Source organism: Salvelinus fontinalis, chromosome 24 (genome assembly GCF_029448725.1).
Source record: "Salvelinus fontinalis isolate EN_2023a chromosome 24, ASM2944872v1, whole genome shotgun sequence".
NCBI classification, from domain to species: domain Eukaryota; kingdom Metazoa; phylum Chordata; class Actinopteri; order Salmoniformes; family Salmonidae; genus Salvelinus; species Salvelinus fontinalis.
In genome coordinates, this window is record NC_074688.1 from 2,091,676 (window position 1) to 2,163,764 (window position 72,089).

The 72,089-nt window shown below is 42.9% G+C and overlaps 3 protein-coding genes across 4 annotated transcripts; 2 read left to right on the forward strand and 1 right to left on the reverse strand.

Annotated features, from left to right (window-relative positions):
• Positions 1-2,598: 2,598 nt before the first annotated feature.
• On the forward strand, positions 2,599-34,656 carry mmp23bb (matrix metallopeptidase 23bb). Its single transcript, XM_055879358.1, has 8 exons — positions 2,599-4,435; positions 6,868-7,004; positions 18,237-18,376; positions 18,509-18,676; positions 28,159-28,323; positions 28,659-28,769; positions 29,407-29,533; positions 30,171-34,656. Exons 1-8 carry the CDS (start codon positions 4,286-4,288, stop codon positions 30,361-30,363), a joined length of 1,191 nt encoding a protein of 396 aa, XP_055735333.1. The 5' UTR covers positions 2,599-4,285; the 3' UTR covers positions 30,364-34,656.
• Positions 34,657-58,097: 23,441 nt separating this feature from the next.
• LOC129821743 (stress-associated endoplasmic reticulum protein 1-like) lies at positions 58,098-62,693 on the reverse strand. Its single transcript, XM_055879363.1, has 3 exons — positions 62,484-62,693; positions 62,235-62,310; positions 58,098-58,735 (listed from the first exon to the last, which is right to left on the reverse strand). Exons 1-3 carry the CDS (start codon positions 62,565-62,567, stop codon positions 58,695-58,697), a joined length of 201 nt encoding a protein of 66 aa, XP_055735338.1. The 5' UTR covers positions 62,568-62,693; the 3' UTR covers positions 58,098-58,694.
• A 371-nt stretch (positions 62,694-63,064) lies between these two features.
• Positions 63,065-70,125, forward strand: LOC129821742 (eukaryotic translation initiation factor 2A-like). 2 transcript variants are annotated; one of them, XM_055879361.1, is made up of 14 exons: positions 63,065-63,171; positions 63,525-63,594; positions 63,693-63,764; positions 64,006-64,124; positions 64,563-64,662; positions 65,462-65,544; positions 65,775-65,848; positions 65,939-66,083; positions 66,213-66,329; positions 66,637-67,211; positions 68,557-68,670; positions 68,870-68,986; positions 69,499-69,564; positions 69,705-70,125. In XM_055879361.1, the coding sequence occupies exons 1-14, from the start codon at positions 63,144-63,146 to the stop codon at positions 69,768-69,770; spliced, it is 1,746 nt and encodes a 581-aa protein (XP_055735336.1). In that variant the 5' UTR covers positions 63,065-63,143; the 3' UTR covers positions 69,771-70,125. The 2 variants fall into 2 exon arrangements, with proteins under 2 accessions (XP_055735336.1, XP_055735337.1); XM_055879362.1 differs by lacking the exons at positions 63,065-63,171; positions 63,525-63,594; positions 63,693-63,764; positions 64,006-64,124 and adding an exon at positions 64,773-64,916 and having other exon boundaries at positions 64,576-64,662.
• The last annotated feature ends 1,964 nt before the right edge of the window (positions 70,126-72,089 follow it).

Consider the following 72,089-nt stretch of genomic DNA (forward strand, 5'->3'; position numbering starts at 1 on the left):
TAGCCTTATTCTAAAATGTATTAAATAGTTTCCTCCCCTAATCAATCTAGACACAATACCCCATAATGACAAAGAATAACTGTTTTTTAGAAATGTTTGCAAATATATTGAAATAAAAAAACTGAAATATCACATTTCCATAAGTATTCAGGCTCTTTACTCAGTACTTTGTTGAAGGACCTTTGGCAGCAATTACAGCCTTAAGTCTTCTTGGGTATGACGCTACAAGCTTGGCACACCTGTATTTGGGGAATTTCTCCCATTTGTCTCTGCAGATCCTCTCAAGCTCTGTCAGGTTGGATGGGGAGATTCTCTGCACGGCTATTTTCAGGTCTCTCCAAAGATGCTTGATCTGGCTCTGGCTGGGCAACTCAAGGACATTCAGAGACTTGTCCCAAAGCCACTCCTGTGTTGTTTTGGCTGTGTGCTTAGGGTCGTTGTCCTGTTGGAAGATAAACCTTCGCCCCAGTCTGAGATCCTGAGCACTCTGGAGCAGGTTTTCATCAAGGATCGCTCTGTACTTTGCTCCGTACATCTTTCCCTCAATCTGGACTAGTATCCCAGTCCCTGCCGCTGAAAAAATCCCACGACATGATGCTGCCACCACCATGCTTTACCGTAGGGATGGTGCCAGGTTTCAAAGAGTTCAATCTTGGTTTCATCAGAACAGATAATCTTGTTTCTCATGGTCTGAGAGTCCTTTAGTTGCCTTTTGGCAAACTCCAAGCGGGCTGTCATGTGCATTTTACTGAGGAGTGGCTTCCATCTGGCCACTCTATCATAAAGGCCTGATTGGTGGAGTGCCTCAGAGATGGTTGTCCTTCTGGAAGGTTCTCCCATCTCCACAGAGGAACTCTGGAGCTCTGTCAGAGTGGCCATCAGGTTCTTGGTCACCTCCCTGACCAAGGCCCTTCTCCCCCAATTACTCAGTTTGGCCAGCTCCAGGAAGAGTCTTGGGGGTTCCGAACTTCTTCCATTTAAGAATGATGGAGACCACTGTGTTCTTGGGGACCTTAAACGCTGCAGAAATATTTTAGTACCCTTCCCCAGACATGTGCCTCGACACAATCCTGTCTCAGAGCTCTAAGGACAATTCCTACGACCTCATGACTTGGTTTTTGCTCTGACATGCACTGTCAACTGTGGGACCTTATATAGACAGGTGTGCCTTTCCAAATCATGTCGAATCAATTGAATTTTCCACATGTGGACTCCAATCAAGTTGTATAAACATCTCAAGGATGATCTATGGAAACAGGATGAACCTGAGTTCAATTTCGAGTCTCATTGCAAAGGGTCCGAATACTTATGTAAAGGTATGTCTGTTTTTTATAAATTTGCTAAAATTTCAAAAAATCTGTTTTTGCTTTGTCATTATGGGGTATTGTATGTAGATTGATGAGAATTTTAATTTATTTAATCCATTTTAGAATAAGGCTGTAACATAACAAAATGTGGAAAAAATGAAGGGGTCTGAATACTTTCTGAATGCACTGTATAATTAGCCATCAAATGTGAATGAATTGTAATGCTTATATCTCATTTATAAATGGGGGGGTGCGACTCATTAGTACCCACTACTTATGAACAGATAATTAATGCGCATTCATGAAAGTCAATGTGTTGGCAATTCGATTTTTCTGTCAAATTTAAAAGAAACAATTTCAATGTTTAAGCGTGATTGAGCGTTGTGAAGGCTAACTCTAATAGTGGGTTACTGACTTTGAAGGAAAATACTTTGAAGTAAGACTAAGTAAAACAATGTGGGGATAAGCTTTGAATGGGTTTTAAAGTGTTCGTAGGGAGGGGGTTAACTGGAAAAATGTGTGGAAGGTGGCTGTTTTGAAAAGTTAGCTTGTGCAGTGTTGGTGTGGATGGACAGATGAATAAAGAGATGTGTAATTAAATTCTCATCTTTCAGGGCCCCATAAAAGATCTCCTTTCCAGCTTTTCTTTTCGACTCCCCCCGTTTCCTCCTTCCTTCCCTATTTTCTCTCCGCTCCTTCACATGGTGGGTGACATCGTCGGGTCAGCCCGCCCAGAGTTTCCCTAGTCACCTGGAGTGCAGCCAGACTCTGGGCACAGGGCCAAGTCCAGTGAGGGGCGGAAGTTATGAGACCGCCATTCAGGTGCCCTTTACTAAAAAATCTGTCTCTAGAAAGGATTTTTTTCCTATATATTTTTTTTTGTGAACCAAAGTGGACGTCTTAGGCTACTCTCCTTATGTTTAGGTTTCTTTGAACATCTTGGTGACACGGACAGACACACAGAACATGTGATGTCATACAATATATAAACATAAGTAAAAAAAAATAATAATAATAATTATGCGCTTATTCTGTAGATGTGTGTTAAAGAGTAATAGTTTTACAACATTTTAAAAAGTGTGATGGTCACTGACGGTTCTTACAGTATCCATCATCTCCGGGCAATTTTGCGATAAGCTACTCGTTAACTTTCTCAGCCACAAAGTGATTCATTCATCCTAATTTATCAGTGGAAGGATGGGACAACAAAAGCATTGTCGTTGGGCCTGATCGATAAATATCATGCAACATAACCCCCAAATTCTTGCTATATGTTCTTAAGAGTCACAGTGGTCCTCTTCTATTGAAAACCACAGGCTGTCTCGGGGTCTTCCTAAGGTCAGCCCGAGTGATGGGGATAGGGGGAAACTGTGGACCACTTGGCCAGCCAGACCATGGGCAATGCCAAAAAGTTCAATTGACAAACATTTTACCTCATTCTGCACAATGCATTTTTTTTATGAGAGCACACTTCACATGCAGAATTGTATAACTTTTAGAGTTGCCAGCGTGGCCACTTTCTGAAGGTGAATGAAGGGATGGTGGCTAGAACAAACCCTTGACGCAGTGAGGCAAAGCCTAAAGCCTCTTCCTGAGCCACAGCATTGCAGATGGTGACACATTGCTGTAGTCTAAACAGGATGGGGCATACTGTGGGCTAGTCATGGTAGACTACTAAACGCCTTCCTCTTCAATGGATGATCCATAATTTGCAGAGGAGCTAACACACCTAGAGGAGGCTCAGAGAGAGTTGAGATAGGCTAGATGTAAGGCCTAGATTTCAATCATTATTTGAGTTAGTTAACTTTTTTGACATCTCCTCTGTTAGTCTTTTGAGTTGCCACTTGCTAATTGCCAGGAAGTGGACTAATGGAGCCTGTTTGAACAAAGAGAAATGAGCGCATCTGGAAGGATGTTATTTGCGACAATATTGTCATGGTGCCCACCTTCCTTGCGCGGACAGTTGGGACTGCGCGCCACATGAGTCAACAGGTGAAGAAACAGTCCGTGCAATTTGGAATCCTTGGGTTAGGGTTAGAGTTTATGGACGTCCCAAGGATCCCCAATAGCACTCACCGTGAAGAAACCCCTGGCTGCTGTGTTTTTTTGGGTTGGGTTGCAGACTTGCTGGTGTCGATGTCAAGTTTTGGTGGCTAAATAACACGTACTAATAAATGTGAAGAAAAAAGTTTCCTTAAAAAAAAGTGGCTTTAGCCTATAAACTATGATTTATTTTCATAATTTGTCTTCTACGCCATGGCGGATTGAGGCCTCAACCGATGAGAGATACTTTTACACTCCACAAGCGGTTATTTAAGTAAGAGTTTACAGCCCAACAATAGTTTGAAGACTTCAAGGCTGTCTTTGAGGACAGTTGAACATTTTACCCTCTCTATTCGCCTGGTTGAGAACTGTGTGTAGTTCGAGAGCACTTGAGAGAATGGGAGAGCAGAGGCTGTGAGACAAATTGTTGTTTTAGAACTGGGCGGCGCTCTCTCTCTATCCCGCCACTCGACTGACGTGCCCGAACTTGTACGACCGACACCTGATCCCTTCGGTCGCTGCAGACTAGGCACGGAAGTATCAAAGTTACCCAATAAACATACAAATGCGATGCAATTAATGAAGGACTCGGTGGAAAAGTAAGAGCTTACAATTATATCACAGGGGAATAGCGCGGAATGCTGAGAATGATACGAGTTTGATGGGACGGGAGAATTTGGAGCTACATACCCAAATGGCCAATTCTCTGCAGAGCTGTTCAAATGTGGTTTTCACGTTGTGATTACGCACCGCGTTCTGGTTCAGAGGAAGGATAGCCTACTCATGCTTTCTGCATGAAAACACCTGAATAAGGTAGCCTATCCAAGATGATCAATATCTTTTATACCAATCATTGCATTTAGCAGAACCATGTGCTCTCAACATTGAGTGTAGGTTACCATTGACCGTCAACTGTAAAGAGACTACAGGTTCCAATGGAGCACAGGAAGCAGACGTTGAGTTCGCCCAAGGGCTTCGTCCCAGTGTTTGAGATGCGCGGAACTCGTCCGATACTTTTTCTACTAGTGCTGATGTTTGTAGGGTTGGATGGGGTCGGCGGACTCCCTACGTGTAGAAGGACAACGGTAAGTGGGCGGCTGCACATGGAAATGATTGAAAGTAATATTTAGACTGTTTGCCTGTGCGAGCAACTCAACAAACCCAGTATTTTCATTAATTGATTGTGTTTTGTTGGGGGGAAAGAATGGGGGGAAAGAAGAAAAGAAAGGAAGGAGTGGTTTAGGTGGTGAGGGGAGGGGGGCGCTGGAGGAGAACGCTTCAGCTCACATGTGGGTGACAGATATTTTAGCACAGAGCGATGGATAGATGGAGAGGGACTGTCAAGCGACTAGAGCGGATGAGGAGGGTTCTACATTTGTGTAGGGTTAAGTTGTGATTTCTGTTCCTTTTTGCACTTGTGCCACGTGTGTTTTTTTTACATTTTCTTCCTAGAGGAGGCCAGACATACTCCCTTTTGCCAGGAAGCCTGAAAAATGCAATGGCTTAACTTGACTTTAATGTATTCCTTTTAACTCCTAGTGGAAGAAATAGTGGAAGAAAGGTGGAGAAATAGAATGAACAACTCAAATAACTATTTTGTTTTCGGGGTGGGAGTTGAAATCCTCTCCCAGTAGCTGATTCAAAAAAAATTCATCATTGAAGTGGTTTTTGCATGTGAATCTTGGTGGGGAAAACCCCACTTGTTTTTAAAATTTTTTTACATGCATGCCAGCAAAGCCACTACACAACACACACAACACTAAACAATACATTAATTGCACTATAACGGTGACAAACGGTGCCCACAAACTGCTAGGGCCTACATAAAGCTGTCCCAACAGCAGAGCTTTATTTTCAGCACAGTGGATTGAATACGTACTACTGCTACACCTGGCTATCAGCGGAGCCTTGTCTGGCATCGAAACAGTTAATTCAGCCTCATTTACTGCATAAAAAAAACACATCTGATATTGCTGACTTGCCTAAACAAATGTGGTTTCTACTGACAATTGAGATGTACAAACTATGGCATAAGGGGATGACGGGCAGATAATAGGCAATCTGTAATTTCGATTAAGACATTAATGAGCGAGCTAGGACGGACGTAGTCAATATAACTATTTGTTCAGCGACAGAATTCAGAACATGGGCCGTTCTTACAGTATTCTCTCTGTACACCAAGTCAGAACCGTAGGATAAATAAAGGGGGCATATAAGCAGACAATGAAAGCTCTTACAATATTCAATGATTACATTTCTCTAAAACAGTCTACAGGCTGCACCACCAAGTCAGAACAGTAGGCTGAGGGGGAAAGGGAAATTATTAGGGTGAGGCACATGGGCTACTACAAGTCTCTGAATGTCCTTGAGTGGCCCAGCCAGAGCCCTGACTTGAACCCGATCTAACATCTCTGGAGAGACCTGAAAATAGCTGTACAGCGACACTCCCCATCCAACCTGACAGAGCTTGAGAGGATCCACAGAGAATAATGGGAGAAACTCCCCAAATATACGTGTGCCAAGCTTGTAGCTTCATACCCAAGAAGACTCAAGGCTGTAATCGCTGCCAAAGGTGCTTCAACAAAGTACTGAGAAAAGGGCCATAGGGCCATATGTATCATGTAAATGTCAAATGTACGTTTTTTTTAATACATTTGCTAAAATATCCTAAAACCTGTTTTTGCTTGGTCATTATGGGGTATTGTGTATAGATTGATGAGGGGGAAAAAACGAATTAATCCATTTTAGAATAAGGCTTTAACGTAACAAAATTTGAAAAAAGTCAAGGGGTCTGAATTCTTTCCGAATGCACTGTATTTCAACCTTTTCTGGCCCATGGTGTTGAACGCTTATCCTTTTAAACTTGGAAAAGAGACCTTTAAACCCAGACTTGGACCACACACTCTCTCCACTGAATAGCAGGCTAGTGATTGCTTTGCAACACTTGCAGTTAGCCTCTGATTCCTCCCAAACCACTGATTGTTGAATTTGCGATTTCGAACTTGTTGTGTAATGTTCATGTCAAATGGCCAATGAGCACCGATACGTTTTATCTATAATGTCTCTTCATATGACAAGGATTGAAAAGGATTTGCCAGTAGATGATGACCGCTTGTCTAGTAAAGATTTTGAAAGTGTGATGTTGACATGATCAGTCCAATCAAAGCTACGGCAGATATAAAGTGATTTGATGTCATTTTATCTGTGGCCAATGACCTTGAGCCTTCTTGGATGGGCACTTCTAATGTAACTCTATGGCAGCACCCAAGGGGCTTGAATTTTCGAGCTTGCCCTGAATGACAGGTTGCCACTGGTCCTGTCTTGTTTCACAGGCTACTGATCATTTGTTCTTTGCCTCAGGCGCTGTACCATTCTCTCTACTGCAACATACCGACTGTGCAAAGCTTCTCTCTCACTCTCTCTCCTACACACACACACTGTTTTCACCTCTCCATGGTCATGTCACGCTCCTCTTGTCACCTCTAATGATCTCTCTCTCCCCCTCCATCTCTCTCAGGAAGCTGGTGGGGGGTCTGTGGAGTCCCTGCGTTCTGTGAAGCATCATCCTGCGACAGGAGCGGCATTGAGCCGCTCCAAACGCTACGCCATCAACCCACTGGGACACAAGTGGAAGCATTTCAACCTCACCTACAAGTGAGACCCTGAATGTCGAGTCAGACCCTTGTCCCTACCCCCTAGGCACTTTTGAAGATCTGAGAGGATTAGATATGCAGTGCCTTCAGAAAGTATTCACTCTCAATGTTCCTTCAAAAGGGACACTGAGCAAATTTCAGGTGTGCTGACCGCAAACTTGAACGTGGTAAAAAAAATTCTGTGCAACGTCCAGCGTGCGCTTACTGTGAACAATAAGGCTGTACCCGCTTTAAGCTACAGTTTCAGAGAGTGGTCAAGTAGGCTACTGTGGCTATTTGATCATAATGTAGACCTACCAGAGTTTCCTATCATCAAAAACAATGGAGAAAATGCATCCCATAACATTTTAACATGGAAATAGCTGTTCTATCATTCAGCCTACAGTAGCAGCCAACGTGTGGTTTTCAATGTAGGCCTACATTCCATGAGACTTGAGAGACATTAACCTGTTTATCCACTTGCCCTTCAGACAAGGAGGTGACTGAAAATATTATTGTGTTGTTTGATTCAAAATTAAATGTTTTATTATTCCCATACCGTTATTATAGAGATTCAGACAAATTATGCTACCCTTAACTTATTCAAGCCTGTCTCGAAATACAACACTGCCCCTTTTAATACAAAAAAATCCTTACCAGACTCGCTTTTCAAAGATGTCTAGAAATGTTCACGTTTTGTGCTCTTGTAGAAAGCAATCACTCCCCCATTGCTGACTACAAATGATCTATACCTGGGCTACTAACTCACTAACTAGCAAAGGATATGAAAACATGTGCAAACGTGACTACACGCAGCTCTCGCTATGATCTCAAAACAAGCGCATCTACTCATGACCGCTCATGATGGTAACACAGTCCAGTTCAAAGTGAATGGCACAGATCAATATGCCGCTCTGGTCTATGTAGAGTACGGGCTGATTTGTACTCCGATGCGTTCTGCCTACAATAAAATCTCTTCAAATCAAATCTAATGTTATTGGTCACATACACATTGTTAGCAGATGTTATTGCGAGTGTAGCGAAATGCTTGTGCTTCTAGTTCCGACAGTGCAGCAATATCTAACATGTAATCTAATTATTCCACAACAACTACCTAATACACACAAATCTAAGTAAAGGAATGGAATAAGAATATATACATATAAATATATATGGATGAGCAATGACAGAGCGGCATAGGCAAGATGCAATAGATGGTATAAAATAGAGGTCGACCGATTATGATTTTTCACCGCCGATACCGATTATTGGAGGACCAAAAAAATTAGATGCCGATTTCTTTTATTTATTTGTAATAATGACAATTACAACAATACTGAATGAACACTTATTTTAACTTAATATAATACATCAATAAAATCAATTTAGCCTCAAATAAATAATGAAACATGTTCAATTTGGTTTAAATAATGCAAAAACAAAGTGTTGGAGAAGAAAGTAAAAGTGCAATATGTGCCATGTAAGAAAGCTAACATTTAAGTTCCTTGCTCAGAACATGAAAACATATGAAAGCTGGTGGTTCCTTTTAACATGAGTCTTCAATATTCCCAGGGAAGAAGTTTTAGGTTGTAGTTATTATAGGAATTATATAGACTATTTCTCTCTATACGATTTGTATTTCATATACCTTTGACTATTGGATGTTCTTATAGGCACTTTAGTGTTGCCAGTGTAACAGTATAGCTTCCATCCCTCTCCTCGCCGCTACCTGGGCTCGAACCAGGAACACATCGACAACAGCCACCCTCAAAGCAGCGTTACCCATGCAGAGCAAGGGGTACAACTACTCCAAGTCTCAGAGCGAGTGACGTTTGAAACGCTATTAGCGCGCACCCCGCTAACTAGCTAGCCATTTCACATCGGTTACACCAGCCTAATCTCGGGAGTTGATAGGCTTGAAGTCATAAACAGCGCAATGCTTGAAGCATTGCAAAGAGCTGCTGGCAAAACGCACGAAAGTGCTGTTTGAATGAATGCTTACGAGCCTGCTGGTGCCTACCATAGCTCAGTCAGACTGCTCTATCAAATCATAGACTTAATTATAACATAATAACACACAGAAATACGAGCCTTGGGTCATTAATATGGTCGAATCCGGAAACTATCATCTCGAAAACAAAACGTTTATTCTTTCAGTGAAATACGGATGGCAAATTAGTTCGCAATGAGCCAGGCGGCCCAAATTGTTGCATATACCCTGACTCTCCGTGCAATGAACGCAAGAGAAGTGACACAATTTCACCTGGTTAATATTGCCTGCTAAGCTGGATTTCTTTTAGCTAAATATGCAGGTTTAAAAATATATACTTCTGTGTATTGATTTTAAGAAAGGCATTGATGTTTATGGTTAGGTACACGTTGGAGCAACGACAGTCCTTTTTCGCAAATGCGCACCGCATCGATTATATGCAACACAGGACACGCTAGATAAACTAGTAATATCATCAACCATGTGTAGTTATAACTAGTGATTATGATTGATTGATTGATTATTTTTTTATAAGATAAGTTTAATGCTAGCTAGCAACTTACCTTGGCTTCTTACTGTAACGTCTGGTCTAACGTCTGGCGTTAGACTAGTTAACCGTAAGGTTGCAAGATTGAATCCCTGAGCTGACAAGGTAAAAATCTGTCGTTCTGCCCCTGAACAAGGCAGTTAACCCACCGTTCCTAGGCCGTCATTGAAAATAAGAATGTGTTCTTAACTGACTTGCCTAGTTAAATAAAGGTGTAAAAAAATTGTTATGAAAATTTGAAATCGGCCCTAATTAATTGGCCATTCCGATTATTCGGTCGACCTCTAGTATAAAAAACAGTATATACATATGAGATGAGTAATGCAAGATACAGTTGAAGTCGGAAGTTTACATACACCTTAGCCAAATACATTTAAACTCAGTTTTTCACAATTCCTGACATTTAATCCAAGTACAAATTCTCTGTCTTAGGTCAGTTATGATCACCACTTTATTTTAAGAATGTGAAATGTCAGAATAATAGTAGAGAGAATGATTTATTTCAGCTTTTATTTCTTTGATCACATTCCCAGTGGATCAGAAGTTTACAGACACTCAATTAGTATTTGGTTAAATTGCCTATAAATTGTTTAACTTGGGTCAAACGTTTCGCGTAGCCTTCCACATGCTTCCCACAATAAGTTGGGTAAATTTTGGCCCATTCCTCCTGACAGAGCTGGTGTAACTGAGTCAGGTTCGTAGGCCTCCTTTCTCGCACACACTTTTTCAGTTCTGCCCACACATTTTCTATAGGATGGTGGTCAGGGCTTTGTGATGGCCACTCCAATACATTGACTTTGTTGTCCTTAAGCCATTTTGCCACAATTTTGGAAGTATGCTTGGGGTCATTGTCCATTTGGAAGACCCATTTGCGACCAAGCTTTAACTTCCTGACTGATGTCTTGAGATGTTGCTTCAATATATCCATATAATTTTCTACCTCATGATGCCATCTATTTTGTGAAGTGCACCAGTCCCCCCTGCAGCAAAGCACCCCTACAACATGATGCTGCCACCCCCGTGCTTCACGGTTGGAATGGTGTTCTTCGGCTTGCAAGCCTCCCCCTCTAGGAGACAGAACACGTCTCCTTCCTGAGCGGTATGATGGCTCCGTGGTCCCATGGTGTTTATACTTGCGTACTATTGCTTGTACAGATGAACGTGGTACATTCAGGCATTTGGAAAATGCTCCTAAGGATGAACCAAACTTGTGGAGGTCTACAACTTGTTTTCTGAGGTCTTGGCTGATTTCTTATGATTTTCCCTTGATTTCAAGCAAAAAGGCACTGAGTTTGAAGGTAGGCCTTGAAATACATCCACAGGTACACCTCCAATTGACTCAAATTATGTCAATTAGCCTATCAGAAGCTTCTAAAGCCATTACATAATTTTCTGGAATTTTTCAAGCTGTTTAAAGGCACAGTCAACTTAGTGTATGTAAACTTCTGACCCACTGGAATTGTGATACAGTGAATTATAAGTAAAATAATCTGTCTGTAAACAATTGTTGGAAAAATTACTTGTGTCATGCACAAAGTAGATGTCCTAACCGACTTGCCAAAACTGTAATTTGTTAACAATAAATTTGTGGAGTGTTTGAAAAACAGGTTTAATGACTCCAACCTAAGTGTATGTAAACTTCCGACTTCAACTGTATGTAAACATTATTAAAGCAGACCGCACCACCCTCTGGAGAGCCTTGCGGTTGTGGGTGGTGCAGTTGCCATATCAGACGGTGCTGCAGCCCGATAGGATGCTCTCAATTGTGCATCTGTAAAAGTTTGTGAGGGTTTTAGGTGACAAGACAAATTTCTTCAGCGTCCTGAGATTGAAGAGGTTCTGTTGCGCCTTCTTCATCACACTGTCTGTGTGGGTGGACCATTTCAGTTTGTCCGTGATGTGTATGCCGAGGAACTTAAAACATTCCACCTTCTCCACTGCTGTCCCGTTGATTTGGATAGAGGAATGCTCCCTCTGCTGTTTCCTGAAGTCCACGATCATCTCCTTTGTTTTGTTGACGTTGAGTGAGAGGTTGTTTTGCTGACACTAGTACCCTCACCTCCTCCCTGTAGGCTGTCTCGTCATTGTTGGTGGTCAAGCCTACTACTTTTGTGTCGTCTGCAAACTTGATGATTGAGTTGGAGGCGTGCATGGCCACGCAGTTATGAGTGAACAGGGAGTACAGGAGGGGACTGAGCACACACCCTTGTGGGGCCCCAGTGTCGAGGATCAGTGAAGTGGAGATGTTGTTTCCTACCTTCCCAACCTGGAGGTGGCCCGTGAATTAGTCTAGAACCCAATAGCACAGGGCGGGGTTGAGACCCAGGGCCTCTAGCGTAATGATTAGCTTGGAGGGTACTATGGTGTTGAATGCTGAGCTATAGTCAATGAACAGCATTCTTACATAGATATTCCTCTTGTCCAGATCGGATAGGGCAGTGTGCAGTGTTATGGCGATTGCATTGTCTGTGGACCTATTGGGGCGGTTAGCAAATTGAAGTGGGTCTAGGGTGACAGGTAAGGTGGAGGTGATTTGATCCTTGACTAGCCTCTCAAAGCACTTCATAATGACTGAAGTGAGTTCTACGGGGCTATAGTCATTTAGTTCAGTTACCTTTGCCTTCTTGGGTACAGGAACAATGGTGGCCATCTTAAAGCATGTGGGGACAGCAGACTGGGATAGGGAAAGATTGAATATGTCCGTAAACACACCAGCCAGCAGGTCTGCACATACTCTGAGGATGCTGCTAGTGATGCCGTCTTGTGAGGGTTAACACGTTTAAATGTCTTACTCAAGTCAGCCACGGAGAAGGAGAGCCCACATTCCTTGGTGGCGGGCCATGTCGGTGGCACTGTATTATCCTCAAAGTGGGCAAAGAAGGTGTTTAGTTTGTCTGGAAGCAAGACGTCAGGTCCGTGACATTGCTGGTTTTCTTTTTGTAGTCCGATATTGTCTGTAGACCTTGCCACAATCGTCTCGAGCCGTTGAATTGCTACTCCACTTTGTCTCTATACTGACATTTCGCTTGTTTGATTGCCTTGCGGAGGGAATAACTACACTGTTTATATTCGGCCAACAATACTTACCTTGTGAGGCTGAAATGTCAGAACTCGTACAAGGAACTCCAAGTCCAAAACAACAGAACACCTGTCATGACATGGTAAAGCATAGCATCGACCACGGCAGCCCAATACTCAAACCCACAGTAAACTGTGGTAACCTTGATAATGCACACTTTACACGCTGCCAGCACCCACTTCTGGACCCAGCCATAAGAATGCTATGAGCTAGACCGGGAGCAGTTACATCCACGCAATAAAACCTCTCACTGCAGCACCAACTGTCATAGCTCTGAACAATATCCAAGCAGCCGCCACACCCCTAGTGGAGTGAGCACGCACACCGCTAGGCAACCTTTGTCCTTGTCGAAAGTCATTGACCTCTATCATATCGTGGATTCAGAGCTATCCATCTAATAGAACTCGAAAGGTTTTCGTTAATGGAAGCTTCTCTAATGTCAAGCATGTAAAGTGTGGTGTACCACATGGCAGCTCTCTAGACCCTTTACTCTTTTCTATTCTTACCAATGACCTGCCACTGGCATTAAACAAAACATGTGTTTACATGTATGCTGATGATTCAACAATATACGCATCAGCAACCACAGCTAATGAAGTCACTGAAACCCTTACAAAGAGTTGCAGTATGTTTTGGAATGGGTGGCCAATAATAAACTGGTGCTGAACATCTCTAAAACTAAGAGCATTGTATTTGGTACAAATCATTCCCTATGTTCTAGACCTCAACTGAATCTGGTAATGAATGGTGTGGCTGTTGAACAAGTTCAAGAGACTAAATTACTTGGCATTACTTGAGATTGTAAACTGTCATGGTCAAAACATATATCCTCTGCGTAGAGGTGGATCAAAGAATCACCAGCAGCAAGAGCGACATCATTGATGTATACAGAGAAGAGAGTCGGCCTGAGAATCGAACCCTGTGGCACCCCCATAGAGACTGCCAGAGGTCCGGACAACAGGCCTTCCAATTTGACACACTGAACTCTATCAGAGAAGTAGTTTGTGAACCCGGCGAGGCAATCATTTTAGAAACAAAGGCTGTTGAGACTGCCAATAAGAATGTGGTGGTTGACAGAGTCGAAAGCCTTAGCCAGGTCGATGAATACAGCTGCACAGTAATGTCTCTTATCGATGGCGGTTATGATATCGTTTAGGACCTTGAGCGTGGCTGAGGTGCACCCATGACCAGCTCTGAAACCAGATTGCATAGCGGAGAAGGTATGGTGGGATTCGAAATGGTCGGTAATCTGTTTGTTAACTTGGCTTTCGAAGACCTTAGAAAGGCAGGGTAGAATAGATATAGGTCCGTAGCAGTTTGGGTCTAGAGTGTCTCCCACTTTGAAGAGGGGGATGACCGCGGCAGCTTTACAATCTATGGGAATCTCAGACGACACGAAAGAGAGGTTGAACAGGCTAGTAATAGGGGTTGCAACAATTTCGGCGGATAATTTTCGAAAGAGAGGGTCCAGATTGTCTAGCCCGGCTGATTTGTAGGGGTCCAGATTTTGCAGCTCTTTCAGAACATCAGCTATCTGTATTTGAGTGAAGGAAAAGTGGGGGAGGCTTGGGCTAGTTGCTGTGGGGGGTGGAGGGCTGTTGATCGGGGTAGGGGTAGCCAGGTGGAGCATGGCCAGCCGTAGAAAAATGCTTATTGAAATTCTCAATTATAGTGGATTTATCGGTGGTGACAGTGTTTCCTAGCCTTAGTGCAGTGGGCAGCTGGGAGGAGGTGCTCTTATTCTCCATGGACTTTACAGTGTCCCAGAACTTTTTTGAGTTTGTGCTACAGGATGCAAATTTCTGCTTGAAAAAGCTAGCCGTAGCTTTCCTAACTGCCTGTGTATGTTTGTTCCTAACTTCCCTGAAAAGTTGCATATCACAGGGGCTGTTTGATGCTAATGCAGAACGCCACAGGATGTTTTTGTGCTGTTCAAGGGCAGTCAGGTCTGGAGAGAGCCAAGGGCTATATCTGTTCCTGGTTCTACATTTTTTGAATGTGGCATGCTTATTTAAGATGGTGAGGTTATTATTATTATTATGTCATGTTTCATGTTTTGTGTGGACCCCAAGAAGAATAGCTGTCGCATTAGTACGTAACATCAATTTGGAGTCGCCTGGCACGGACTCCATACGGGAAGGGTATACTGATATAAACCTTTAATGTGGAAAAAGAAAGGCCCTGCTCAAAAAGCTCCCGCAAGGACATCAAAATGTACACCAAAGACCTCTGAAAAGGAGAAACTCCTTTAACCTGACACCAAATTGTGAATGACAGACTGACGAACAACCCTTTTGTAAAGGGCGCACGCGCCGACTGTATAGTCGTAATCACGTTCGAGGGTAAACTCCTAGCCGTCAAATTCAACCCTTCAGGGGCCAAACCCACAGACCCCATATCTGTGGTCATCGGTGCCAGACTCTCCTGTGCGCCTGGGACAATAGACCCAATGACACAGAACCCACCACGGGTCCCCGCGGAGTGCACAGATCCCTCATTGAGAAGAACAGATGACAACACGCAGTTTTATTACTTTTTTAAAATCAGAACAACAGTTTTCAGCTGTGCTCACATAATTGCAAAATTATTTTCTACTGATTAATTAGCCTTTTAAAATGATAAACATGGATTAGCTAACACAACGTGCCATTGGAACACAGGAGTGATGGTTGCTGATATTGGGCCTCTGTACGCCTATGTAGATATTCCATTAAAAATCAGCCGTTTCCAACTACAATAGTCATTTATAACATTAACAATGTCTACACTGTATTTCTGATGAATTTGATGTTATTTTAAGAGACAAAAACTTTTGCCTTTCTTTCAAAAACAAGGACATTTCTAAGTGACCCCAAACTTTTGAATGGTAGTGTATGCTGTCGGACCTTACCAACACATGGCCCTCCAACATCGGAAGGAAACGCCCCAGCGCCAGCAAAACAGTCCGTAGCATACACTACCATTCAATATGCAGCTCCCTTTACGCTGATGACCAAATCCCTCTTTCAGAGTACCACACACACAGCGCTCCCCAACCCAGTAAAGATTCCTCTGCCGTGATCACCACGAAACAGACGCATCAACAGCGTTGAAAAAGACGTATCAACAAAAGTCCCAGAGGCACCACAGTTATCATAAAGGAACCGTGCCAGACAGAGCCGGAATGCGACCCTCCTTTGTTGGTACAAAAACGCACGATTTAGATCTGAGTCCAGAAAGGATTTTCGTGGGATAAGAACCAGTAGAGCTGCGTCCTGTTTTTGTTTCTCTTCGAAACAGGCCTGTAAGGACCATAGTTGAGCCAAACAACCTTGTTGGCGAAACTGGCTCATCCAAATACATCCTCCTGTCCCTGTCAAGAACAACACCATGAGCCTTTTACACTTTGTCCAGCTGATCCGCCGAGAACAGGCACTGTTTATTATTCGAAAGCTAAGTAACTTGGCAGCTTTCCATCCATCGGCGGTGTGCAAACGAGCCCCGCCTCCTTCATACCCTCTACATTCATGAACTCACCATAACCTGGCAGCACCAGCCTGGCTGAATGAGGGGAATCCCAGGTCGTCTTTAGCTCATCTGCAAAATGTTTAAACGGGGCTAAGCAGGCGCTTCACTGCTGCAGGGACAGGAGGTAAATACCTTCCCCCAAACCTGGAGGATGTCCACTGAGGGGGATAAGATGGCCAATCCACCCCCAGGTGATCTGCCGCCTTACGACACAGCTCCATCAAAGGCGCATTACCACCAATAGTTCACTCTCCCCGCCAAATCCAAAGCCGTGGCTTTAGGTTGCCCCAGACTGATGTCATCCGATTAGTTAACCTTTTTAAACTTACTCTTACCACTGACCATCTTACTCAAGCAAGGAAGCACTGGCTAAACAAGCAGAGCAGAAAGTAGTGGGGTATTAGCAAACACAAATCCTACCCAAGCAAGGAAGCATTAGCTACACAAGTAGAGCAGAAAATAGTTTGCTTTTAGCAAACACAAAAACCGATACCAATACCCCAAACTCTCAACATCTAGGGGGACGAGTACTCCCCACTAACAGACACCTAAGTCAGAGCCAAATCTCGTAGTCTGTGTGCTTGAAAAGGCGAGCTGAAGAGAGAAGAATTGAGGAAATGGATGTGAGCCCCAGTATTATAGCCAGGAAGGCAAGACTTCCAAGGGCAGACTCTGTCACATGAATTGACACTGGAGAGACGAAGCAGGTACGGGAAGTCAAGCATTTACAAAGGTACGGACATGGAACGAGACAGGAACAGCTTCAGCACAAGGGTAACAAAGACAAAAACAATTAATGCATCAGCAGGGATTAGAGCAGGGGAACAGACAAATATAGGGGAGGTAATAAACATGTGATGAGTGAGTCCAGGTGAGTCCAATATCACTGATGCGCGTGATGAGGGAAGTCAGGTGTGCGTAATTGATGATGGCAGGAGTGCGTGGGAGCAGGCGTGACAGTACCCCCCCTCTAGGGGCGCCACCCGGCGTCTAACCTGGGCGTAACGGCCCGAGACATGGGCGGGGGCAAACCGGTTGGGGCGTGGAAGCCCGACGAACCGGCAGGAGCATGGGAGCCTGGCGAGCCGGCTGAGGCATGGGAGTCTGACGATCGGGCTGGGGCAAGGACGCTTGTCGATCCCGCTGCAACGAGGGAGCCCGATGATCCAGTGGAGCGTGACATGGAATGGAAACCTGCCGAGCCAACCGAGGCAAGGAAACCTCTCGAGCCAGCCAGGGCGTGGAAGCCCGATGTGCTGGCTTAGGCACCCCCGGTTGCATCGGCGGCAGAGTCCACCCCGACGTCACCAACAAAACAAAAAAACTCCTGGGCCGGCTCGGCGAACAAGACCTGACGATCTGGCTGAAGCCTAACGTGGGATGGGCGTCTTCCGAGCCAACCGTGGCAAGGAAACCTCTCGAGCCAGCTAGATCGTGGAAGCCCGACGAGCTGGCTAGGCACCCCCGGTTTCATCGACGGTGACCCAGAGCTGACGTCACCACCAACCGGAACACCAGTACTCCTCGATGCTTCGTATGTTAGCTGATGCATTCTGTCACATGAATTGACACTGGAGAGACGAAGCAGGTACGGGGAGTCAAGCATTTACTAAGGAACGGACATTGAACGAGACAGGAACAGCTTCAGCACAAGGGTAACAAAGACAAAAACAATTAATGCATCAGCAGGGATTAGCGCAGGGGAACAGACAAATATAGGGGAGGTAAAAAACAGGTGATGAGTGAGTCCAGGTGAGTCCAATATCGCTGATGCGCGTGACGAGGGAAGGCAGATGTGCGTAATTGATGATGGCAGGAGTGCGTGATGCAGGGCAGCCTGGCGCCCTCAAGCACCAGGGGGGGGAAGAGTGGGAGCAGGCGTGACAGACTCGGCATCCGTTGTCCTGTTGGGCGTTTTTCAGGTGAATATGGTTGATCGTTGACTTCCCATAGCATGTTATACTGAATGACCGACTGAAAGGGAACAGCAATATGTTTTTGGGAATCCAAGTTCGTCGCATTGTCTATCACTTTACAATCTATACTTGTGCCTGTCTTTCTGTTCACATCTGTCTGTCCGTTCATGTCTGTCTGTCTCTGTCTGTCTTGCGTGTCCGTTCACGTCTGTCAGGATCGTGAAGTTTCCCAACACGCTGAACAAAGACAGCACCCGCAAGGCCATCAGCATTGCGTTCTCCAAGTGGAGCGACGTGTCCCCTCTCTACTTCGCTGAAATCACAAACCCCAACAAGAGTGCTGACATTATCATCGGTAAGACCACATAATTAAACAGAACCGAACAGAATCACTATGGATTAGACATGAATAAGTTAAAGGTGTGTGTGTGTGACTTTAATTCCTCCTGCTTTAAATGTGTTCGCGTGTGTGTGCTCATGCTTCCAGGCTTCTACACGTGGAACCACACAGACTGCTGGTGGTCTCCATTGCACCCCTGTTTTGATGGGTTGAACGGGGAGTTGGCCCATGCCTTCCTGCCCCCGCGCGGGGAGATCCACTTTGACAACCACGAGTTCTGGATCCTGGGGAAGTCCCGCTTCAGCTGGAAACAAGGTACAAAGACTCTCCTCCCTGTCTGTTTGTGCTCCGATTCTCTATCCTCCCCCCAAAAGTGTACTCGTTCACTTTCCCCTAACCCATGGATTTCAAAGGAATCGATTGACGTCGATGACATCTTTTTAGATGCTTTTATCAGATGTAAACTTGATGTTGTCTTGAGAAGAAAAAAAATGTTTACCTGGTTGTAACAGAGACCCATTGGTTATAATCTGGTTGATTTATCCTCAACCAGAAAACCAGTTTACAACCAGAGTTGCACTTGATATGGTGTGTGTTAGATGGGCGCGAAGAGGTTGCACTTTGTGCTGACTGCCCGCCAGACAAGCTACTGTAAATCGAACATACTTCCGTTATCCCCCTTGTCCTTTTTGTGGGCGGAAAATTGTATTTATTGGTTTTCACAACATTCAATAAGTCATGTGACATTCAGTAATTCCATTTTGTAAGCACAGCATATAACAAAAACAAACAACAAACAAACAGAAACAAAAAACATACAGCGCATAGATACATCACACAAATGTATTGTATCACACAATAACACCTGCATATACAGGTAACTGCCAAAATAAAGGAAACACCAACATAAAGTGTCTCAATAGGGCGTTGAGCAGCTCCAATGCACCTTGGCAGCTTCAATGCACCTTGGCATAGATCAGGGGCATCATCCATCCCAAAAATCTGAGGGGGCACAAAGTATGTGAGGATGTCTGGGGGTGGTACGTAGGGGGGCTAGGCCTACCGTCCTTAACCTGTTGGGGATGGGGGCGCTGTTTAGACTATTTATGCTAATGTGGCTAATTTTTTAAACGGCTTCCCACAAAATCCTTGATCGTACAATATGCATATTATTATTATTATTGGATAGAAAACAGTCTATAGTTTCTATAGGAGTTGAAATTTTGTCTCTAAGTGGAACAGAGCCCATTCTACAGCAATTTCCCTGACATGGAGTCAGATTTGAGAAACGTTGGCCACTTTTCTGAAGTCATTTAAAAGGGCTCTGTCGTTGCTATGACTATACGGACACTTCTTACGTCTTCCCCTGGATGCCTTTACGTGATGACGATTCCAACGGGCTCGATTGCTCGTTCACAGGCCCTACAAATGAAAAAAACCTTTAGCTAGCAAGTCTTTTCTTGCTGCGTAACGCGCGTGGAAGACACCGACCCTCTCCTGTTCCAAGCGTTAGTTTAGCCTGTTATATTTCTCCGGTCATCTTTTCACTCGTTATAGGAGTTACAAACATCACAAAGTAGTTAATTTAAAGCGTTTTATAGCAATTTATATCCGTTTAGTGCGATTTTGGGACATTTATTTTTGCAACGATGTGAAAAGTTGGGCACGCTTTTCAGTTCATCCCGAACGTAGTTGACATTTCCACATGGCAAGAGGACAGCTTTCCACCAAAAGACGATTTCTCCCAAGAAAGGATCCTTTGCCCAAGATACTGATGGAAGAACAGCTCAAGGTAGGACATTTTTATTATGATAAATCGTGTTTCTGTCGAAACATTTTAGTGGCTTAGGACGCCATGTTTTTTGACGTAGCTTCGCTTGGTGCAAACTGTATTGAAAAGTAAGGATAAATTAAAAAATGTAATAACGCAATTGTATTAAGAATTAAATTGTCTATCAATCCCTGTCCACCCTATATTTTTTAGTCACGTTTATGAGTATTTATGTATAAGAGTAGATCACTGTCTAAGTGGCGCAAGGACGTTTTCTTTACCAGCTTGTCTACATTTCACATTGTCTAACCATGATTTTGGTGGCTAAATATAAACATTTTCGATCAAACTGTATATGCATGTTGTAATGTGATGTTACAGGAGTGTCATCGGAAGAATTCTGAGAAGGTTAGTGAAAAAATTAATATCTTTTGGCGATGTTGACTTTTATCGCTCACTTTGGCTAGAATCAATGCTGGGCTGCTAATTGCTATGTGCTAAGCTAATATAACGATTTATTGTGTTTTCGCTGTAAGACACTTAGAAAATCTGAAATATTGTCTGTATTCACAGGATCTGTGTCTTTCGATTCGTGTATGCTGTGTATTTTTACGAAATGTTTGATGATTAGTAGTTAGGTAAACACGTTGCTCATTGTAATTATTCTATTCCATTTGTGATGGTGGGTGCAATTGTAAACTATGCCATATACCTGAAATATGCACTTTTTTCTAACAAAACCTATCCCATACCATAAATATGTTATCAGACTGTCATCTAATGAGTTTTTTTGTTGGTTAGGGGCTATAAATATCTTAGTTTAGCCGAATTGGTGATGGCTACTGGTGTTGGTGGACAAATAAAAGATGGTGGATTATGCTAATGTGTTTTTAGGTAATAGATGTACATCTTTACATATTGTGTCTTCCCTGTAAAACATTTTAAAAATCGGAAATGTTGACTGGATTCATAAGATCTGTGTCTTTCATTAGCTGTATTGGACTTTAATGTGTGAAAGTTAAATATTTTAAAAAAATATTTTTTTTGAATTTCGCGGCACTGGTTTTTCAGTGGGGGGGGGGGGGGGGGTGCCGCTAGCGCCACGCTGATCCTAGACAGGTTAAGTTGGACAATTTTTCAAACACCTAAAACAGCTTATTCCTGCAATCGAGAGCCATAATCATTATGATTAATTCTATGTAAAAAAAAACGTGTTTATTTTTCTGCATATATAAGAATACCTCTTGAGCTGTCTGTATCCTCCTGACTGGTGGCTATTTTTTTTAAAGAAACTAAATATGCTTCTCAGCAAAAATCTGGCTAAAAGATTGAAAGGCATGTGAGTCTTACTTAGTGCATTTAGTAGTTGTTTGCTTTTCAAAAGTCCTCCAACCTTGCCAGCAGGCATGCCAGCTAAGGTAGTTAGACAAGCTAGCTACTTTAACTTGATTGATAGCCTGAAATGGTTTCTTGGTAGCTAGTTATGAGTTTGGGAATTTATCTGGGCTAGCTGAAGGCAACTTCATAAAAGTGCTAGGTGGCTAGTAGTATTACAGGGAAACAAACAAAAAATATATATATATATACAGTATATACATTGCCTTCCTAAAGTATTCACACCTTGACTTTTTCAACGTTTTATTGGGTTACAAAGTGGGATTAAAATGGATTTAATTGTCATTCTCAACAAAGTGGATTTTTTTTCTCACAAATATACACTGCTCAAAAAAATAAAGGGAACACTTAAACAACACAATGTAACTCAAAGTCAATCACACTTCTGTGAAATCAAACTGTCCACTTAGGAAGCAACACTGATTGACAATAAATTTCACATGTTGTTGTGCAAATGGAATAGACAAAAGGTGGAAATTATAGGCAATTAGCAAGACACCCCCAATAAAGGAGTGGTTCTGCAGGTGGTGACCACAGACCACTTCTCAGTTCCTATGCTTCCTGGCTGATGTTTTGGTCACTTTTGAATGCTGGCGGTGCTTTCACTCTAGTGGTAGCATGAGACGGAGTCTACAACCCACACAAGTGGCTCAGGTAGTGCAGCTCATCCAGGATGGCACATCAATGCGAGCTGTGGCAAGAAGGTTTGCTGTGTCTGTCAGCGTAGTGTCCAGAGCATGGAGGCGCTACCAGGAGACAGGCCAGTACATCAGGAGACGTGGAGGAGGCCGTAGTAGGGCAACAACCCAGCAGCAGGACCGCTACCTCCGCCTTTGTGCAAGGAGGAGCAGGAGGAGCACTGCCAGAGCCCTGCAAAATGACCTCCAGCAGGCCACAAATGTGCATGTGTCTGCTCAAACGGTCAGAAACAGACTCCATGAGGGTGGTATGAGGGCCCAACGTCCACAGGTGGGGGTTGTGCTTACAGCCCAACACCGTGCAGGACGTTTGGCATTAGCCAGAGAACACCAAGATTGGCAAATTCGCCACTGGCGCCCTGTGCTCTTCACAGATGAAAGCAGGTTTACACTGAGCACATGTGACAGACGTGACAGAGTCTGGAGACGCCGTGGAGAACGTTCTGCTGCCTGCAACATCCTCCAGCATGACCGGTTTGGCGGTGGGTCAGTCATGGTGTGGGGTGGCATTTCTTTGGGGGGCCGCACAGCCCTCCATGTGCTCGCCAGAGGTAGCCTGACTGCCATTAGGTACCGAGATGAGATCCTCAGACCCCTTGTGAGACCATATGCTGGTGCGTTTGGCCCTGGGTTCCTCCTAATGCAAGACAATGCTAGACCTCATGTGGCTGGAGTGTGTCAGCAGTTCCTGCAAGAGGAAGGCATTGATGCTATGGACTGGCCCGCCCATTCTCCAGACCTGAATCCAATTGAGCACATCTGGGACATTATGTCTCGCTCCATCCACCAACGCCACGTTGCACCACAGACTGTCCAGGGGTTGGCGGATGCTTTAGTCCAGGTCTGGGAGGAGATCCCTCAGGAGACCATCCGCCACCTCATCAGGAGCATGCCCAGGCGTTGTAGGGAGGTCATACAGGCACGTGGAGGCCACACACACTACTGAGCCTCATTTTGACTTGTTTTGAGGACATTACATCAAAGTTGGATCAACCTGTAGTATGGTTTTCCACTTTAATTTTGAGTGTGACTCCAAATCCAGACCTCCATGGGTTGATAAATTTGATTTCCATTGATAATTTTTGTGTCATTTTGTACATTCAACTATGTAAAGAAAAAAGTATTTAATAAGAATATTTCATTCATTCAGATCTAGGATGTGTTATTTTAGTGTTCCCTTTATTTTTTTGAGCAGTGTATATTTTATTAGTCAATCAATCAAATGTATTTATAAAGCCTTTTTACATCAGCAGATGTCACAAAGTGCTATACAGAAGCCCAGCCTAAAACCCCAAACAGCAAGCAATGCCGATGTAGAAGCACAGTGGCTAGAAAAAACTCCCTAGAAAGGCAGGAACCTAGGAAGGAACCTAGAGAGGAACCAGGGGTGGCCAGTCCTCTTCTGGTTGTGCCGGGTTGAGATTATTAGAGTACATGGCCATTAAGGCCAGATTGTTCTTCAAGATGTTCAAATGTTCATAGATGACCAGCAGGGTCAAATAATAATCACAGTGGTTGTAAAGGGTGCAACAGGTTAGTACCTCAGGAGTAAAGGTCAGTTGGCTTTTCATAGCCAAGCATTCAGAGGTTGAGACAGCAGGTGCGGTAGAGAGAGAGAGTTCAAAACAGCAGGTCCGGGACAAGGTAGCACGTCTGGTAAACAGGTCAGGATTCCATAGCCGCAGGTAGAACAGTTGGAACTGGTGCAGCAGCACAACCAGGTGGACTTGGGCCATCCAGGAGTCATCAGGCCAGGTAGTCCTGAGGCATGGTCCTAGGGCTCATGTCCTCCGGGAGGGGAGGGAGAGAGAGAGAATTAAAGGGAGCATACTTACATTCACACAGGACACCAGATAAGACAGGATAATTACACCAGAAATAACAGACCGATTCTAGCCTCTGGCACATAGACTATTGCAGCATTAATACTGGAGGCTGAGACGGACGGGGGGGGGGGGGGACACTGTGGCCACGTCCAACGATACCCCCTGACAGGGCCAACGAGGCAGGATATAACACCACCCACTTTGCCAAAGCACAGCTCCCACACCACTAGAGGGATATCAACAGACCACCAACTTACTACCATGAGACAAGGTTTATAGCCCACGAAGATCTCCTCCACCACACAAGCTCGAAGGGGTGAAAAACCGGACAGGAAGATCACGTCAGTGACTCAACCCACTCAAGTAACGCACCCCTCCTAGGGACGGCATGGAAGAGCACCAGTAAGCCAGTGACTCAGCCCCTGTAATAGGGTTTGAGGCAGAGAATCCCAGTGGAGAGAGGGGAGTTGGCCAGGCAGAGACAGCAAGGGCAGTTTGTCACTCCAATGCCTTGCCGTTCACCTTGCACCCCTGGCCCAGACTACACTCAATCATGGGACCTACTAAAGAGATGAGTCTTCAGTAAAGACTTAAAGGTTGAGACCAAGTCTGTGTCTCTCACATGGATAGGCAGATCATTCCATAAAAATTGAGCTCTATAGGAGAAAGCCCTGTTTGCTTAGACATTCTAGGGACAATAAGGAGGCCTGCGTCTTGTGACCGCAGCGTACGTACAGCAGGACCAAATCGGAAAGATAGCTAGGAGCAAGCCCGTGCAATGCTTTGTAGGTTATCAGTAAAACCTTGAAATCAGCCCTAGCCTTAACAGGAAGCCAGTGTAGATAGGCGAGTACCTCTATTAGCCACATTAATGAAAATAAATATCTTTATTAGATATGTATACAACACCCTGGGTCAATAAATGTTAAAATCACCTTTGGCAGCGATTACAGTTGTGAGTCTTTTGGGGTAAGTCTCTAAAAGCCTTGCACAACTGGATTGTACAATATTTGCCCATTATTCTTTAAATAATTATTCAAGCGCTTTCAAGTTGGTTGTTGATCATTGCTAGACAGACATTTTCAAGTCTTGCCATAGATTTTCAAGCCGATTTAATTAAAAACTGTAACTACGCCACTCAGGAACATTCAACGTCGTCTTGGTAAGCAACTTCAGTGTTTATTTGGCCTTGTGTTTTCGGTAAATGTCTTGCTGAAAGGTGAATTCACCTCCCAGTGTCTATTGGAAAGCAGATTGAACCAGGTTTTCCTCTAGGATTTTGCCTGTGCTTGGCTCTATTACGTTTATTTTTATCCTAAAACACTCCCTAGTCCTTGCCGATGACAAGCATACCCATAACATGTTTCAGCCACCACCATGCTTAAATATGAAGAGTGGTACTCAGTGATATGTTGTGTTGGATTTGCCCCGAACATAACGCTTTGTATTCAGGACAAAAAGTTAATTTCTTTGCCACATTTTTTGCAGTATTACTTTAGTACCTTATTACAAACAGGATGCATGTTTTGGAATATTTGTATTCTGAACAGGCTTCATTCTTTTCACTCTGTCATTTATGTTAGTATTGTGGAGTAACTGCAATATTGTTAATCCATCCTCAGTTATCTCCTATCACAGCCATTAAACCCAGTAAAAAGTCACATTTAAAGTCACATTGGCCTCATGGTGAAATCTCTGAGCGGTTTCCTTCCTCTCCCACAATTGGGTTAGGAAGGGTGCCTGTATCTTTGTAGTGACTGGGTGTATTGATACACCATCCAAAGTATAATTAATAACTGTATCATGCTCAAAGGGATATTCAATGTTTTTTTTACCCATCTACCAATAGGTGCCCTTCTTTGAGAACCATTGGAAAACCTCTCTGATCTTTGTGGTTGAAATTCTCTGCTCAGCTGCAGGACCTTACAGAAAATTGTATATATACAGTTGAAGTCGGACGTTTACATACACCTTAGCCAAATACATTTAAACTCAGTTTTTCACAATTCCTGACATTTAATCCTAGTAAAAATTCCCTCTCTTAGGTCAGTTAGGATCACCACTTTGTTTTAAGAATGTGAAATGTCAGAATAATAGTAGAGAGAATGATTTATTTCAGCTTTTATTTCTTTCATCACATTCCCAGTGGGTCAGAAGTTTACATACACTCAATTAGTAGCATTAGTAGCAATTAGGTAGCATTGCCTTTAAATTGTTTAACTTGGGTCAAATGTTTCGGATAGCCTTCCACAAGCTTCCCACAATAAGTTGGGTGAATTTTGGCCCCTTCCCCCTGACAGAGCTGGTGTAACTGAGTCAGGTTTGTAGTCCTCCTTGCTCCCACACGCTTTTTCAGTTCTGCCCACAAATGTTCTATAGGGTTGAGGTCAGGGCTTTGTGATGGCCACTCCAATACCTTGACTTTGTTGGCCTTTTTTGCAACAACTTTGGACGTATCCATAAATGCAGGCTGTAACACAACCAAATGTGGAAAATGTCAAGGGATGTGAATACTTTCTGAGGACACTATATGCTCCACATGACAAAAGGTATGTGGACGCCTGCTCGTCGAACATTTCATTCCAAAATCATGGGTATTAATATGGAGTTGGTCCCCCCTTTGCTGCTATAACAGCCTCCACTCTTCTGGGAAGGCTTTCCATGAGATGTTGGAACATTTCTGCGGGGACTTGCTTCCATTCAGCCACAAGAACATGAGGTCCGGCACTGATGTTGTGTGATTAGGCCTGGCTCGCAGTCAGCATTCCAATTCATCCCCAATGTGTTTCGATGAGGTTGAGGTCAGGCCTCTGTGCAGGCCAGTCAAGTTCTTCCACACCGATCTCGACAAACCATTTCTGTATGGACCTCACTTTGTGCACAGAAGCATTGTCATGCTGAAACAGGAAAAGGCCTTCCCCAAACTGTTGCCACAAAGCTGGAAGCACAGAATCCTCTAAAATGTCATTATTCCTCCTCCACCAAACTTTACAGTTGGCACTATGCATCCGCCAAACCCAGATTCGTCCGTCAGACTGCCAGGTGGTGAAGCTAGATTCATCACTCCAGAGAACGCGTTTCCACTGAGTCCAATGGCGGGGAGCTTTACACCTCTCCAGCCGAGACTTGGCATTGTGCATGATGATCTTAGAAACCCAATTCATGAAGCTCCAGACAAACAGTTATTGTGCTGACGTTGCTTCCAGAGGCAGTTTGGAACACGTTAGTCAGTGTTGCAACCGAGGTCAGACGATTTTTACACGCTACATGCTTCAGCACTTGGCGGTTCCGTTCTGTGACCAAGTGTGGCCTACCACTTTGCCGCTGAGCCGTTGTTGCTCCAAGATGTTTCCACTTCACATTTTACAGCACTTACAGTTGACCGAGGAAGCTTTAGCAGGGCAGACATTTTACGAACTGACTTGTTGGAAAGATGGCATTCTATGACGGTGCCACGTTGAAAGTGACTGAGCTCTTTAGTAAGACCATTGTACTGACAATGTTTGTCTATGGAGATTGCATGGCTGTGTGCTCGATTTTATACACATATAGTGTATATGTATATTTTTTAACAGGACATATCTGAGGTGGCACGTGCACCTGTGTAGTGGGCATGATGCCTCTGACATAAGTTCTACAAGTGTCTGGAACTCTATTGGAGAGTTTCGACAACATTCTTCCACGAGAAATACCACACACACACACACACACACACACACCCTTTAAACCCCCTATGCTTCTTTGAGACCCCTCTTTCAAAATCTCTGAGATCTCATGTTCTACCCATGGTACTCATAATAATGGGCAACAGGGCATTTTTATACATGACCCTAAGCAAGATGGGATATTAATAGCTTAATTAACTCTGAAAACCACACCTGTGTGAAAGCACCTGCTTTCAATATACTTTGTATCTCTCATTTACTCGTGTTTCCCTTTTTTGGGCAGTTACCTGTATATACCAACACACCATTCTAGAATCTTTATGTTTCCTCAACAATGATCACGTCTATAATGACTCTACGTATTCTATCCATGGATCCCAATCCCCCTTGTCCTTTGATATAAATTGTGTACCTGCGTAATTGTGTCTATTCCCTTCCCCAGGAGTATGGTTGAATGACCTGGTACAGGTGGCGGCTCATGAGATCGGGCACGCCCTGGGACTGTGGCACTCCCGTGACCCCCAGGCCCTGATGCACCCCAATGCCACCTACACGGGCCAGAGGAACATTGCCCAGGACGACATCTGGGGAATCCAGCGCCTCTATGGTGAAGGAACACTCAGATCAATAATATGTTTTTTTGTTTGTGTGCGAAGATAAATTAAGACTTTATATATATACATTTCATACATGTATTGTAATGATGTAATTTTTAACATTGTTTTAAAATTATATGAACATATTCTCTATTCCCCCAATTCCCGCTAAACTCATTGTGCAATTACAACACAATAACAATACAAATACTACAGTACTATGTAACGTGTTCATACAATGTTGTTGATACACAAGTAATTACAGTTTTATTTCACAGGTATAAGACATAACGCAAAGAAAACACTGAGAGCAACCACAAATGTCTATATGTGTGTTGTATTCCAGGATGCACGGACAAGAAGCGCGTGTGTGATCCATGGGCTCGCCTTGGCTTCTGCGAAAGGAGGAAGAGCTTCATGAAGAAACACTGTGCCCGACGATGTGACCTCTGCTATGGTCAGACAGGCATATTGTCCACTCTTGATTGTACATTAATTTAACTACACTGCAGTTCACCAGTTGGATTTCAAATCGAATGTAAAGTTGCATTCTCCATGTATCTACATGGGATCCTCTTAACAGCATGCTTTTAGGACTGTCTTAAGCCAGCAAATGGATCAGGACTCAATAGTTAAATGTGGATTTAGCCTGGTTTTGATAGATTTGATTTTGGACCTGCCTGGATTTGTAAGAAGCTTTGGATGACAACATTTGCGAAACGGATAACTAAAATGCTTAAACCTTGTGTTATGTTGCCAACATTCAGGCTCTCGCTTGCCCAACTCTGTGTTCTGTGTCCTCCCTTGTCCTACTGATATCACTTCTGTGGCATGTGTTTTATCCCCAAATAGACTCATCTTTACACAATTCCTCACATCATATCTTCTCTCCTCTTTCTCAACCATATTGGAGGAGAACGTCCAAGGTCTCTCCCCTCAGACCTTCTTCTCCGGTTTGTTTTGAGAAGGAGGAGAGGAAATAGGATGCGAGGAATTGAGGAAAGATGAACTGAGAAAAACCCACAGAGGAATATTAGGCCTATCTCGTGGGGGAAGTATCATGACTGTCCTGGTATTTCACTCACTTCCTGTAGAGCCTCTTGAGGCCGTTGCCACGCCAACTCCACTGCCTGCCAACGTCAAGGTCAAGATGGTTCCTCGTGGAAAGGTTGTGGGCTTCCGCTGTGGGACGAAGAATCCTAGATCGCCTCCCAAAGTCAGGTGAGAGAATAGTCTAAATACAGTAATGTACAAATCATATTTTGTGTGTTTATTGGACGAGAGAGAGAGAGAGAGAGAGAGAGAGAGAGAGAGAGAGAGAGAGAGAGAGAGAGAGAGAGAGAGAGAGAGAGAGGAGGAGAGAGAGAGAGGAGAGAGAGAGAGAGAGAGAGAGAGAGAGAGAGAGAGAGAGAGGAGAGAGAGAGAGAGAGAGAGAGAGAGGAGAGAGAGAGGGAGAGAGAGAGAGAGAGAGAGAGAGAGAGAGAGAGGGGAGAGAGAGAAGAGAGAGAGAGAGAAGGAGAAGAGAGAGAAGAGTAAGATAGAGGAGAGAGAGAGAGAGAGAGAGAGAGAGAGAGCTAGAACAGTTGGTTGGATTGGAACCAATGCACGTAGTGGCAGTACACAATACAAGTGATCCAGAGGCAGGGGCAGACAGCTTGCCCAAATCTCAGACCACTATATACCATAATTAATGGTCAGATTCTCCCATTGCTCTGTCAGGTCTTTTTATGGGAGTATTTCTTATTTTACTGTGACTATGTTTCTGGCAAAGGTTGTTGGACGTATGTACATAACATTTGAATGATTGATTCCTCTCTCCCCGTGCTCGTCCCTGGTATGACCTTTGACCTTGCTCCAGCTGGTACAAGGATGGAGAACAGCTCCTGATCTCTATCCCCGGCTACATCATCATGAAGGGCCGCGACCTCCGCATCGTCGCCAACGAGTTTAACGAGGGCACTTACACCTGTCGCGTCCATCGTAGTGGCAATGTGGTCTCTGCAAACTCCTGGGCCATCCGGCTGAAGCCTGAACAGCCCTCCAACAGTTGAGCTGAACGGAGTGAGTGAGGGAAGGGAAGAATAAGAGCTGGGAAGGAAAGTATGAGGCATGGAGGAAAAGAGGACGAACCCACAGCTGTGCCACATGTGCCTCTCCGCTAGCCGTAGTGGAATACAGGTGGCAACAATTATAATATTAAAAGTGAACTCAGCAATTTGACATCATCATACACAGCATGACGACTTCCTGCTTACAAATATTAACCTGATGATTCAAATCTGCCAAGACTGCCACATATTGGACCTTATTCACTCAGGGGTTGTGAGCTCTGATTCAGAGGGTGTCAGGCGGTGCGTGTAGCTGGTGCATGAAGTCAGGCGTAGGAGAGCAGATATGAGTGAACAACTCACTTTACTTGAGAAAATAGCACAAAGTAACAAAACCAATGTGCGAACAATAATGGTTGCCACACAACACGGGTGAACACAGCACCCGGGGGGAAAAAGCCGGAAACGTACCGATCTTAACAATAAACAATCACACACAAAGACATGGGGGAAACAGAGGGTTAAATACATGACCAGTAATTGGGAAATGAAAACCAGGTGTGTTGGAAACATAGACAAAACCAATGGAAAATTAAAAGTGGATCGGCGATGGCTAGAAGACCGGCGACGTCGACCGCCGAGCGCCGCCCGAACAAGGAGAGGAACCGACTTGGGCGGAAGTCGTGACAGAGGGGTTGGGTTAAATGTGGAAGACACATTTCAGTTGAAGGCATTCAGTTGTACAACTGACTAGGTATCCTCCTTTCCCTAAAATAAAAAACCCCCACAGAAAACCTTCCTTAAGTTTATCCTTAGAATCAACAGATAATTGACCAATGGAAACAACCCTCTAGTCTAGAGCCAATAGTGTCAGTCTTGGCAGATTGAACCTCTGTTGTTGTTAATGTCTGTAAACAGGAAGTGTCCCCGGTTTGTAGGATGATGTCATATGGCTGAGTCTACCTTTAAGCGGGCTGTACTCTGACAGTACTCCCCAGGTCATAAATGGAATAGACCCCAGCACTCAACCTTAAACTTCGTTCATCATCAAGGACATCAGACTTCAAGATCCAGACAGAAAAGACTAGCTTTGCTCACTCTTTAAATGTGGTGACTGTCATTTCTATGCAGTTGTTGTGTTGATATATCTCACTTTGTAAAATGTCTAGGACAGAGTTGATATTTCTAGTAATATGTTTTGAGAAAAATGGTGGACATATGATGCAGCTATCACTGTGTGTACAGTACTTATGGAAAGTATTCTCTCCCTTGCACTGTTTTCTATTACTTGCCTTACATTTAGATGGAAAAATTCATTAAATTGGGATTTTTATTCACAACAACCTTTCAAAAAAGGTATTTATTCACACCCCAGAGTCAATACTTGGTGGAAGCACTTTCAGCGGCAGTTTTACCCACTTTTTGAATGTCTCCACCAAATTTGCTGTCACAGTACTGTCACAGATTTTGATGCAGATTTAAGTCAGAACTGATACTAGGCTAGGGCACTCAAGCCCCGTTTATACCTGGTTCAAACATGCATCCTGATCCTGTCCACATTCTGATTGTGCCGACATTTTCAGACATGCGTCTATAAACTATTAAACTGTCTTATCCGTTGTTGTGACGTGACTATCATTAATGCGATGACTGTTATCTTATCAAATCAATGAATTATTATTTAATTAGTACGTGATTAAATTACTCATGTAACAATTAACTCAGTAACTTGGGGCACCAGGGGGAAAACATATTTTACGAGTTACTATCTCCCGAATTAAACTCTTATAAGATACAGTTAAAGTCGGAAGTTTATATACACTTAGGTTGGAGTCATTAAAACTCATTTTTCAACCACTCCACAAATTTCTTGTTAAGCAAGTCGGTTAGGTCGGTTTTAGCAAGTCGGTTTTAGCAAGTCGGTTAGGACATCTACTTTGTGCATGACACAAGTATTTTTTCCAACAATTGTTCACAGACAGGTTATTTCAATTATAATTCACTGTATCACAATTCCAGTGGGTCAGAAGTTTACATACACTAAGTTGACTGTGCCTTTAAACAGCTTGGATAATTCCAGAAAATCATGTCTTTAGAAGCTTCTGATGGGCTAATTGACATGATTTGAGTCAATTGGAGGTGTACCTGTGGATGCATTTCCAAGCCTACCTTCAAACTCAGTGCCTCTTTGCTTGACATCATGGGAAAATCAAAAGAAATCAGCCAAAACCTCAGAAAACGAATTGGAGACCTCCACAAGTCTGGTTCATCCTTGGGAGCAATTTCCAAACGCCTGATGGTACCACGTTCATCTGTACAAACAATAGTACGCAAGTATAAACACCATGGGACCACGCAGCCGTTATACCGCTCAGGAAGGAGACACGTTCTGTCTCCTAGAGATGAACGTACTTTGGTGCGAAAAGTGCAAATCAATCACAGAACAACAGCAAAGGACCTTGTGAAGATGCTGGAGGAAACAGGTACAAAAGTATCTATATCCACAGTAAAACGAGTCCTATATCGACATAACCTGAAAGGCCGCTCAGCAAGGAAGAAGCCACTGCTCCAATAAAAAAAGCCAGACTACGGTTTGCAACTGCACATGGGGATAAAGATCGTACTTTTTGGAGAAATGTCCTCTGGTCTGATGAAACAAAAATATAACTGTTTGGCCATAATGACCATCGTTATGTTTGTAGGAAAAAGGGGGAGGCTTGCAAGCCGAAGAATACCATCCCAACTGTGAAGCACGGGGGTGGCAGCATCATGTTGTGGGGGTGCTTTGCTGCAGGAGGGACTGGTGCACTTCACAAAATAGATGGCATCATGAGGTAGGAAAAGTATGTGGATATATTGAAGTAACATCTCAAGACATCAGTCAGGAAGTTAAAGCTTGGTCGCAAATGGGTCTTCCAAATAGACAATGACCCCAAACATACTTCCAAAGTTGTGGCTAAATGGCTTAAGGACAACAAAGTCAAGGTATTGGAGTGGCCATCACAAATCCCTGACCTCAATCCTATAGAAAATTTGTGGGCAGAACTGAAAAAGCTTGTGCGAGCAAGGAGGCCTACAAATCTGACTCAGTTACACCAGCTCTGTCAGGAGAAATGGGCCAAAATTCACCCAACTTATTGTGGGAAGCTTGTGGAAGGCTACCCGAAACGTTTGATCCAAGATCAACAATTTAAAGGCAATGTTACCAAATACTAATTGAGTGTATGCAAACTTCTGACCCACTGGGAATGTGATGAAATAAATAAACGCTGAAATAAATCGTTCTCTCTCTACTATTATTCTGACATTTCACATTCTTAAAACAAAGTGGTGATCCTAACTGACCTAAAACAGGGAATTTTTACTTGGATTAAATGTCAGGAATTGTGAAAAACTGAGTTTAAATGTAGTTGGCTAAGGTGTATGTAAACATTGGTCTTATTCTGGGTTATTGTCCTGGTGAAATATGAAACTCTTATCCAGGCGTTCAACAGACTGAATATGTTTTACCTGGGCTTTGCACCATTTTTCTTTTGACCCTGCTAATATTGTGGAGTGACTCCAATGTTGTTTATCTTTTTTTCCCCCATCTGAGCCAAGGAACTCTAGCTATTTCACAATCACCATGGCCTCGCGGTGACATTGCATTACCTTCCTCTCCGGCAGCTCAGTTAGGATAGATGGACAGATCTTTGTGTCGTATGGGTGATGTGATAAATCATTCACAGCTTAATGATTAACTTGACCCTCTTCTGATCTGTACTTGCCTATACATCTGTTCATGGATGTTCTGAAAGCTCCAGGGTAGCTTCGAGGTTAAATATTTGCTTGAAATCTATTAACCAACTGAGGGACCTTGCAAAGATGGGTATTTATTCTGAAATAACATGAACAAATGTTGTTACACAAAGAGATGCAAAGGGGGTGAATATGTATGCATTCAAGCAGAAATTCATTTTAGAACATTTCTACATTTTGTCTCTCACTTTGAAGATGTGGTGTAGGATGTGCAGATCAGTGAAAATAAAATGACAATGTTATTCATTTTTTATATTTAACGCAACATGTGAAAACTGTGCAATTGAAGTGAATACTATTGCCTATGATGTTTTTGTACCATGTTAAATTGTTTGGTATATATTGTAGAAAAATATGAGGATTCAGATATTTTCACTCCTGTGTAACAAGGAATGGTTGCCAGAAATGTATATGCGCCAACACCACTTTAGAAATATGCAACAACACATTGACAAACATAGACCATTGTACTGTATATTAAAGTGATTTTACTTCAAAGTTGAGTATTTTTCTTTTAACATTTTAGTCCTGTTACAACTGATTGTAGTCAACAGGTTAACAGTATGACAAGACCGACATTTCCTTTGCCATTGAAATGCTAAAATAAAAACAAGATTTCTATTTGTATTTATTATGGATCACCATTAGCTGCTGCCAAGGCCAAGGCTACTCTTCCTGGGGTCCAGCCAAATTAAGGCAGTTTATACAATTTTAAAAACATTACAATACATTCACAGACTGTGTGCCCTCAGGCCCCTACTCCACCACTACCACATATATACAGCACAAAATCCATGTGTACAGGTGTATAGTACGTCAAGGATCTCTCTGTACTTTTCTTCGTTCATCTTTCCCTCGATCCTGACTAGTCTCTCAGTCTCTGCCACTGAAAAACATCCCCACAGCATGATACTGCCACCACCATGCTTCACCATAGGGATGGTGCCTGGTTTCCTCCAGACGTGACGCTTGGCATTCAGGCCAAAGAGTTCAATCTTGGTTTCATCAGACCAGATAATCTTGTTTCTCATGGTCTGAGAGTCTTTTAGGTGCCTTTTGGCAAACTCCAAGCGGGCTGTCATGTATCTTTTAATGAGGAGTGGTTTCCGTCTGGCCACTCTAACATAAAGGCCTGACTGGTGGAGTGCTGCAGAGATGGTTGTCCTGGAAGGTTCTCCCATCTCCACAGAGGAATTCTAGAGCTTTGTCAGAGTGACCATTGGGTTCTTGGTCACCTCCCTGACCAAAGCCCTTCTCCACCAATTACTCAGTTTGGCCAGGCGGCCAGCTCTAGGTTCCAAAGTTGATGGTTCCAAACTTCCTCCATTTAAGAATAATGGAGGCCACTGTGTTCTTGGGGACCTTCAGTGCTGCAGAACTGTTTTGGTACCCTTCCCCAGATCTGTGCCTCGACACAATCGTGTCTCGGAGCTCTACAGACAATTCCTTCGACCTCATGGCTTGGTTTTTGCTCTGACATGCGCTGTCAACTGTGGGACTTTATATAGACAGGTGTGTGCCTTTCCAAATCATGTCAAATCAATTGAATTTACCACAGGTGGACTCCAGTCAAGTTGTAGAAACATCTCAAGGATAATCAATGGAAACAGGATGCACCTGAGCTCAATTTTGAGTCTCATAGTAAAGGGTCCGAATACTTAATACATTGGCAAACATTTCCAAAAACCTGTTTTCATTTTGTCATTATGGGACATTGTGTGTAGATTGATGAGGGAAAAAAGTAATTTAATACATTTTAGAATAAGGCTGTAAAGTAACAAAATGTGGAAAAAGGGAAGGGGTCTGAGTACTTTCCGAATGCACTGTATTAAATAAAGTCAATTACAGATGGATCATGTGATGTGAAAAAAATAAGAGGATAAAACAACTTAACTTGGTGACTAATCAGGTGACCAATGAAGTCAAATGTCCTCTATCACCACAATTACAGCTACAGTGTAGGGAGGTTAAGCGGAACGGAGTATGGTGAAGTTGCTCCTAGACGCTGATCTTGGGCCTGTGACACGCATATAACACAACAGTTGTGATAAAACAGGTCTTTTTATGCATTTGTCTCCACCAAAATATTTACACAACCGCTCCCAAACAACAATACCGCATCACAACTGTCAACTCAAATGCGTTGTACAATCTTAGTGTATCCTAGGCCTAAAAGGCCTGAATAGGTGTATCCAACATGGTGAAAATGCCACCCAGCCAGAACGCAAAACCTATCCCATCCTTTCAGAGCTGCAGGAGTGCCTAGGCCCTAAGGGGTGGTAGGGGGGTAAGGGGGTATTAGGAATTCTGCAAGACCTTGTCTTTTTCTGTGGAGGCAGTTGAAGAGAATGCATCTACAAGGGGAGAGAGGATAAAGAGGCAGGCAGCGGTATGATTTTTTTTTTTTTTAGACTGGAATAGGGAAGAGGCTCTGTACACTCCAGTACGATGACTAACCCCTACTAGACTCAATAGCTGCTTACCCATTGCCGTGCTATGTCCATGTGAGCTATGCTTTCACCAGAGAAGTAAAAAAAATCCAGACTAACAAACAATTACTTCATGTAACTCCCATAAGGAAGATTCAGACTGAAGTCAATGGGAAAGTGGAAAGTTCTTATTTGCAGAAAGTACCGGTTATCACTTGTTCAAACTTCTCTGACAAAGGCCTGATTGACACAAAGGCTGGCAAAGAGAACTAGCAATGCCACGGTGAGGGGGATAGGAAAAAACGGAACATGGCAGCCTAATACAAGGGCATGTGAACACTCAATTCCATGTGAGCACTTATACCGGGATTGTGGTTATGGGTGTTGCGGCCACCAAATTTCGTCAGCCGGTGATTGTCAAGCAAATAACTGTCGGTCTCACGGTAATTGAACGTTAATTAACATATACACACTTAGCATCTTCTGGCTTCCATACATAGCCACTGATGCAGACCTTTGGAACATGTACATTTTTTAAAAGTCTAATAAATCCATGATATATAGCCTACACAATAAATCCATTATTTATTTTAGACAGGTCTAAAGTAACATGATATGAAGTAAATGTAGGCTATTTCAGAAGAACAGAATAGCCTACTCTTGAGTTGTCCTTATGTTAGGTCCTGATCTGGCTATACCAAATGGCTTTAGGCTACACTAGTACATTTAGCAGACAAGATTTGCTTAGAATTCTGTTGCATTATCTCATCGTATGAAGAATACAATTGAACAAAGCTGAATAAAATAGAAAATATATTTTCTCCAAACAATTTGAGGGAGTGTGCACATGTGGCTATTCTGTGTTGAGCGGTTAACAAAGAAATAGGTAATCCTATATGCTTCATTTAGAGTTATTAATGTAACTTTAGTTGTTCTAAAAATGTTGGGATTTATGTTTTGAACATTTAAAACATTGTAAGGCTGCATGAGGTGACTCTAATGATGATTTGCTTGAGGTTGCTTGAAAGGCTTTGCTTTTTTGCACAGTCTCTCATTCACAATTTGACAAGCACTTGATAATGCCTCAAATTTTACGGCGGCATCCCCTTTGTGTGGTAATGCACTCTAAAAAATTCCACACCTCTCACTCATATGGCTCTCCATCACGTGATTGGATCTTTCTGACAGGCTACAAGTGAAGACAGACACATCGGGGACGCGACTGCGTGCGTCCTTATCCAATTCCGAGGTGCATATTGAAGATATTGTAGGAACTGTCCACATTTACTTTTTGTCGGCCAACAAGATGAGTAGGCCTAATGAACAGCAAAAGCACTGGCCTACGTCAATCTACTATCCCCCATAGTACAAAAGTCGACCTATTCTATTCTGTGCGAGAATTAAATATTCCAAACCTAGTCTGGGACAGTTGTGGGATGCGATAGATCCCAAATTAAAATGTGGCTAAACTATTAGGCTATTCCTGCACATTATAAGCGCAGCAATGTGCACATGGCAGTAAGCTACAAGTGCGAATGTTCCATTAGTGGGAAAATACCATTCTCAAAAGTGTCCGCAAATGCGATTATGCATGTAATGCTTTTATTAGAAAGGTGCATTTTTATGGTGAAAATGATCTTCCCCAAACTTGAAGCACACTGCTTATGTATGCCAGTTATGCCAGGGCTCTACACCCTTGTCACGCCCTGGCCTTAGTATTCTTTGTTTTCTTTATTATTTTAGTTAGGTCAGGGTGTGACATGGGGAATGTTTGTGTTTTGTTGGTTTTGGGTGTTTTTTATGGTAAAGGGGTTGTTGTATAGTATATGGGTTTGTGTGGAGTACATGTGTCTAGTGTTGTCTATGTATGTTTAGTTGTCTAGGAGAGTCTATGGTTGCCTGAATGAGTTCCCAATTAGAGACAGCTGATTTCGGTTGTCTCTGATTGGGAGCCTTATTTAGGGTAGCCATAGGCTCTCATTGGTTGTGGGTAATTGTCTATGTCAGAACGTTTGTAGCCTGTGTGTGTAGTGCACAACGTTATTTAGCTTCACGGTCGTTTGTTGTTTTGTTCGTTTTGTTAAAGTGTTTCGTGTCGTGTTTATTTTTCGTCATCTTTTAAAATAAAAGAAGATGGCTTACTTTCCAAAAGCTGCGTTTTGGTCCATCAATCCGCCACACGATCGTGACAGAATTACTCACCATTATAGGACCAAGCGGCATGGAAAGCGGCAACAGGACCTACCTACACAGGATTCATGGACATGGGAGGAGATACTGGATGGTAAGGGGCCGTGGGCTCAACCGGGAGAATATCGCCTTCCTTGTGAAGAGCTGGAGGCAGCTAAAGCCGAGAGGAGGCGATATGAGGAGGCAGCACGGAGACAAGGCTGGAAACCCGTGAGTACAACCCAAAAATTTCTTGGGGGGGGCCTTAAAGGGAGTGTGGCGAAGTCAGGTAGGAAACCTGCGCCTACTCCCTGTACTTACCGTGGAGAGCGAGAGTACGGGCAGACACCGTGTTACGCAGTAGAGCACGGTATCTCCTGTACGCGTGCATAGCCCGGTTCGGTACATTTCAGCTCCACGTATCGGCCGGGCTAGACTGAGCGTTGAGCCGTATGTCATGAAGCCGGCCCAACGCATCTGGTCACCAGTGCGTCTCCTCGGGCCGGCGTACATGGCACCAGCCTTACGCATGGTGTCCCCGGTTCGCCTACATAGGCCGGTGCGGGTTATTCCACCTCCCCGCACTGGTCAGGCGACGGGGAGCATACAACCAGGTAAGGTTGGGCAGGCTCGGCGTTCAAGGGAGCCAGTACGCCTGCACGGTCCGGTATTTCCGGCGCCACCTCCCCGCCCCAACCCAGTACCACCAGTGCCTCCTCCACGCACTAGCTATATGGTGCGTGTCTCCAGCCCTTTACCACCAGTGTCTAAACCACGCACCAAGCCTCCTGTGTGTCCCCAGAGTCCTGTGCGTCCTGTTGCTGCTCCCCGCACTAGCCCTGAGATGCGTGTCCCCAGCCCGGTGCCACCAGTCCCGGCACCACGCACCAGGCCTACAGTGCGCCTCAGCTGGCAGGAGTCTGCCGTCTGCACAGCGATGACTGAACTGCCCGTCTGCCAAGCGCCATCTGAGCCATCCGTCTCCCCAGCGCCATCTGAGCCATCCGTCTCCCCAGCGCCATCTGAGCCATCCGTCTGCAATGAGCCTGCAAAGCCGCCCGTCTGCCATGAGCCTGCAAAGCCGCCCGTCTGCCATGAGCCCACTGAGCCGTCCGCCAGACAGGAGCCGCTAGAGCCGCCAGCCAGACAGGAGCCGCTAGAGCCGTCCGTCAGACAGGATCTGCCAGAGCCGCCAATCAGACAGGAGCAGCCAGATCAGTCAGCCAGCCATGAGCAGCCAGATCCGTCAGCCAGCCATGAGCAGCCAGATCCGTCAGCTAGCCATGAGCAGCCAGATCCGTCAGCTAGCCATGAGCAGCCAGATCCGTCAGCTAGCCATGAGCAGCCAGATCCGTCAGCTAGCCATGAGCAGCCAGATCCGTCAGCTAGCCATGAGCAGCCAGATCCGTCAGCTAGCCATGAGCAGCCAGATCCGTCAGCTAGCCATGAGCAGCCAGATCCGTCAGCTAGCCATGAGCAGCCAGATCCGTCAGCTAGCCATGAGCAGCCAGATCCGTCAGCTAGCCATGAGCAGCCAGATCCGTCAGCTAGCCATGAGCAGCCAGATCCGTCAGCTAGCCATGAGCAGCCAGATCCGTCAGCCAGCCATGAGCAGCCAGATCCGTCAGCCAGCCATGAGCAGCCAGATCAGTCAGCCAGCCATGAGCAGCCAGATCAGTCAGCCAGCCATGAGCAGCCAGATCAGTCAGCCAGCCATGAGCAGCCAGATCTGTCAGCCAGCCATGGGCCGTCCCTCAGTCCGGAGCTGCAGTCCCTCAGTCCGGAGCTGCAGTCCCTCAGTCCGGAGCTGCAGTCCCTCAGTCCGGAGCTGCAGTCCCTCAGTCCGGAGCTGCCATTCCTCAGTCCGGAGCTGCCATTCCTCAGTCCGGAGCTGCCATTCCTCAGTCCGGAGCTGCCATTCCTCAGTCCGGAGCTGCCATTCCTCAGTCCGGAGCTGCCATTCCTCAGTCCGGAGCTGCCATTCCTCAGTCCGGAGCTGCCATTCCTCAGTCCGGAGCTGCCATACCTCAGTCCGGAGCTGCCCCTTACCCTGGTGCTGCCCCTTACCCTGGTGCTGCCCCTTACCCTGGTACTGCCCCTTACCCTGGTACTGCCCCTTACCCTGGTACTGCCCCTTACCCTGGTACTGGCCCTTAGTCCGGAGCTGTCCCTTAGTCCGGAACTGCCCCTTAATGCAATGGGGTTAATGTGGAGAGGGGTCATTTTGAAGACGCTAAGGAGGTGGTTAGGGACTGTGGTGACGTGGGGACCACGACCAGAGCCGGAGCCGCCACCGTGGATGGAAGCCCACCCAGACCCTCCCCTAGACTGTGTAATGGTGCGCCCGGAGTTCGCACCTTAAGGGGGGGGTTATGTCACGCCCTGGCCTTAGTATTCTTTGTTTTCTTTATTATTTTAGTTAGGTCAGGGTGTGACATGGGGAATGTTTGTGTTTTGTTGGTTTTGGGTGTTTTTTATGGTAAAGGGGTTGTTGTATAGTATATGGGTTTGTGTGGAGTACATGTGTCTAGTGTTGTCTATGTATGTTTAGTTGTCTAGGAGAGTCTATGGTTGCCTGAATGAGTTCCCAATTAGAGACAGCTGATTTCGGTTGTCTCTGATTGGGAGCCTTATTTAGGGTAGCCATAGGCTCTCATTGGTTGTGGGTAATTGTCTATGTCAGAACGTTTGTAGCCTGTGTGTGTAGTGCACAACGTTATTTAGCTTCACGGTCGTTTGTTGTTTTGTTCGTTTTGTTAAAGTGTTTCGTGTCGTGTTTATTTTTCGTCACCTTTTAAAATAAAAGAAGATGGCTTACTTTCCAAAAGCTGCGTTTTGGTCCATCAATCCGCCACACGATCGTGACAACCCTTTGTAAAGCGGATTAATGTGATTAATTTTAAGAAGTTATTTGGACACTTTAGTTGTGATACAAACCTTATGCTGGGCATCATTCACAAGTGATAATAAATCATTCACAAGTGATAGGCTCATATTGTCACCCATCAGACTATTCTTGATTTAATCTTGTCTTTACATATAATAAATAATATATGTGTGATATTCGTTTTGATTTAAAATGGACCATTATCATGCACCTGTCTGGAAACAGGGGCAGCGGGGAAAAATACATGTCATCTATGCACTTAAATAGCGAAAGGAGGACGCTTTTCCCGTGGTTCATTTTCATGCAAGCCAGGTAGGCTATACTCCTGTTGTATAGATAAGCAATGTGCTTAATATTAGGAAATTGAGAAATAAATACTGTAGGCCTAGCCTATAGAAAGTTGATGGGAGCCCCCATTTTTTTAGTAGAGGCCATCACTATGTTTTTTCACACAATTGCATAGCCTATTGAAATGTTGCGCAACATGGGCTCATGTGCTCTCAAGAAGTGTTTGATTCGATTTTCGATTACATTTGCATTGCATTGATGTCAGAGTAATTAGAGGGACAATAGAGTGCTTAGTCCCAGGCAGTTAACAAGTTTGGTAGGCTATTAATGACCATCAGCAGCATCAGAGCTAGGAGAAGCCTAACAGGCTGACTACACCGCTCGTGCACGTTGCAAAATAAATTTAGACATACATGTTATTCAATTATTGCACCAACACTGCTCGCGCGTGCAAACGAGCGTCTGTGTTGCCAAGGGCTAAAATAGAAGTCAGTTCTATTTCTGACACAGATAGCGCTGCAAGTCCTGCCTCTCTCATCTCCTCATTGGTTTATAGAAGCAGCTACCCACGTGCCATCTCCTCATTGGTTATACCCACGTGGGTAACTGAAAGACGAACGAGGTCAGTGCCGGTAAAGCACCTAATTTATGAAAGTTGCCAATCGCAATATAAAGTCAAGAGAAGAAAAATCCTGGAAGGAGGAGAGATGACTAGAAATGATTCGGTTGAACGTTTTATGTGTGGATTAATTGGCGGAGTAGAGGACCTTGTGCAATTCAGGTAAAATAACAACTCAATGTTTATGTCCCAGGACAAATTAGCTAGCAACAACAAGCTAGCTAAATAGGACAAATTAGCTAGCAAGTGCAAGCTAGCTAGCTAGCTAAATTGACATAAATGTTTAATGCTTTTCGACCTCTCCCCAAATTAATATAATTGGTTCAGAGTTTGTTTTTATATTTTAACCTGCGTGTCGTGATCGTGTTTGGTGTGGGGGGACAACATGCATTTATACACAATGGTGCACAATGGCGCACGCGCTCAGCTAGTTTGGGTTCCCTGTAATTACTGTGACTAAAAGGTCATGTGGAATTTGACTGCCTTCATGACTTGTGACCGCCGGATAAATGTCAAACAACACAATTTGATGTGTCAAATAAGCTTGTTGACCAATCAGGACCTAAATGTGACTGCACATCACATAATAATTTCACGTGTTCATACATTTGACATAATTATATAGGCAGTTTTGGAAGTTACTAGAAAACCTGATTTTTTTTATATGTTTCAAGATTGCATCAAAAGTGTGGAAATTGTCTCCACTATGAAACAGGGCCTTTATTTCATTGATCCGGGGGGGGGGGGGGTTACATAAACATATTAAAAATCAGGTTTTCTAGTAACTTCCAAAACTGTCTATATAATTATGTCAAATGTATATGTATATGTATATGTCAAATGTATAGCTAGCAAGTGCAAGCTAGCTAGCTAACCCCCTTGCTTTGTGCTGTGGTGGAGATCTTTGTGGGCTATACTCGGCCTTGTCTCAGGATTGTAAGTTGGTGGTTGAAGATATCCCTCTAGTGGTGCGGGGGCTGTGCTTTGGCAAAGTGGGTGGGGTTATATCCTTCCTGTTTGTCCCTGTCCGGGAGTATCATCGGATGGGGCCACAGTGTCTCCTGACCCCTCCTGTCTCAGCCTCCAGTATTTATGCTGCAGTAGTTTATGTGTCGGGGGGCTAGGGTCAGTTGGTTATATCTGGAGTACTTCTCCTGTCTTATCCAGTGTCCTGTGTGAATTTAAGTATGCTCTCTCTAATTTGCTCCTTCTCTCTTTCTTTCTCTCTCTCGGAGAACCTGAGCCCTAGGACCATATGTCAGGACTACCAGGCATGACGACTCCTTGCTGCTGTTCCAGTTTCAACTGTTCTGCCTGCGGTTATGGAACCCCTACCTGTCCCAGACCTGCTGCTTTCAACTCTTAATGATCGGCTATGAAAAGCCAACTGACATTTATTCCTGATTATTATTTGACCATGCTTGTCATTTATGAACATTTTGAAAATCTTGGCTCTCTCTAATTCTCTCCTTCTCTCTTTCTTTCTCTCTCTCTGTGGACCTGAGCCCTAGTACCATACATCAGGACTACCGGGCATGATGACTCCTTGCTGTCCCCAGTCCACCTGGCCTTGCTGCTATTCCAGTTTCAACTGTTCTGCCTGCGGTTATGGAACCCCTACCTGTCCCAGACCTGCTGTTTTCAACTCTTAATGATCGGCTATGAAAAGCCAACTGACATTTATTCCTGATTATTATTTGACCATGCTTGTCATTTATGAACATTTTGAAAATCTTGGCTCTCTCTAATTCTCTCCTTCTCTCTTTCTTTCTCTCTCTCAGAGGACCTGAGCCCTAGGACCATACGTCAGGACTACCGGGTATGATGACTCCTTGCTGTCCCCAGTCCACATGGCCTTGCTGCTATTCCAGTTTCAACTGTTCTGCCTGCGGTTATGGAACCCCTACCTGTCACAGACCTGCTGTTTTCAACTCTTAATGATCGGCTATGAAAAGCCAACTGACATTTATTCCTGATTATTATTTGACCATGCTTGTCACTTATGAACATTTTGAACATCTTGGCCATGTTCTGTTATAATCTCCACCCGGCCACCCCTCATAGCCTGGTTCCTCTCTAGGTTTCTTCCTAGGTTTTGGCCTTTCTAGGGAGTTTTTCCTAGCCACCGTGCTTCTACACCTGCATTGCTTGCTGTTTGGGGTTTTAGGCTGGGTTTCTGTACAGCACTTCGAGATATTATCTGATGTACGAAGGGCTTGATTAAAATAAACTTGATTCCGAAGACCGATAAAGACCCCTCTCTCATTGACAATTGGAGACCAATTACTTTATTAAATATTGATTACAGGGGGGATCACGTGACCCTTGAACGAGATGGCCGCATGAACTAGGAGCTCCGCACAAGTAGTTTCCAATTCCTAATCTTACCTCCACTTCAAGTTTAAACTCATTTAGCTTTAGTCAAAAAGTTATGGCGGCTTCAAAAGGCAACACTACAGGTGACATTTTTACCCGGACTCGAGTACTAGCGACGGAAAAAGCCTCCAAGAAGCAGTTAGCTTCAGAAAAAGCTAGCGCCATTAGCCAGGAGAAAGAGGACCCGTCCCCCCCCGAGGCCCAACGAATGCCAACCTCGCACTCTGTCGAAGACATCTTTTCTGAGCTGAGATCCCAACGTACAGAACTCAACACTAAACTAGATGCCATTAACGCTCAGCTCAGTGCGATAGGGGGCAAGGTGACAATCCTGGAAAATGCTTTGCCTGACATAAACAACAAGATAACCATAAACGCGGGGCGCCTGGACGAGGCAGAGGGGCGAATCCTATCCACGGAAAACTTATTGACAGACGCCATGGAAACAATAGCATATGCTAAAAAAAAAATAGAGCAGCTGGAAGAGAAAACAGAGGACCTGGAAAACAGGGGGCGAAGGAATAATTGTGTTCTATTAAATCTGGGCGAAAAAGAAGAGGGAAACATGCCACTGATCCGCTACCTGCAAGACAAACTTCCCGAGTGGCTCCACCTGTCCACCGACAGGCCCATAGAACTCGAGAGAGCTCACCGAGCACTGAGGCCCCCACCAGCAGCCAGACAACCACCGCGCCCAATCACCATACGTTTCCTGAGATTCACCGACAAGGAACGAGTCCTACAGGCGGCGAAAACCAACACCATTACAGTGGGAAACGCCAAACTCATCTTACTCCAGGACCTGTCAGCTGGAATACGCCGAAAGCGCCGAGAGTTTGACGAGGTGAAGAAATGCTCCATTGACCGAGGCATCTTTAGGGGATTCAAATACCCAAACGAGCTCAGGATTCTTCACCAAGGAGCCCTGCGACACTTCAAAACTCCCGAAGAGGCAAAACGTTTTTTGAAAGACAACCCCGGTCAATGAGAAATGGACCATTGACTAAATGCGATTACTGTTATTACTAAAGGAGGTAAGACAACATATAGCCGATATCCAAAGACCCACCGCGCTGCTAAATTTCATTATAGCCGTCCAATCTATATTTATGTTCCTTTAGCTGAGAGGGATAGGCCCCATATTATAACCTAGGCCTACTGTATGTAGGCTGGGCTATTGATTTTATTTTCTCCCTTTTTTAATGTGGTCTGGATGGGGGCTACGTTGGCAGTTACTCAATGCGGGCGGAGAGGATGAGGCATTTCTTTGGTGGTGAGGGGGAGACGTTGTGCGTTGCTAACTGTTCCCGGTCTTTTTTTTTGTTGGAACACAGAATTGTAACTGAGCGGGGAGGTAATAGATCCAACGGGATATGTCGAGTTGTTTGGGAACTCGGCTGTGGTGTTCAGAGATTGTTATTTTATGTAAACTATTTATTTTCCTTTTATGTGAACGCAGCTGTAACTACTATCCACCTTTACCCAGAGATGACTTGCACTAAAGTTCGATTACTGTTCGATGACGATGACTAGTACCTTAAATCTATTGACATGGAACTGCCACGGTCTAGGCCATGCAATAAAACGGAAAAAGATACTATGTGCTCTAAAAAAAGAAAAAGCAGACATCGCGCTATTGCAAGAGACACACCTCTGTGATGCTGAACATGCCAAACTCCGCAGAGCTTGGGTGGGACAGGTGTATTTCTCATCTTTCAAATCCAACAGTAGAGGTACAGCAATACTTATCCATAAGAATGTTCCATTCATAATTGACAAAAACATATCTGATCCGGAGGGGAGATTTATTTTGATAACTGGGTCACTGTATGGGCAACCAATTACTATCTTAAACATATACGCCCCTAACACAGATACTCCTGCTTTTATGTCGAAAATGATAACTCTGTTCAATGAGCATTGTGTTTCCTTTGGAGTGTTGGCCGGAGATTTTAATTGTACCCTGAACCCAACCCTAGACAAATCATCTCAAGCCACCACCACAAATCCTAGATCTGCAAAGATGTTGAACTCTCTTACTAAAGAGATGGGACTGATAGATATCTGGAGAGAGACTAATAGCTCAGCTATGGACTATACATACTACTCTAATGTCCATAACACCTACTCCCGTATAGATTACATTTTTATCCCAAAGAGTTTCATAAATTCAGCCACGTGTACAATCGGACCCATAGCGCTTTCGGATCACGCCTTTGTCCACCTCCGCTTTGACCTCTGCAAAAACATCCCGAGATCAAAGAGCTGGAAATTCAACACCTCCATGCTATCAAACGAAGCATTCCATACATTGGTAACTACATGGATAGACAACTACACACAAGACAACAAAGATTCTCCTGTTTCTCCGGCCACAATGTGGGACGCTGCTAAAGCCACACTAAGAGGTCATCTAATTGCATATGCTTCCTCTAAGAAAAAAGCAATGGAAGCACACAGGCTAGATCTGGAGAGGGAGCTGGAACGCTGTGAAAAAGTACATAAACAATCCCCAGACAGCACCTCCTGGAGTCAACTTAAAGCAGCCAAAGCCAAACTGAATTTGGACTATACTCGGGAGATAAAAAAAAAAGTTTTCTTTACTAAACAGAAATACCATGAGTATAGCAATAGGCCTAGTAGATTGCTTGCTTATCAATTAAAAAAAGAGCAGTCAGAGCGTACAATTATGGCTATCCGAACAGCAGAGGATGAGGTCACATATGATCCAAAAAAGATCAATTTAACTTTTCATGATTTTTACTGCAAACTATATACCTCTGAGAGAAAACACACGGAGGCAGAACTCCACTCCTTCCTAGAGGGAATCTCGCTACCTAAACTATCAGAGACCGACCAAGAAGATCTCAACTCCCCCTTCACTCCTGAGGAGATCCTGGAGGCAATTACCTCCATGCCACCTAACAAGTCCCCAGGCCCAGATGGATTCCCCAGAGAGTTCTACAAAGCTTTTTGGTCCCAGTTTAGCCCTATTTTCATGCCAATGCTGGAGGATTTTTGCAAAAACGGAGTTCTCCCAGACTCAATGCACACAGCTCGCATTACAGTGTTGCTCAAAAAAGACAAGGACCCCCTATCCTGCTCCTCCTTCCTGCCCATAAGCTTGTTGGATTTCGACTACAAAATAATTACCAAATTGCTCGCCAAAAGACTAAACACTCTTCTTCCCAAAATAATAAAAGCGGACCAGACGGGATTTATTAGAGACAGATACTCTTCTGATAACATTCGCCGTCTTTTTGATATTATTGATCAAGTAAACGCACAGAAGACCCCTGTCCTGCTGGCTTCACTGGATGCTGAGAAGGCGTTCGACAGGATGGAGTGGAGCTTTCTGTTCTCAGTCTTAGAGAAGTTCAACATGGGCCCAAACTTTATTAAATGGATCAAATCACTATACTCTCATCCAAATGCCATGGTGACTACTAACGGACTGAACTCTGACAGATTCCCTTTGGGACGGGGCACAAGACAAGGGTGCTCGCTGTCCCCCCTGCTCTACTTGTTGGGGGCGGAGCCTCTGGCAGAGTTGATAAGGAGCAATCCAAGTATTATGGGTGTTCCTGCAGGCGGCCTGCAGCACAAGATTTCGCTTTACGCGGATGATGTCTTGCTCTACATATCCAACCCTGAGAAATCCCTTCCTCCCATTTTAGATACAATTGCTCAGTATGGCACGTTTTCAGGTTATAAGATTAATTTTAACAAATCCACTGTCTGCCCTCTCAATATTACACTCACCAGTTCTATGAAGACACTATGCCCATTCCAATGGAAGACACAGGGGTTTCAATACCTTGGGATATTCATAACACCAGATCTGAATAGGCTTTTCAAAGAGAATTATCTTCCACTCCTGGATCAAATCAAGAACAACCTCCAAACCTGGATCTCCCTCCCAATTAGCTTAGTAGGAAGAATTAATGTAATCCGTATGAACATCCTCCCTAGACTGAACTATTTATTTCAGATGCTCCCATGCTATCTCCCAGCTTCCTTTTTCAAAACAATTAACCAAAGCATCACCAAATTTATATGGGGCAATAAAAAACCTAGGATCAAGCTTTCCACTCTATCGAAACCTGAATCTAAGGGTGGTCTTGCCCTTCCCTCCCTTCAATTGTACTACTGGTCTGCCCAAATCCGCAACATGCTAACATGGATCACAAACAGACAAGAGTCAACGTGGAGCCAGATAGAAGCCCAATCTTGTGGTTCATTGCCACTAAGCTCAACTATATTCATTGATAACTTTAGTGAAGTGGGCAACATAGCCAAAACATTTGTGATTTACAGTACCCTACGAGCGTGGAGGGACTGTAAGAAATACCTGGGCATCTCCTCCCAAATATGTTCTCACTCGCCTATAGTAGGCAACCCAGACTTGCCAAAAGCCCTGAGAGATGCCAACTTTAATCTTTGGCATACTCTAGGAATCAGGACCTTTTCAGACCTATTTCATCAGAAGACCACTACACTGAAATCCTTTCAAGAGCTCTGCAATGAATTCAATGTGCCAAGATCCCATTTTTTTAAATATCTACAAATTAGACATGTCATCTCCTCATTTACTTCCAAGAGGAGGTTTAGAACTCAGTTGAATGAAGTTGAAACCCTTCTTGTCACAGCACAATCCATTAAAGGCAAAATATCCTATATCTATAGACTCCTTTCTGAGAAAGGAGGATCCTCCTTTACTCCTTTGAAAATAATATGGGAAAAGGACCTTGGTCTGACTATCAGTGATGAGTTATGGGCGGAGGTTTGCGACAGGGTATACTGCTCCTCTACTAATGTAAAAATGAAAGAATCTAATTACAAATTTTTGTACAAATTTTATTACACTCCCCTGAGACTCCATAAAATGAAAACAGACATTTCTCCTAACTGTAATAGATGTACCTCTGAAAGTGGAACCTATATGCATGTATTTTGGAGCTGTAGAGAGATTGACAGATTTTGGCAATCTATACATACTGCTGCACAGAAAATACTAGATGTACAGTTTGATATGACCCCGTGTCTCTATCTTCTTAATGCCCAGCAGGACTTTGTTCTTGATCCTGACAGAGAAAATTTGCTCATGACCATTACATACTTTGCTAAGAAATGTATTCTTCTATTGTGGGCCTCTAATACTTCTCCTACATTTAAAATGTGGATTGACCAGATTGTTGACTTTCTCCCTCTTGAAAAGCTCACTTATGACCTCCACAAGAGACAGCCCAAGTTTGATAGACTCTGGTCTCCACTACTCAACTATATTTCAAATTGGATGGAGTGAATGGGGGAATCAGGGAGATGAGCAGATGCGTGTTGTGTAAGGTGCTGTAAAATCTAAAAACTAATTATTGGCTCGTCATCTCAGCTAAGGCTGGAAATAGCTAATAAGAACCTTGATAGTACTGCTGCAAGTTCTATAATTTAAATTTTGTTATAATTATTATTTGTGTGTGTGTGTGTGTGTGTGTGTGTGTGTGTATGTATATATATATATATATATATACATATGTGTGTATATATATATACATACATATATAAAACAATTTTTTATTATTATTATTATTTTTTAATTTTTTTTTAAGTCACATCTGTGAATGTGGAATGTGTTTGGTTGGTTGATTGAAAACTTAATAAAACTTTAAATTGAAAAAAAAATAATATATTGATTACAAATTGATTGCTCGGGTTTATGCCAAAAGATTAAAGAAAGGAATAGCTACCATTATAAATGAGTCTCAAACGGGATTTATGAAGGGCCGTCACATAAGCTCTAACATTCGTTTAATCTTGGACCTTATAGATTATTCAGATGCAATTGACTCAGATGCGGTTGTCTTATTTTTGGACTTCTGTAAAGCCTTTGAATTGAACATGAATTTCTCTGTAGGTCACTTAAACTTTTTGGATTCAGTGAAAGTTTTATCAAAGTCATTCGCATGTTTTACAAAGATATAAATATTTCTGTGTTACTAAACCTTAATACTTCCAAAAGATTCAGTATCAACAGAAGTGTACGACAGTGATGCCCAATTTCGCCATTTTTATTCATTTTGGTTGTGGAACTTCTATCTCTAGATATTCTGAATAATGCAAATTTGTATGGCTTAACCATTTTTAAAGAAATCAATATTTTAAAGAAATCAACATTTCCCAACTGGCTGATGATACTACTCTTTTCTTATTAAGAGACAAAGACCATGTCGCCCATGCCCTTAATACTTTAACTGCATTTTCTATTGCATCAGGATTAATGCTGAATGTTTCTAAATGTGAAATCTTATGTTTATTTGACTCTGATGATAAAGAAATATAAAATATTCCAGTAAAGGACTGTGCTAAATATTTAGGAATACATCTGTCAAAAAACCACTTAGTCAGACAACATATGAATTTCTCTCCTAAAATTAAGAAAACCAAAAATATATTTAATAATTGGCTACAAAGAGATCTTTCTATACTTGGGAGAGTTATTCCACTCTTTTGTGGAATAATTCAGACATAACTGTAAGGAATAAGTCATTGTTCTACCCCAACTGGCATGAGAGGAATATTGACTTTGTTCTTGATGTTTTCGACAACAAGGGTAATATTCTCACATATGAACAATTTATAACATTGAAAGAGTTTCCAATACCTTTCAAAGAGTTTATTTCTGTGATCAAAGCCGTTCCCAGTGGTCTAACTACACTAATGAAAACTCATTTTAGCTTTGGTAATGATCACAAAGTTTATCCAGAACATAGATTGGAAGGCGTGGGCTTACTTGAGAAATCTTGTTGTAATAAATATATAAGACAAATTCTTCATTCACAAAACCAACTTACACAGAGAGGAATTTTTTCTGGAATATCCTTATTCCTGACATTGTCTGGAAGAATGCATGGTTAAGTCCTTACAAATATTGTATACCAAACAAAGTTAAGGAAGTGCACTTTAAAATTGTACATAAGATATATCCATGTAATTCTATGATATCCAAATTTGTGGCTATTGATGATATCTGCGTTTTTTGTGAAAAAGAAGGTGAGAATCTGTCTCACTTGTTCTTTGAATGTAAATTTGGGTCAGAATTTGGGGAAAACCTTGCAAAATACTTATTTACCATTATGAACACTGCCTGTGTTTTTGGCATGAAAGATATAATATGTTACTATTGCAATGATAACAAGACCATTGCAATGATTGTGATTTTTTTTTATTCTTGTGGCCAAATACTTTACACAAACAAAAATTCCAAAATTCTATACCAAAATTACACATTGTTTTGATTGAATTTAACTATTTTATTAAAACATTAACCTTAGTGAATAACAACAAGAATAACATTTTCCTGAATCATTATAATAAGATTTTTTCAGAGTGATTACAATTGCACTAGAATTGTTAACTTTTTTATTACTTGATATTTTTTGTATGTTTTAGTATTTTTTTCGTTAATACCTGCGTTCTGTTTTGTATGATGTAACAATGTAAATTGTCGATCTGTATTTTGAATAAAAACAAATAAAAAAATTACGTAGTTATTACACTATTACTCGTATTTCATGTCATAACGATTCATCGATACGTATGCTACGACGCTGGTAAAGTTTTGTCTCGCGCAAAAAATAAATAAATAATAAAAAGTTTTGTCTCGCGCACCTGCCCTTCCCCAAACTCTGGACAGTGCTGGTCATAAAAAAAAGCTAGCTAGCTAGCTAGCTGATATATGCAAACAATGGCCTTCCCCCAAAACAGCAAAACGATATCTGTTTCAGTAGCTATAGTTAGCTAGCTAACTATCTAGCTAGGTGTCATCATCTAAAATACCCGTCATTTATAAAACAGTTCTTATTTGATTAACGGTGGTCGGACCGTTTTATGTGAAGCTAGCCACAATAAGGGTTAGTCACAATTGTGGAATTTGCGGTAAGCCTTCAAAATAAAAGAATGTCATTGACAGATGCAAATGAATACAAATAGTGGAATTATGCCATAATTGAACAGATCATGCTAAAACGAGGTTAGAATATTGTTATATAAAATCAACAAAAGACAATAGCTAGTTAATTAGACAAAACTATGTTGAAATCACCCTGAAAGTATTAGACTTTAGAATAGCATAGGGGTCATACTTATTTCACTGCACATACAGGTTTACCTATGAATTGTGGATCAATGACATGGGGTATCAGTCTACTCAGTGATACCCAGAGAAAACCCAGAGCGTCGTAGCTCTTATTGCGGGACTCCACTGTGAATTGAGACACATTTATTGTACCAGTCAACCAACTACGTGTATTGAACACTATTCCAGAGGAAAAACAATGCAACGTGTATGTTTTGGATTCTGAGAAATCTATTGGACTATGGGAAAAAAGTACTTGGGTACTGAGTAGACTGATACCCCATTTCATTGATCTCCAATCCAACCCTATTTAAAATTGGTGGGTCCCCTGTGGGACGTTTGAGCTAACGTAGGCTAATGTGATTAGCATGAGGTTGTAAGTAACAAGAACATTTCCCAGGACATAGACATATCTGATATTGGCAGAAAGCTTAAATGATTGTTAATCTAACTGCACTGTCCAATTTACAGTAGCTATTACAGTGAAATAATACCATGCTACTGTTTGAGGAGAGTGCACAGTTTTGAACATGAAAAGTTATTAATGAACAAATTAGGCACATTTGGGCAGTCTTGATACAACAGTTTGATCAGAAATGCAATGGTTCATTGGATCAGTCTAAAACTTTGCACATACACTGCTGCCATCTAGTGGCCAACATCTAAATTGCACCTGGGCTGGAATAATACATCAAGGCCTTTCTCTTGCATTTCAAAGATGATGGTACAAAAAAAAACTGCATGTTTTTTTCTTTGTATTATCTTTTACCAGATCTAATGTGTTATATTCTCCTACATTCCTTTCGCATTTCCACAAACCTCAAAGTGTTTCCTTTCAAATGGTACCAAGAATATGCATATCCTTGCTTCAGGGCCTGAGCTACAGGCAGTTAGATTTGGGTATGTCATTTTAGGCGAAATCGGGGGAAAAAGGGGCCGATCCTTAAGTAACATTATCTAGTCTAAATATGGCATGATTCCACCAATTTTAACTTTCTGCATCACTTTCAACAAGGAACCTTTATTTTGAAGGCAAACCGCAAATTTCACAATTGTGGCTAGCTTCACAACACATACCAGGTCCGGTCAAGCGTCACTAGCCAGATGAAGCTAGGTGGTTGTTTATAAGGTTAGCTTAGGGAAACAGGGTTAAGTAGCTGGCTAGCTAGTTTCTTTTCTTTTCTGAACTTTAGTTAAATTTCAATAGGCGAACAACAAGTGGCTACCTAGCGAATACTTACTCACAATGATTCCTAAATCATTGCTAAGAATATTGAAAATGACTGCAGTTTCTACTGGTCATTGTTTCCAGGCGGGTTGCATTGGTGCTATCTAGGTACCAAGCTAAAGCTAGCTAGCTACTCCAGAAGTTGCTAATAACATATGTATCAAAAATATTTGCACATTTTATTGATCCTGCTCGTTTGGTGGTGCTTGGCTTGCACGTGGAAATTCAGCACACACAACATTCTATAATATAATTGTGTTATTTGACGTGTCAAATTAAAAGCTTATTTGATGTGTCAAATATTGTTGTTTGACGTGTATCTTTTTGACACGCAAAGACCCAAACGGTGTTCCATAGAATTTTGTTATTTGACCTGTCAAATTAAAAGCTTATTTGACGTGTATCTTTTTTGACACGCAAAGACCCTAAAAGCGTTCAATAGGCAAGGATTTGATTTCAGCAACCCCCTGGTTGCCAGCTCACTTCCTGCAGAACGGGGAATTTGGAACTGACAACCCTCTGGTTTCTTGCTTACCTCTCTAACAGCTAGGCTGCCTGCTGTGATGTAGGTTTGTGCCTCCAACTATGAATACAGTTGAAGTAATGCAAGTTTGATGCACTGCAACTGAAAAATAGAACTAAGTGCGTTTTTCTACACTTGTTTTAGAATGCAAGCTCAAGTGGGGTTTTTGTTTTTCAAGACACATGACACATGCATTATTTGGATATCCATTTCTATGGTCTAAAATCTATACATCCGTGTGGAGTTGACTGGCATTGCTAGAAAGGGTGAAAAACTCACATTGATAAAGCTACCATTACGCATGCATTTGCATACATTATATGAAGTAAACTAAACCCAATGCAGCAAAGCCGCAATGGCATATGCAAGTCCTGCCCAGACGAAACCCCTAACCAAGCCCCTGCACACCCTTGGCACTTTCTCTAAACATGCAAGGATTTGATAGGTACAGTGGCGATTTTAGCATTTGCCTTCAGAACAGACACAATTCGTATGGGCGTTCCATAGGGATGCTGGCCCATGCTGACTCCAATGCTTTCCACAGTTGTGTCAAGTTGGCTAGATGTCCTTTGGGTGGTGGACCATTCTTCATACACACGGGAAACTGTTGAGTGTGAAAAACCCAGCAGCACTGCAGTTCTTGATACAAACTGGTGCGCCTGGTGTAACAGCTTAACTTTAGTCCGTCTCCTCGCCCCGACCCGGGCGCGAACCAGGGACCCTCTGCATACATCAACAACTGACACCCACGAAGCATCGTTACCCATCGCTCCACAAAAGCCGCGGCTCTTGCATGGGGAACCACTAATTCAAGGTCTCAAAGCGAGTGACGTAACCGATTGAAGCGCTATTAGCGCGCACCACCGCTAACTAGCTAGCCATTTCACATCCGTTACACTCACCCCCCTTTCGACCTCCTCCTTTTCCTCAGCAACCAGTGATCCGGGTCAACAGCATCAATGTAACAGTTTAACTTTATGGCGTCCCCTCGCCCCGACTCGGGCGCGAACCAGGGACCATCTGCACACATCAACAAAGCATCGTTACCCATCGCTCCACAAAAGCCACGGCTCTTGCAGAGCAAGGGGAACCACTACTTCAAGGTCTCAAAGCGAGTGACGTAACCGATTGAAATGTTATTAGCGCGCACCACCGCTAACTAGCTAGCCATTTCACATCCGTTACACTGGCACCTACTACCATACCCCGTTTGAAGGCACTTCAATCTTTTGTCTTGCCCATTCACCCTCTGAATGGCACACATACGCAATCCATGTCTCAATTGCACCAAGGCTTAAAAATCTTTCTTTAACCTGTCTCCTCCCTTCATCTACACTGATTGAAGTGGATTTGACAAGTGAGCTCAATAAGGGATCACAGCATTTACCTGGATGTCACCTGGATGTTTTGTAAAGTTTTGTACACTCAGTGTATATCTGGCACACCTGGCTCATGTGGTTGTGCATTCTACATCACTATGAGAAATGCAGGGCATAAACTACAATTATATTTCATACAGGAATGGTCATGCAAAATGTTCCACTAAAACCCCATTGAGTTGTTTGGTGGCCATATTGGAAAAATGGCTTCTGTGGGGTTAATGAGGGAATTCTGTGATGGCCCTACAAATCTTTTTAAAACCCCGTTCTAGCTGTGTGTGTGCAATTTGGTGCCTTTATCGCCAATGTTACAATCCAAAACATAGCTGCCCCATTACATGGAATTCTATGGCTAAGCTTCCAACATTCTAATGTCATTGGTACAATATAGGATTTTAAAACAATAGTTGTAGCTTTGCTTTCAAAGTTGATTATATTGGGCCTCTCGAGTGGCGCAGTGGTCTAAGGCACTCCTGCGGCAGGCTGAGTGCAATGCATGCTGACACAGTTGCCAGGTGTATGGTGTTTCCTCTGACGCATTGGTGCGGCTGGCTTCTGGGTTAAGTGGGTTGTGTCTCGACCTTTCCCTCTCCCGAGTCTGTATGGGAGTTGCAGCGGTGGGACAAGACTAACTACCAATTGGGGGGAAAAAAAGAAGTTGGTTATATAATTTCATGATCTTTTAGAACTTGTCAAACATTGCTTAAAATGTATCAGTGTTTCCTTTTTAAAGCCATTTATACAGGTAATTCTGATATGTCCACTAAAGGCCAAAGGTCAAAGTTCTGTTGACCCGAACGTTCCAAAAATTATTATGGATAGCTGTGAATCTAAGCTTTCCAATGATATATGATTAAAGGGTATAAGTAAGCAATAACTTGTATACAGACATCGTCATAGGGTGCTAATCTCTATGGGCAAAATTAATGGGATGGAGGGATGAAAGAAAGTAATAACACACAAAAAGCTACCAATGCTGCACTGCTACTACACATTTTCAAATTCTAGGGACTAAAAGCCCAATTTGCACAGGACTAGTATTACTATGGAACGCCAGTTAATTATTACCCCAGCATGTCCGTTTTTCCAGTGGACGATTCGGACGGGATTAGTTTTACCAAACTGCCCCTGTAAATCTTTTTTTTCCTCATTCAAAATTGACCGTTATGACAGACGCCTGGATGCCCTTCTAGGCGTGAAGATATTTCACATCTAGGGATATCCTAATATTGGTCTAATGGCCTTCAGTTGGGTAAAAGTCCAAATAATAATGCATATCAATAAGAACCATGAACTGTAACCTATGCAGACATTTAATTAACTGATGTATTTGGCAATTTATCAATTAATTGGCACAATATTGTCCACTTTATCTTTTAAAAGAAGTATGTCACTGGGAAAGTTGATATATGACAAAACAGAGCATTCATCTGTAGGCTACGTGTATAGCACTTTGAAGAATCAATTTCTTCCCATGTTCTTACCCAAACTGGGCCCAGCACCTGTTAAACTCTGTAATATCCCTCAAAACACAGGGATGACGATTCGCACAGGGTAAGTATTATCAGAGGAGTTTGCCGAAAAACAGTAGGTTTTTATGGCTGGGATAATAAACCTTCCTTGACATGGCAGATTCGGACGGGACTAAATTGACAGATGTTACTGAGCTCCACCAGTAAAACTTATCCCATCTGAACATTTTAGAGCACATACATTTTCATACTCCCCCCCCCCCCCCATGGGAATCAAACCCACAACCCTGGTGTTGCAAGTGCCATGCTCTACCAACTGAGCCACACAGGACCAGTTGTTTGTTTATATTCCTCTTTCAATACAACATTACACATTTGAAGTGCATGAACCCATACAATGTTATTTGGCATGCAGCCACTCAAGAAAATAACATGTCAAACCATAACAAGGACACACCTTTTTTTTTATTTGTTTAAGCAGAAATAGTAGATGTCATTGTTTTAGCCAAACAGTGCAAATCTTCTGATTCAAAAGACCTTTCATTTCCTTTCGTTGACTGAAGTAATTACTGGAAATACAGAAAAGGCGTCACATAACATATTCATTATAATATAAAGGGTATAAGACACCAGATACTGGCCGTGTACAACCAAGAATAGTTAAGAGTTTAGTCCTAGAATGAAGTCACTGTGGTCTTGTGTTCCGGAATTTATACCACAGGAGAATATCAGACATTCACTCCATTTGGTTTTGGCACATCAATCAACACATACAGCAGTCATTACTGTACAAATACCCATGTAGTTCCCTGAAACAACATCTCCAATCTTTTTTTTCTTCTTTCAGTTATGTAAGGCAAAGATGACAAGGGTGTGCTTACCCTGTTTGGCAATGCCAAAGAGGGGAAAAGAGAAATAGGGAAAAAAGGAATGGACAGATGGTAGTTAATCATCTTCAGTCTTGTGAGGCACCATGAAACCACTTGATGTGTAGAGGAATGCTGGAAACAGGTGATGGCGGTAGGGCTCCTGATATTACATTCCCATTCGAATGCTCTGAATGATCTGGAAGATTGCTGAAAAATAATCAGAGAACACTATTAAGCATTCGATACGTTTGAGAGAGGGATATTAAATAGGGCCCTCAATCACATTACATAAACTGATAGTTCCACTGTGGTTTATATACTCTTGATTTATTTATCCCACTTGTGGAAGGGAAAAAAACATGCGTGATAGTATGACGTAGCAAATACAAACCCATCTTATCTTTAGATTGAGCATTTAAATACAGAGGTTATTCCTGCTTCTATCAAATAGCAGGGGGTTGGTGAGATTAGATTGATGAACTGGCGTCTTGTTCCCAGACAAGCTAAACACCTTCTTCGCCCGCTTTGAGAAGAACACAGTGCCACCGACGTGGCCCGCTCCCAGGGACTGTGGGCTCTCGTTCTCCATTGCCGTCGTGAGTAAGACATTTAAACGTGTTAACCCTCGCAAGGCTGCCGGACCAGACAGCATCCTTAGCCGCGTCCCCAGAGCATGTGCAGACCAGCTAGCTGGTTTGTTTACGGACATATTCAATCTCTCCCTACCCCAGTCTGATGTTCACCCTTGTTCCTGTACCCAAGAAAGCAAAGGTAACTGAGCTAAATGACTATCGCCCTGTAGCACTCACTTCTGTCATCATGAAGTGCTTTGAGAGGCTAGTTAAGGATCATATCACCTCCACCTTACCCGACATCCTAGACCCACTTCAATGTGCATACCAATAGATCCACAGACGATGCAATCGCCATCACACTGCCCTATCCCATCTGCACCGCCCGCAACCGCAGGGCTCTCCAGAGGGTGGTGTAGTCTGCCCAACGCATCACTACCTGCCCTCCAGGAAATCTACAGCACCAAAACTGTGACAGAGAGACAGAAAAACAGCTTCTGTCTCAAGGCCATCAGACTGTTAAATAGCCATCAATAGCCAGCTACCATCCGGTTACTCAACATTGCACCTTAGAGGCTGCTGCCCTATATACATAGACATGGAATCACTGGCCACTTTAATAATGTTTACATACTGCTTTACTCATGTCATATGTATTCTATTCCACTGTATTTTAGTCAATGCCACTCGACATCGCTCGTACTAATATTTATATATTTTTGAACTCCATTCTTTTACTTTTAGATTGTTGTGAATTGTTAGAAACTACTGCACTGTTGGAGCTAGGAACACAAACATTTCGCTACACCCGCAATAACATCTGCAAAATATGTGACCAATAAAATTTTATTTGAATCTGAAAAATGTATGTGCGCTCCTATTCAGCAGTAGCCTGCTGGCTATGGTATCACTACAGCATACAAATCAAGTCACATATACTTAGTAGATGTTTTGCGGGTGTAGCGAAATGCTTGATTGTTGGATAGGACCTTGCAAAAGTAACACTAAAGTAACACCTTTCAGTCAAACAGCACTTATTTGAGAGACTGATGTTTGATATCATATTGCATCTCCTAACCTAGCCAAAGAATGTACTCTTAAGCAGTGTAGGCAAGCATACCGTTACTCCTAAAAGCCAATTTATGCTTGATTTGAAAATGTGGTTGGAGGCTCCGTATGGAGGGTGTGAAGCAATTGTGGAGCATCCAGAGGGATGCAGAGGCCAAACTGAGCTCCATACCGCATCGCCATGCGCCTCCAAAATGCTGTAACAATGAGATGATTGGTTGACGATAGGTGGGGCCGGGAGGTCCTGTATAAACACAAACTCACTTCCTTGACAAGAGCTCTGCGCTACTCCACAAAGCGCAAGAAGTATGAATGCCCTGACTTCTGCAGAGGCCGTATCACCTTAAATGCTGCACGGCCAATGCAGATGTCAGATGGACATAAAAGGCGCTGCATGGTCAAAGGATCTTATGTTATTTTCAGAGGTAGACTGGCTCTAGCAGCCAAAAACTCCACCTAAACATTCATCGATTCTCATTTGCATTACGGTTCTAGAATCAAAACCTATTACGTTCATATCAAATCAAAACAATTTCACAAATGCAAAATATACCCTTAAATGTACATTATTTTATCTGGATTTATTGCAGTTACAGCCGGCAGTATTTTTCAGTTCCAATGTGTTTCTGGCGGCCTTCTTCCATTACACAGAGGTGTTTGGAGCATGCTCTATAGCTAATTAGCACAGGTGGTCGCCACTGTCTTCCGTAAACACACGCTGTAACATGGAGATAATGTCCGTGTGATTGCCAGAAGATACTGACCCTACCGTTATACTGGTTTACACTGAGCTGCACTGAGGTTCGGAACGCAATTGCCATTGCAAAATGCATTGAGGTAAGTTTTCTGACCCATATCTCGAGCCGGCTCCACGGTGTCTTAATGTAACCATGATGGCGTTCTGACCTCAGTGCAGCTCAGTGTAAACAGGTGTAACGGTAGGGTCAGTATCTTCTGGCAAGGCTGTGTGGGAACACTAACCCAAACCCTATAAAAAAGGTGTTTGGTAATTTAACCTTTTGTTTTTTGAAAGTTATTTCTCGCTGATATGAAAGATGTGATCCTTATGTTTCCAAAACTGTACCGCAAGCCTCGCATGTTCACGTTGAAACCTCGCCTTTGAGCACGACTCTCAGTTCCATTATATTACAAATAAGAAAGTCACTGAATGAAGGCCTCTTCTGTATTTTTTTCTCCAAAAAACAAAACGTTAAATTGATACACACCTTTTATCCGGTTAGTATTCCCACAAAGCCATATATCCATGTTACGTGTTTACGAAAGACAGAGGGACCACCTGTGCTAATGTAACAGTTGTAACTTTACGTCGTCCCCTCGCCCCGACACGGGCGCGAACCAGGGACCCTCTGCACACCTCAGCAACTGACACCCACGAAGCACAGTCGTTACCCATCGCTCCACAAAAGCCGCGGCCCTTGCAGAGCAAGGGGAAACCCTACTTAAGTCTCAGAGCAAGTGACGTAACTGATTGAAATGCTACTAGCGCGCACCCGCTAACTAGCTAGCCATTTCACATCCGTTACACTAATTAGTTCTCTATAACATGCTCCGAACACCTGTGTGTAAAAGAAGAAGGCCACCAGAAACGTGTTGTCACTGAAAAATACTGTTGGCTGCAACTAGATGTGACATGAAAGTAAATGGCTTTAGGTTTCTAGAACTGTGTCGCAATTAAGAATCGATTCAAGCTTAGAGTATTTGGCTGCCAGAGCCAGTCTACCTCTGAAAATAACATAAGGTCCTTGGTAACGTTAGGCTTCTTAAGAGTACATACTGGGCTAGTTCAGACCAAGGGTGGGCTCTTAACTAAAGTCCCCCGGGAAGAAGTTACCTCCATCAATAGGCGCTAAAGGTAGTTATAGTGTCTATGAATGGGGAACTCCTTACCTGAATCACATAATATTAGCTGCGTAAAACATTTGGTTTATCATGAGACAGACGTTTTCAATCAGTTCTAAAACATGGGGAAATAAACCAATAATGTATAACATGTTTGTATACATCATTGGGAAAAAAACGCGTGTACACTGTACATATGCATTCACCTGATCCGCAGACGACAAAGATGAATAATGCCAGAAGCCATGGTCCCACCGCCACCTTGTCTTCACCTGGATTTCTCTGCAGAAATAGATCAGAAACCAACATCAAGATACATCAAAATGTTGAAGTAGACTTTTAGATATTTTGAAACTATTCAAACTAGTAACTAGGCTATTATTTTCAAACAAAATAGAAATGTATCTAGTACAGTCTTCACTGACTATTGATTGATTGTATCCCAAAAAACTTACCGTGGATTTGGCCACATTGCCTCTCAGCGTGATGTTTTTGCTGTGTTTCTCGTTGGCCATGCGTATTCTCTGTTTTGCAACCATTGTTTAAGCTAATTGTAGCCTTTTAGCTATTGATTATTTATGAAGTTGTAGCTGTCAAATGTAGACAGTAAGCTAATTTCCAGAGCTCGGTCGCCGTTTAGTGACGAGTGAGTGGTGGAGTCCGTTTTGCATGCCCCGGTACCCGGGCGTAATAGACTTTAGACCATTCCAATTGGTCCTTCAGGAAAATCTCGATTAAGCGGGGCACCGGATCATGCTAAACGAACTCCACCATTGGCAGGGTGTCTCGAACTTGTCTACGTACACACAAAGCAGACCACTCCCACACAGGAAAGGCTATTCCGTGGTCGTGTCATTCCTCAAATGTTTTTTATTTTCTAAGAAAGAATACAAAATGGCTAAAAGCATTTCATTAAAATATATATTTTTTATAGATCGGGTATTTATTTGTTCATAAATAACATTCAATTTAGGAGTGAATTTATTATGGACATAAAATGTGATTACCGGTAGTCACATATTTCATGATGACGTGGCCAATGTTCCAATGACACGCCCCTTTTTTCTTGAGACTTCCGCATTTCCTTTTGCAGATTATTCTCTTTCCGGTACATCATGGCGCCCCCCATACCTATTTTAGCAGGTGGGTTACTTTATTGAAGAGTAAACTCTTTATTTGTTGTTTACGTGTTGTGTTATATGTTAACCTGGGTTGTAGAATATACGCAACGGCCCATCTTAACTGTCATGTGAGTTGGAATGCTGAATAATTTCCTTCATTTCAAGTCGACTGTGACCTGCTGTTGTCAGAGTAATAGTGTTACAAGCTAGCCAAATACTTCATAAACATTTTGGCAGATGCTGTAGCATGCAAACCCAATTCCGTTCCTATCAGATTTACTTCCTGCTGATGATAATGTGGCCAATTCTTTAATTTTACATAGCTATTACATCAGTGATTTTAGATTAACTACTGCTGTTATTGTGATCACACAGTCCGGGGATCTGACGGGACAGTGCTGCTCCGTGGACCACCAAACTGCGAAAAGAATGCAGATTTTCAAAGGTCATTCCCCTTCTATCAATTTTAAATTGTTAGCCAAATCAATCACTGTGCAACTGTTTCAAATTCTATTTTTTATTTACTAAACCTTTCAATTTCAGGGACCCTCGGCAAAGTAGATATGTGGCTTTCAGCAAGGACGGGACATTGTTTGCGTGGTGTAATGGAGAGAAGTAAGAAAAGCTACATCATAATACTATGGCTACGTCCAAAATTGCACCCTATTCCCTTTATAGTACACCACTTTTGACTTGAGCCCTATGTATCAGTATGCAGAATTAGTATACAACCCTTGCATGCTGTAGTGTGAATGACATTAGTCCTGTAGACTACCTCTTCAGTCATTGGAATATTTTGCATGTGTTGAGACTGTTCCGATTACAGTAGTTTTCATGCCCATGTTTTGTTTGTCAGGGTCACTGTTGTGAAGGTTGCAGATGGCTCTCAAGTCAGGTTGTTTGACCTTCCAAAGACTGCAATGTTGGAGTTCTCTCCGCTGAACACTGTGCTGGCTACATGGCAGGTGTATAGCAGTAAGTTTCCATAACTACATTGAACTGCAATAAAACATTATACGGTTTGGTTAGATGATGATAAATGGAAAACACTGACTCTTGATATTGTACTCCTTAGCATATTTCAGGAATCTATTTATGACTGAAGGGCTCTACACACTACGCAAATGGAGTGATTGAGAGTCACTTTCTATGTAGTTCTATGGACCTTTTATTCACAGAATTTTTGTTTGGCATATTTTTTTAGAACAGACCGTATACGTTACTCTGTTTGCTTAGTGTATTAGAGCCTTCAAGCAGGCACACAAGTAGGGAGTCGAAATGTATTCCGTTTGAAACTAGATATAATTTGAATGTCCATGTCCATTGCAATGTATGGTTTGTGGTTGTTTGTGCTGCACTAGCAATCATCTTTACAATAAGTAATGTAATTATAGTTTCCCTTTCTCTTGTCAGAGACACAGGACAACCCACAGGGAGATGCCAACTTGCAGCTGTGGGATTTGAAAACTGGGACCTGCCTCAAGGCTCTCTACCAGAAGAAGGTACAGGGATGGTGAGTTTGCACAGTGTTCTATTATTGTGTGTTTGTCCATCTGTAAAGAAATGCAGAGGATTAGCCAGCAGCATAACACCCTGCATCCCACTACTGGCTTTCCTCTCAAGCTAAGCAGGGTCGGTCCTGGTCGGTCCCTGGATAGGAAACCAGATTCTGCTGGAAGTGGTGTTGGAGGTCCAGTAGGGGGCACTTTTCCCTCTGGTCTAAGGAGATCCCAATGCCCCGGGGCAGTGAAGGGGACATTACCCTGCGTAAGTTGCCGTCTTTCAGATGGGACATTAAAACAGGTGTCCTGACTCTCTGTGGTCACTAAAGATCCCATGGCACTTATCATAAAAGTAGGGGTGTTAGCCGGTGTCCTGGCTAAATTCCTATTCTGGCCCCTTTCAATCACCCCCAGCTTCCAATTGGCTCATTCATCCCCTTTCTTTCCCCCTGTAACTCTTCCCCAGGTTGTTGCTGTAAAAGAGAATATGTTCTCAGTCAACTTACCTCGAAACATAAGGGTAAATAAATACATTAGTGACTGAGTTAGAAACTGGTTCTCCTGTGTGCCCGCTAAGCTAAAGCCTAGGCCCAAGTCTATGACAAGGTTACTAATCATGTGAGTGTGATTTAATTAATGATGGACTTGGGAAGGCTAGATAATGTCTTCCACCACTATGTCCTACTGTCGGTCATTATCACCTCGCGCTCCATTGAATAGAAACTGAAAATGGTGAGAGTTTTTAGTTATGTTTGCATCGTGCCCTTTATTTTCTGAACAGATCATTTTTTGTCTTGTCAATGTGTACAGGTGTCCAAGTTGGTCAGATGACGAGAAGATTGCGGTCAGGAGTGTTAACAATGAACTTCACTTTTTTGAGAACAACGATTTTAGTAAGTGTCTTCATTGGCCCCTTTCTTGTCCACCATAAATTGTATTTATTCAACCAGGAATTCCCATTGAGGTCAAGAGATCTCCTTAACAATGGAGAACAAGCTATGATGGCAGCTCCCTACTGATGTGACACACAGAACCAATAATTTATTGAGAGAACTAGGTAGTGATTGTGCACTTTATATTGTAAGTACCAATATTTTTATTAGTTAATCATCTCTTTTTCCAGTCACCATTGCCAATAAGCTTCACTTGCAGAACGTGTCTGAGTTTATGCTGTCCCCTGGAAGTCAGCCTAGTAAGGTATACCTCTGTTTTGTCTTGTTTTCATATATCTGTTTGGTTAGCTGACTGTAGAGGTTATTGACATTTGCCACTGTGTTTCTGCTGAAGGTGGCTGTTTATGTCCCTGGGACCAAAGGTGCCCCCTCGTTTGTCCGGCTATACCAATACCCCAACTTTGGTGGCCCGACCTCTGCTCTGGCCAACAAGAGTTTCTTTAAGGCCGACAGGGTGACCATGCTATGGAACAAAAAAGGTTGGTCAACGTTTCTAATATAATTATGTTAAGTAAATGTTATGGAGAATGTGTGGTTTGCGTTTTCCTAATAAAGTTTGTAGTTGTAGAAGATTACTGCCATGACGATTTTTGTTTTTTCCCCATCAGCCACTGCGGTTCTGGTGCAGGCCAGCATAGAGGTGGATAAAACAGGAGCCTCATACTACGGAGAACAAACTTTACACTACTTGGCCACCAATGGGGAGACTTCTGCGGTGCAGCTACGTGAGTCTGCAGATTTGTATATAGTGTGTTTTTACTCCACCGTTATTTGTATGTCTGAAGGCATGGTCATTCGGTATGTTTTTAGCTGTTACACTGGACATGTAGATTTGGCCTGCGTGAGCCACATTATTAAGTGTTCTCTGGCGTGAGCAGCGCGTCATTCTTCAAAAATAGAACCAGAGTGCAATTGTACGCTGAGCAGCTCGAACCTCCGAACGAGCCACGCTGCTTACGCCCAGGTTTCATTTTAATGAATTTAGCTGATGCTTTGTGGTTCATAAACGTGTGGTATCTGTGTTGTGAACAGAGAAGAACGGGCCCATCTACGATGTGGCATGGAGCCCAAGCTCCACAGAGTTCTGCGTGGTCTATGGCTTCATGCCCGCCAAGGCTACTGTCTACAACCTCAAGTGCGATCCTGTCTTCGACTTCGGCACGGGCCCCCGCAATGCCGTCTACTACAGCCCCCAGGGCCACATCCTGGTCTTGGCCGGCTTCGGGAACCTGCGGGGCCAGATGGAGGTGTGGGATGTCAAGAAGTGGAAGCAGGTGTCCAAGCCCCAGGCGCCCGACTCCACCCACTTCGCCTGGTGCCCGGATGGTGAACACGTCGTCACGTCGACCTGTGCCCCCCGGCTACGTGTCAGCAACGGCTACAAGATCTGGCACTACACCGGCACGGTTCTGTACAAGCAGGACACGCCGACGGGAACAGAGCTCTGGGAGACTGTGTGGCAGCCCTTCCCAGACGGGACATTCCCTGAGAGGCCGGTGAAGTACCAGGCAGCACCCAGCGAGCTGGGCAGCACAGAGGCCAAGACGGCCCAGGCCTACCGCCCACCTGCCCTGCGGAATAAACCGGTCACAGCCAGCTCCAAACTGGTGAGTAGAGGAAGTCCAGGGGTCAGGTTTGGGTTGTTTTCAGTAGGCATTCAATTGTAAAACAAAAATGTGCATTTAAAGAGAGTTCCTCAAATTCTAATTAGCATGTCCAATCATCTTTTAACTTACTTTATTGAGCTACACAATCAGTTTGAAACACGTTGGGTTGATTTGGACATAAAAATCATTGGTGCTAATATTAGTGATGCCAGGCATTGGTTTTGTGCCATAAATGCTGAAAAGTTAGCATTTGGAGACAGTGGCCAGGTAAACAAAACCAAAGGATGTATTGCTGTCTTACCTTGTCCATAGACTGCTTACAGAGTAAAGAAACCATGATGTCACGTGGGTGAACTATCCTTTTAACCCCCTAAGGTCAATGTCGGCGTGGAAATCTAATTAGCATAATACATTTAAAAAACGAAGTTTAAGATAGACTTCTTTTGCATTGGATGCGTCTCAATCCACCACATCTGCCGATGTCGCACTTCCGCATCTGTGGTGAAAGGTGACAGAGCTAGAGCGGTGTTAGTCAGACCATGAGACATCCCGAAAATCGTTCTTCTCACAAAATCGTCTCAACGTTTTGGCCTACAAACTATCTATGGAAAGATGAGACTCTCACAAACACGATGGTACCGTTTTGTTCTAAGACCATTACAAGTGTCAGGAGACTCTTCTGACGTCGGTACAGCCGATCTGCCAACTTCTGTCTGTAGTTTCCAAATCGTTTGGGCAACATACTAGTATTACCCCTCTGCAAAGGTGAGATTCTCACGAACATGTACAGTACCAGTCAAAAGTTTGGGGACACTTACTCATTTAAGGGTTTTCTTTATTTTTACTATTTTCTACATTGTAGAATAATAGTGAAGACATCAAAACTATGAAATAACACATGGAATCATGTATTAACCAAAAAAGTGTTAAACAAATCAAAATATATTTTGCCCCCCAAATTTTTTTGTTCCTGATCTTAACAGATATAGGAGAGACACTTCAGCGCAAACTTCCTTTCGATATTTTGGGGTTTATCTGTTGTTCCATGTAGTGAATCTGTTATTCAATGCGTTTGTATGGGCTAGTAGCAGTAAGGCCAAAAATAATTATTTCATCAAATCTGTTTTTTGTGTCTTAACATTTCTAAATCAAATAACTAAATTATCCCTGTTATGACCATCTTAAAACAATTCCATATAACTTAGTAGAACCCACACACCCCTCCCCCGGCTTAAACTCTGATGGGTTAAAGGGCCAAATAAAGTTGTATTGAATCCACCCCCGAGGAGAAAGACCTAATAGCGATGAGGGAATATCCATAAATATCCACCCTTTTCTCTGTCAGCATGAAGAGGAGCCTCCACAGAACATGAGGCCTGGCGCCACCGGGGACAAGCAGCTGTCAAAGACGGCTCTGAAGAACCAGAAAAAACGAGAGGCAAAGAAAGCAGCCAAACAGGTACAGATGCTTTGCACGATCTTCTCCGAATGTGCGGTAATGAATGAGCGAGTTGGGAGAATAGCTCAGAGCTACTGCTCGTGTCTAAGTTATCAGATGGGGAGAAGTGGGTGTTAGCGAGGTAAGCGATCTCAAGTTGTGTGTATGACGTTTGAAGGCCTTCTAGGGTTTGAACAAGTTGTGTTTTCTGCTTGCGTAGGAGATAAACCCAGATGCCCTTGAGCCTCAGTCAGACCCATCTCCAGCCAGCAGTGCTCAGCCTGAAACCTCTTGTGGCGACCCAGAGACGGACAAGAAGATCAAGAACGTTAAAAAGGTAGCAAAACACGGTCACTGTATATTACTCAGGAGTTACTGTATCAGTTGGTGGCTGAAGTACCTGTCGTAATCTGTTTGTTACTTACAAATTGACCTTACCGTAATTTTCCAGGTGCAATATACAGTACCAGTTAAAAGTTTGGACGCATCTACTCTTTCAAGGGTTTTATTTTTATTTTCTACATTGTAGGATAATAGTGAAGACATCAAAATTATGAAATATCACATATGGAACCATGTAGTAACCAAAAAAGTCGCTATTATTCTACAATATAGAAAATAGTCAAAATATAGAGAAACCATTGACTGGTTTCCCGAATGTCTGTGGGAAAGCGAGTTTTACTTCTTAGTGTAATTGACCTTTTTATTTTCACTCTTATGAAAATGATTTATCACAAGCATACTGTAGACAAATGAGTCTTCGGTAAGTTCCACTTCAAGTGTTGCCCTTTTGGTGTTGAGAATGGCTTAGCTCTACGTTAATTCTGTTCATTTCAAACTGACCCCTAGAAACTGAAAGCTATCGACGAGCTGAAAGCGCTGCAAGCAACTGGGAAACCCATTCAAAAGAACCAGGTATTATTCTGACAAACTATTGTCGCGCACACCGTCAATAAATATCCACAGTTTTTACATTTGTATATTCAACTTGAAAATATCACAGATGTGTGTTAAAATATGTATTCTCTTTTTCTCCCTTGTCATTTCTCTTTTAGCTGGAAAAGATGGAAAAGGAGGCTCAACTCATGAAAGAGCTTGAGGATCTTCAACTAAAAGTGTAAAAATAAATGACTGAATTTGTTCATGAATAAAACACAAAACATCCTTGCCATATGATCAAGATCCAAGAGCACTCCCAAAGCTATATTTAATGGACACAAATTCGGATCTCATACAATCTTTACTACTTGTCACATTTGAAAGTAAATTTGAGCCTTAAAAGCATCAAGGCGCTATTGCTATGCAATGTATGTACAGGTTATTAAAGCCAGTGATAATACATATTATTTAGAATTGATGTATATAGTAAGCAGTTAAAGGTTTCAACAGCTAGGTGTTACGTTGGTTTTTACTTTAAGTTGAATTAACTAGTTTCAGTTCATTGAGATTCTGAAATAAAAACATTTTAAAAAGGTATGCTGCCAAAAGTTGTTCTTTCATGGTTCTAAGAAATGGTTGCTAATTTCATAAATCGCCACAAAAAAAAGTATAATTGAGAATAGTTTGTGTGATGTCACTGTTATTGATTGAATTGGGTTTTCATTGGACGAGAGCATTGCCAATCACGGTTCTTCCTTGCCATTGGCAACCACACAACACACCAGTGATATTGTAACCACCCGAAAAGGTTAACCGAGAAAAATAAATATTTATGTAGAAAACGTTTTTGTGGTCTCAAGGGTCGGCGGAGAAGCAAAATAGAATCCATCGTTCTATATTGGGTTAGGCTGTACTGGACTGTACACGACATGGATGATAGTTCTGATGGAATGGGTGGGGATGATGAATGTCATGGGCCTGGATGGTTTGGGGTGAAAAGGAAAAAGAATGACCCTTCTATAAGCGCTGCTGACAGCAGTGGCACTTCTAGTGTTGCGAGGGTGAAGGTAGTGAAAAACGAAAGTAATGTGTCGAAGTGGAAAGTTGTAATCGTGTTTGATGAGACCACGGGGTCTTATCTACTGTGCAACCTATTCTATTAACCAATGGTGTAAGAAAGATAGGTGAAGTCACATTAGCCGGATTCGTTGGTTAATATTCTGTGCTGACCATGTTCAACCGGGGACGATTCTGAAAATGAATACTCTCAATGGGAAGAAAAAAACAAGTTATGTTCCTGGAGCTTCGGCTAAGCTGAGGGGGGTCATTTCCGGGATTCCACTATCTATGTCCATAGATGATATAAAATAAAATGTAGAAGGGAGCATAGTGGTTGAAGACAAAAGGCTGTTCAGTAAGAAAGGGGCAGAGAAGCGAAAGCCTGTCAGTATTATTCATGTTTGAGAAGGTTTAGCCTAAGGAAGTTCAGATGGGCTTCCTGGCTGTCGCTGTTAGAGAGTTTGTCCCGCCTCCATTAAGGTGTTTTAAATGCCAACGAATGTTACATGTAGTGTCTCTGTGCAAAGAAAAGAAAACATGTACCAAGTGGGGAGGGGAACAGGATCATGGTGAACGTGGAAACAATGTCAAGATTAACTGTTGTAATAGTGGGGGGAACACGATGCCGCATTTGGTGGATGCCGGGTGCAGAAAGAGGCTAGAGGTCCATATATATATAAAATAACTCATTATGTTTCTCATGCAGAGGCTGCAAGGCAGATTGGAACTATTAGACAGAATGATGGAGATAATAGGGTCAGTCCTGGAATAAGTGGAACTAAGGTAGGAAATGTTGCTTGTTTTGGTCCAGGCACGGATACCAGACCTGTTTAGAAATCTTGCTCTCACAAATGTGTTGTGTCAAAGAACACCTTGTTAGTTAATCAGATTGACTTCATAGCCTTAATTGGAAAGGTTACCGACCTGACTGTGTTTGTGCAAAGGACAACTGCCACGTTAAAGATCATTGTGGAAGCAGCAACAGAGTATTTAGGAGTAACAGTTACTGTCACCATGGCTGTTGATATGTTGACTCCTAATGATGGAATGTTACTGTCACCATGGTTGTTGATATGTTGACTCCTAATAATACTAATGATGGAATGTTACTGTCACCATGGTTGTCGATATGTTGACTCCTAATAATACTAATGATGGAATGTCTCAGTATGATGATAATCCAAGTTATGGTTTTTGTTATCCTTCAGTGGAATGCCAGAAGCCTTATTGCTAATGGTCAGGAGTTTAAGAAATATTGATATGGAGATCAAACTTGATGTGATATGTGTGGCTTTGACCACATCTTGATTGTATTATTCCTGGTTATTGTTCAATCAGATCTGATGGATCAATTTGACAGAGTGGTGGTTGTGCTACCTTCATAAGGGAAGATCTTGTATATCGTAATATACCTGTCCTATCTGGATATGAATGTGTGATGGTGGAAATCTACAGTGCAGGTAGTATTATTAAGTAACACCATTTTTACAACCCTTGTCAAC

Excerpts from the sequence above, each read along its gene's own strand:
- LOC129821743 (XM_055879363.1), bottom strand. The coding sequence starts at position 62,567 with ATGGTTGCAAAACAGAGAATACGCATGGCCAACGAGAAACACAGCAAA. Across the intron at positions 62,311-62,483 it reads GCAATGTGGCCAAATCCACG|AGAAATCCAGGTGAAGACAA; the intron begins GTAAGTTTTTTG and ends CTATTTCTGCAG. Across the intron at positions 58,736-62,234 it reads CTTTGTCGTCTGCGGATCAG|CAATCTTCCAGATCATTCAG; the intron begins GTGAATGCATAT and ends ATTATTTTTCAG.
- LOC129821742 (XM_055879361.1), top strand. The coding sequence starts at position 63,144 with ATGGCGCCCCCCATACCTATTTTAGCAG. Across the intron at positions 63,765-64,005 it reads GCGTGGTGTAATGGAGAGAA|GGTCACTGTTGTGAAGGTTG; the intron begins GTAAGAAAAGCT and ends TTTGTTTGTCAG. Across the intron at positions 64,663-65,461 it reads CAGAAGAAGGTACAGGGATG|GTGTCCAAGTTGGTCAGATG; the intron begins GTGAGTTTGCAC and ends CAATGTGTACAG.
- mmp23bb (XM_055879358.1), top strand. The coding sequence starts at position 4,286 with ATGGAGCACAGGAAGCAGACGTTGAGTTCGCCCAAGGGCTTCGTCCCA. Across the intron at positions 4,436-6,867 it reads CTACGTGTAGAAGGACAACG|GAAGCTGGTGGGGGGTCTGT; the intron begins GTAAGTGGGCGG and ends CATCTCTCTCAG. Across the intron at positions 28,770-29,406 it reads ACGATGTGACCTCTGCTATG|AGCCTCTTGAGGCCGTTGCC; the intron begins GTCAGACAGGCA and ends CACTTCCTGTAG.